The sequence below is a fragment of the Dermacentor silvarum genome, chromosome 7 (genome assembly GCF_013339745.2).
Source record: "Dermacentor silvarum isolate Dsil-2018 chromosome 7, BIME_Dsil_1.4, whole genome shotgun sequence".
Lineage (NCBI taxonomy): Eukaryota > Metazoa > Arthropoda > Arachnida > Ixodida > Ixodidae > Dermacentor > Dermacentor silvarum.
The window spans coordinates 116,023,449-116,088,117 of NC_051160.1; the positions used below are offsets into that span (position 1 = coordinate 116,023,449).

The 64,669-nt window shown below is 47.2% G+C and overlaps 1 protein-coding gene across 1 annotated transcript; it reads left to right on the forward strand.

Annotated features, from left to right (window-relative positions):
• The first annotated feature begins 8,755 nt into the window (after window positions 1-8,755).
• Window positions 8,756-51,501, forward strand: LOC119458373 (AB hydrolase superfamily protein YfhM). Its single transcript, XM_037720204.2, has 7 exons — window positions 8,756-9,039; window positions 18,980-19,210; window positions 21,095-21,231; window positions 26,378-26,490; window positions 35,952-36,129; window positions 43,061-43,197; window positions 50,874-51,501. Exons 2-7 carry the CDS (start codon window positions 19,022-19,024, stop codon window positions 51,290-51,292), a joined length of 1,173 nt encoding a protein of 390 aa, XP_037576132.1. The 5' UTR covers window positions 8,756-9,039; window positions 18,980-19,021; the 3' UTR covers window positions 51,293-51,501.
• The last annotated feature ends 13,168 nt before the right edge of the window (window positions 51,502-64,669 follow it).

Genomic DNA, 64,669 nt, shown 5'->3' on the forward strand with positions numbered 1-64,669 from the left:
AAGTACGGTGGTGCACGGTAACGGAGAACGACGACGGGGTGAGCGAGAAGACCGGGACATGCTTTGGGACAGCAGATGTGACGGCGAGCGATGTGATGAGGAAATATAGGGTCCTAGAACGTAGGCGTAGGATCTGGGAAAATCGTCTCTCTCACAGGCGGACTAACCACGTCGTTCACCTTGCTGGTGCCGGCGGCAGAAACGATATATGACCATGAATGTCACGGTAGAAGCATACTGGGCGGGAAGGGCGCTATACGTATAGTAGCATGGTTGTGCAGGGGCCTTCGCTGCTAAGGAGGCCATGCGGTCGCAGACAACGTCAGCAGGCCCAGATGGAACTGGTACCGCAGACCGCGAAGCAACCTCTGCATAAGAAGGCGCACAAACAGACGCTGGGCACCGGGCACGTGTGACACTTGTCATGGACTGCCAGTTCTTTACTGATCTCGCACAAATTGGGAGGAGGAGCGTGTAGAGACGCAATGGCTGTGTTGACGGGAGCATGGCCGGTGAAGCTGCTCTCTCACAATGATGCGGATGAGCACGCGCTCGATATTCGTCATTGTTGGTAAGGCGAGTGTCGCAGGAGGTGCGTGGAAGACGAAAGGAGGAGAGCGTGGCAAGGCGTTGGTATGTCGTGATCATATCATGAACTGTAATAGAGCTCTAAATGACAAGAGCGTTAAAAGCGATGGAGTTGATGCCCATCAGGATATGGCGGATACAGTCCTATTCTGACATGTCTCTCTGAGCGCGACGGCAGAGAGCCGGGGCATCTTCAATGTAGGAGGTGTAAGATTTGTCTGCTATCTGAATGCGGGTAGCTAGCTTCTGTTTCACTACTTCAGAGTGCCCAGCAGACGTGCCGAATATCTGACGCAGCTACTCAATAAATGTTGACCAATCAGGAACCACGCGTTCATGGTCAAACAATCACGTTTTAGCGATCCTCTCGTACATAGAAAGCAACATTGCGGAGGTTGTGTGCCTCGTCCCAACGGTTGTAAGCGCTCACCCTGTCGTAAGGGTGAAGCCAGTCTTCCACGTCTTCAGCCGCGAAAGCCAGAAAATAGCCGAGGGTTCGCGTTGCGGAGGGTTGACGGACCACCTAGGCCCACCTGGTTGAGCCGGAGTCGTTGCAGCAGTGAAAGCAGTTGGTTTGTGCCACGATTGTTGTTGGTGAGCACAACCATCGACAAGAGCGGAGCTCCAGGGGTGACCGGTAGAGTAAGAGGTCGTGGGAATCAACGCATGCTGCACCACTTGTAACACGACCCGCAGTACGATGGCAGAGCCAATGTATTTCAACGCAGCCGCGCGAGCCAGCCCGCGAGCACTAACCAGACAAACGATGATCGTGATTATGAGGGTGGGTGTATAAGATGAAGACGATGATGAACTACACAGTTAGCGCTCACAATATCTTTTATTCACTTCAATTCGTACAACTTGTTCGAGCCTGCCTAAGCTTGGGCGCTTGTGTGCGGGGCTGGGCAGCCAAGTTAAGTGCATAAAACAGCGAATAAATCTGTCACAGACCCCGTGAACGAGGCGCCGACGCCGGACCAAATTCCAAAGCCGACTTATCAGCTTCCGAAAATAATCCCACGAAAGCAAGGACAATTAAGAATGGGCCCTCTGGTGCGCCAGCGAACGCTGGTTGCTGTCCAAAGACCGAGTCAGAGCCCAGAGTTGTCAAAACACAACAAAATATATTCTTCACACAAGGCAGTTGCACAGACACGTGCACACTTAGGCTAGACACAACACAATACAATTCAGATGGGTATTCACAAAACACAGGAAAATAATTAACGACAAGCACTAAGAGTCCAACACGTAAGTACAAAATGAAAAGGAACACTAAGTGTTCAATCTTATTCGCCGTGCTGGGCCTGGAGTCAGACGATCTCGGCGTAGCTCGGGGCAAATCTCGAAGAAGGAACTTCTTCCGGAAATGCAGACGCTCGATGAACTCGTCGGCTAGCTCGCCGGGGAATCCCCTTCTTCCGCAGTCGCTCGGTCTTCACGTTACATCACTTCACCGGTGCGGACTGAACTCCCCTGATGATTCTCGCACGGCGGTTCCTATCAGAGTCGTGATCTCGTAGCATGGCCAAAGCTTGGGAACCTTCGAGCCGTTTCTCGTACCTTCGACCGCCGCCGTCGGAGGGTTGTCCAGGGGGGGGGGGGGGGGATGACTCATGCTGTTGGCGCACGCTCACGCTGTAGTTATCTCTCTCAACTCGCTGGGTGAGAAGGTGTCTCTGCGCGCGTGTGTGCTCTCTCTCTCTCTCCGGTTAACGTCGCTTCGTCGATGCTCTTCTAGACGTCAAGGCGCCGTTGTTCGCGTTGCTGTTTGAGGCGTGTGCGCTCTCCCCCTCTGTTGAAGTTGCCGCGGGGCCGGTGAGTTCTTTCGCTGGCTTGCGTGACACGCGGCGCGCGTTTGCATTACGTGCTGTTTTGTGACACTGCCCCCACTTTAAGAATATTATGCAATAATATTAAATAAAACAATAAAGAAGCGCGCACATAAGTCCACTACGCTCGAGTCCGTAAATCCACAAATCAGTCCACACAATTCACACGTCACTTCACTCGCGATACAATGAGACAAACACAAGTAACACAAGTACACTCGTACCACACAATAACACAATTCTGGCGTAACAAGTACTCTTGTGCTATACAATAACACATCCCTCGTGTAACAAGGCAAACATATGAAATATAACATGTGCAAAAAGTATACAAAACTATGACAGGGTAGTTTACAGAACACAATGTCCATGATGCATAAATAAACACTCGGTGCACTCCATCAAATCGCTTTGCGCCACAGATAATCGTCAACGGTTCTTAAATTTAAATTTCCTGTCCTTTGTTTTTCGATGGAATCGGTTTCGAATTGTAGTTATGAGTCCCGGTCGGTTTATTTTCGGAATCGGGCGTGCGAGGGAGCTGGAAAAGCTTTGTCGCAGTCTTCGCTCGAGCTCGGAAGACAGCTGCTGCATTGTTCTCGTCAGCAGTTGATGTTTTTCCGCGAGCTTCTTCGATCGTCGAGGGTTCGATCTTCGACTCTTCTTCCAAAGGTTTTGGATCGTCTGGGGCGTGAACTTCCTCGATGTTTCCTAGAATTAGGTCATACAGTGGGCTATCCATGCAAAGCGCAGTGACATTCCCACTGTAATAGGGGGTCTCGACCTCAATCTTGGCTTCAGCAAGCTTCCTAGTCGTACCATCGATCAGGAAAACTAAACTGGTTTCGCCCGTGAGCTCGTCGTCTTTGACTAAGTCCCTCCGTACGATCACTGTGCTGGTGCCGGTATCTCGTAACACCGTAATTTGTTTTCCTGCCATTTTTCCAGCATTCCTTTTACAGGAAATTCTGGGCATTGTGTCATCACCGCATTAACGACCGGAATTCTTTTTCCGTCTCGGAGTTCTTTAAAGTCGTCGTTTATGTCTTCTTGGTGTTGTGGCGGGGCATACACGCAGGATGCCTGGGGAACTTCTTTTTCTCCGTTGCGGCATGTATCAGCTTTGTGCCCAGTTCGCCCACATTTGAAACATATGACATCATTGGGGCGCGTAAAATTGGTCCGACAATTGCTGGCATGGTGGCCCAGTCAGTTACAAAGATTAACATCTCGGGACAGGTTTCTGAGGGCTTCTCCTTTGATCGTATGCCGGTTTCTTTGCGTCCTCTGGCTCCTCTTTTTTGATCTTAGAGACATTGGCGCCTCCCTGTGCTTCCAAAAACTTATCTGCCAATTCCAACATATCTTGAAGCGATTTAGCTTTCCTTTCTTTCAGATAGAGTGACAGGCTCGGGTGGCAACTGATGAGGAATTGCTCCTTGATCAGAAGCTCTCTAAGTGCACCGAAGTCCTGTGCAGTCTCTGAAAGTTCGGTCCACCTATCAAAATAGTGGCTAAGCCGCGGGGCAAATTGCGTGGCAGTCTCGCCATCGGCGGGCTTTCCAGTCCTAAACCTGTCTCGGAAGCCTTCTACCGTGAACCTAAATCTCTTCAGTAAAGCGGCTTTCACCCTTCCATAATTAGAGGCATCGGTTGGCGTCAGCCTACCGTACACACTAAGTCCTTCGCCACTCAAACACGTGCTCAACGCAGTCGCCCATTGATCCTCTGGTCAATTGTGGTTTTTAGAAACTGTCTCAAATCTGTGCAAATAAGCATCCAAGGGTGCTATGCAGGATGCGCCGAGTTTCTCGTTCGCACGAGTTTCACCCGAGTTTGCTCGATGGCAGACAGTGAACAGAGATAGCAAGGAACGTGCAAAAACAGCAGGCAAAAAGAAATGTTGAGATAAATCTGCGTATGACAACATGAGCGCACCCTGCGCGCCACAGTGCTTCCGCGCTTCAAGCACAGAAGACTGCGCAACAAAACGCGCCAGCGCCGCGTATTGTTATCAACGTATTGTCACAATTTTGCAACACCGTCACTGTCCCGCTGTCTATCTGCACACTTGCCGTGAGCAGCTTGCCACGCCTTTCTCGGGCGCGTCAAGGGCGTGCCTCCTCTTTCGGGCATTGTCTTTATATCCTCCGTCGAATGCGAACAAGGCGCATGCGGTGCATTCTTGCACCTACACTTTCCCTCAATCGAATACTTTAAAATGCAGCAAATAAAATAACGAACATTTTATTTCGCTTTCGGTTTTTCGTTTTGAATGCTATAAATTGGTGATGACAAACGGAGATCGAGCGACGTATTAAATTTAGCTCTTTTTGCCGCGATTGGCGACAGGGAGGCGAAAGCTTATAAGCGGATACATTCAAGGGGGTCGCCGGCACGAGGGAGTTCATACGGTGAGCAGTCACCAGGGGTGCTGCAATGCTATGTTCGATAAAGTCAGTCATGTCAATGATCTGTTCATTCCCTGTCTATTAGGGAATGGCAAAGCAGCGCTGCGGCATGGCTGTTCACTGCAGGTGCTTTCACTGAGGCGGCTATTAAGGCAGCCGCTTTACCAACTGAAACGACACTCTACGGGAGCAATGGTAGAGATGGGAGCAATGGCTGTCACTTCAACATGGCTGTGCGGTATTCTAGGGTCCGTAGTGACGCAGCACAGTGAAAATGCGCCAGTTTATCTGCGTGCGCGAAGCTTCCAGCGGTGCATTGCGAAGAGCGTGCTGCCCAGCGACACAAATCATCGCTTCTCCCCGCTTGCCCAGTGAAGGTGCCTCCGTGCGCATGTACGCAGAATTTGAGTGTGTTGTTCACTACAATGTGCTTCGCCGATTGCCTCTGCTGCTGAGCTAACAGCGATCTAGATGGATATCGTAACGACAGCACAACAATCGCATTTTTGCGGGTGAGGGCTCTTGTGTGCAGTTAGGAAATTAGACTTCAAACTCAGGAAGGTGTTGCAATTGTTTAGTAAGCCGTGGTTGTGATGAAAAAATGCCATCGCACTGGATATGTTTGCGCTGACCGCTGACCCTGTTCGCGATACTGCGGCTCCGATACATCACTGATGACATAGCAGCTATCTCAAATGACAGCTGCGATACGTTGTCGTTGGAAAACACTACGCACTTCTCAGGATCGTCGTCCACCGCGGCGCATCGACGCCTTGCAATCAGCTACAGTTACCTGCCGATAGTTATTTGCTGTGCGCTACATCACCACAATGCAGGCAATGAACCGTGTTGTGGGGCCATCACAGCCCAAGAAGATATATGCAGAAGCCAGCGAAAGTCGACGCTTTTTTTTTATGGTGGTACTTAGTGCATCACCGATGACAGTGCGTTGTGCGTGTTTTATTTCGCCGGTCAAGATTGTTAATGCCTCTCAGTTCCGCACCACGTCGCTGTTGCCGAAAAGTAAGTTGGGCGTGGCCCAACCGTGGTGGGCGCGCACAAGAGTTACATGCCTCGCGCGGGCCGTGACCTATGGTTTTGATTGACAGGCGAACTCGGGCCAAACTCGTACATCGCGAACTCCCCCTCGAGTTGAACTCGTGAACATAGCGGCGGCAACAGCAGCCTGTGTCATCGCATCCAGCGGCAGTAAGCGTCAATATGACCGTCTGGACCCGTTCACCTACATGACCGACGTAGAGTTTCGCGTCATTTTTGCCTTTCCAAAGCGTCAGTGCGCTGGCTGTGTAACAAGTTAGGCGGAGTCAGTCGTCTGCGGAGACAGCGTGGCGGGCAAATTATGCTTTCCGAGCACAGAGTGGTGTGACTAGGCTGCGGAGGAAAAGTTCGTGCGATCGCTTCGGCTCTCTCCTGTTTCAAGCGCTGCTCGTTCACCGCGTCCCAGCCCCAGGCCAGGTCCGGCATCGTCATCGGAGTACTGGGGCGCCTGCGAGCACCTGAGGGTCAATCCGGACCAACCAACCTGCGCAGGCGAAGCGGTCACATTATATTGGAAGGCTCAGAATGGACGCCGGGCTGCCTTCCGGTTCAACAGCTGCCGAAATCAGTTTTCGCACTCACACGGTACCGTTGCACTGCACGGGCTGAGAGGCGAAGGAAGTTACTTCGCCAACACGGACCGCCGCGGCTGTCCGACCGACCACCTCTCCAGGCGACAAATGATTTGGCTCACGTACTGCGTGAGCAAAAGCGTAGACATATGGCTGTTGAAAGAGACCGTAGACTTGTTTCCTCTATCGGAGCAGGCCATCGCCGACTGGAGGAACTAACCCCATAAGTTCGCGAGGGACGAGCTGCTGGCGCAACCTCCACTCGGTGGCCCCGGGTAGATAGCGCAAATTGACGAGTGCCTTCTTCGCGGCGAGCAAAAGTACAATCGAGGCCGCCTAATGTCGGACGACAACTTACGGCCCAGCCGCCAAAATTACGGCGGTGTTAAAGATCGTAGCCCATGGGTCTTCGGCATTTTCTGCGCGACCAGAGGGGTGCTGCGACTTTCAAGGTCGACCGACGAAAGACGGCGACGCTAGGCGCTATTATTGCTGCCAATGTTCTACCGGGGACCATGAATAATGATTAGCGAGGAAATGGTGGCATACAAATATATTCCAAATTTAGTGGATGCTAACGGGGCTATGCTTTAATCTTCATGGGGAGATAGTTTACAACAGCGTGAACTTTTTGGGCCCCATCACGGGCGTTCACACGCAAAAAAAAAGAAAGTTATTGTCAAACAGTGAAGCGCCACCTCGTCAGCGATGGGTACAGGGTAACGGCACCGATGCTGGAGTCTCACCTGGGATGGATGTGGTGGCACTCAACGGCCACGTGCGCTACAAAGACACTCTCTTGCGTGTGTTAGAAACCACGGATCGCTCGGGCTACCCAGTATAAAGAGTCTTTCCTGCGGTTGTTAGAAGCCATCGCTGGACGCTTGCCAGTATGAAGGTGCATCGCAAAGTAAAAGTAAATAAAGCGTATTTTTTTGACCCTTGTATGAGTGCGTTCCAGCATTCCCGAGTGCTTACACGGTAAGCGCGGGGCAAACCACTTAGGCGCTAGCCGACGCTCACATCGTCTCGCAGCTAAGATGCCACGATGCACGCGCGCGCATCGAGGCACCCTACTCGCAGCCTTTCTTTAGCGCGAGCAACGAGCGATCTGTTAAAAGACCAGTGTGAAAACCAGGCGCGCACCAATCTGCGCTCGGAAATAGGAGCGCAAGCACGTATTCAGCCGCGCCAATCCAATCAAGACGAAAAAAAAGGAGGGCGAGCATCCCCTCGTTGTATAACGCGAAACTTATTAAACTACAAATTAGTCTAATACACATTCAGTGTACATCTTGTAAACATTAAAATGCTTAAACCCACGTTACTGTGACTAATATTATTGTAATAAATGCATTCATTTTATAACTTGCTTGTGCCTGTAATGCACTCGGTGGAACGACAAACAAGTGAAAGAAGGCACGACCATGCACCGACCGTATGATCACGTGAGCCCCAGTTTGTGGACCGCCCATATGGCAACGACCAAGAGATGATAGCCACCAAGAGTGAATCTAGATAAACCAATGAAACGGGAGGCGTGCCAAAGGACAAGCTTTGTCTCGTTACCATTAGTTATTTCATCTTGGGGCGTCGCCAGAGCTCGTGAAGATCCTGAGTTTCGCCAAACTCGGCGCATCCTGCATAGCACCCCTGCAGACAACCTATTCCGAAGCCTTGTTTGTTATAGAGAAAAAAATATTTCTCTTCGTCTCAATTCTGCGCGCCCAATGAAATGATCCCTTTCCGGCTAAATAAACATTCAGCTGAAGACAAGTATCGAATGGTGCGTGCTTCTCGTCGTAGTCTTGCATCTTTTTAGCGGTAGTTCACATGTATCATTCCTGGAGCACGCATCAGCTAACCCTGGGGTTTCCTTGAGTTCCTGTACACTGCGCATTGAAATTTTCGAGGTGTTCTCGTGCGTGCATAACAGTGCAGCAGTTGCTACGACCAAGAGTATAATAGACAAATTTGAAAAAATTACGTAGTCTATAAGTGTACTAGTTCTTTCTTTTGTTTAGCCTGCGTTTTAGGTTCGCACCGCAAGCGTACATCATTGCGCTAGTCGCGTTCGCATATATATATATATATATATATATATATATATATATATATAATCTGGTGACCGTAACAAACAAGCCAGCACATTTTCACACTTAAGAGCATTGAGAGCAGGTCGCGCAAGGAGAACAATAGAGGAGCAGTGCGGAAAATTCTCTGCACACCTGGCGCTAGTCTTGAGAAGCATTTTGCTGACCAAGGGCTTTCGCATACAGCCTGCGTCGACGGCACTGTTGTATCTTGAGGGTAAAAAAATTTAGACACCTTTGTGCTTTATTTTCTTTTATTTGGCTGATTTCTCACATTTATTTTTCACGCAAGCATTACTGTGGCTTTGTTGCATCTTATTCCTGCTGAGTATGCAGGCAGCCGACCAAGAACGCAGGAAGGCCTGTGTTGGCCTCGTTCTTTATGTTCGCGTTTCGTAACGGAAATCGAAGTGATCTGTTGCCTGCCTCTACCTAAAATTTGAAACGGCGTCATATCTCTACACAGATTGCATCGTCCAAGGTAAAGTACTGTACTAGTCCTCAGTTTTTATTCCTGTGTAGATTAATCAATTCGATGCTGCAAGAAGCTGGAACTCTATACCTCGCACGTCGGCTTGCGATTACCTTATTTAATATTTATAGGCGTTGCCTTCGGTAATAAGAGTTTAAATAAAGGTGCTGAGATATATACCATGTTGCCTCTTCACCAAGAGGTACGGCCTCCAAACATTTTTTTACGGAAACGAACACTCAACTAGCGGTTGTTCGCCGCATATTAGCGCTTCTTTCAAATGGGCAGATGAGCTGCACAATTTATCGAAAGGCAGTGGTGCTTCTATGAATCAACAAGAAATGAGCATGAATATCGGATGCGCACAAACTTTATTAAGAAGGAAGGCTAGAAGGTAGAGTACAGCTGTCTATTGTTTTTAGCAGTGTTTCGTCCTTCACGATGCACTGTTATCAGTTACCAATGCAGTTCCAGTGATAGATATCCTAAACGCGGGAGGAAGGGCAATTGCTCACAGGGATGGTTCGGTTAGCTAGGCAAGCAGCCAACTTAAGAAAAACTGCTGTTTGATTTGCAAGTCCGCGCACACTGTTTAGTCCACCTCCGATGTTTGTCAATTTCCTTGTTTTTGTTGTGCACGTAGCGCGGAGCCGGCCTGGTAACTGTTTTGAGGTGTAAAAACAAATAAATTCGAAGGAGCTGAAATGCATCACACGCACATGTGCACGATATCGCTACAGGAAGCTTGCAGCTTTCAACCTTCAAATCTTGCATGAAAGAATGTCTGCATATCGGATTCACCTTTATGTTCTATATTGCAACATGCTGCCTCTCACTGGCAGCTGCAGTTAAGACAATCCTAAAGGCCTTAGGAAATGCCTCACTCGACAGGGTGAACTGCGGTGCTCCATGAGCTACTACTTAAGAAAGAAAGCTGGTGTCACGCTTACTGCCGATTCCTGTACTTCCGCCTGGAAATTACAAACTTCTTTGGGCAAGAGCCATACAAAAGCAGTGTTGCTGCTTGCCAGAGCTGCATAGTGCATCATCACTTTTCGCATAGTGCGAGTGGTGACTTTTATCACAAGAATTTAATGACAGATAATAAAAAGCATACATTTGTAAGATCAAGGCGAAAATGGGGCTCAATAGAGTGGTTGTTGTTATGGTGAGCGGGATGTTCAACATCAACGGCGATCTCGTAATGAACACTTGCATCCACTACCCTTGCATTTCTTGAAAGAAGGATTGCTCCTGTAAGCTCGATGTCATTGTGTGATGGGCGTTGACAGTCACGAGCATCGGGAAAGAAAGCTGTGATTAAAAATTATGAATTGCCATCGGAACAGAACGCCGGTGCCACCATTAAAAGTGGAAGAAATTTCGCTGTAACGTTCAGCATCATAAGAAGATTACCAGAGCGGCAAATCGTAGCATTGGGACACAAGAGCAGATTATTCCCATCCAATGCATGGAACCACAGCGAATGTTAATGATGGAACCAATATTTTACTTCGGTTGCGAATTATATTTTTGTTTGGCTGTATTTCCACACTTCAGGCATATACGCACTTATGATAGCTTCTCGTTGGTGCAGCGAGGTGGGTCTTCTTTTGTGCTGCGCTGCAAGGTAGGTAATTCTTAAATTATTCCTCTCGCGAAGGCCACGCGGTAGCACACATGCCAAATTAGTGAATGCTGCCTTAACGCCTACTAAAGCCACTCAATGTGGGGTAATTTTCTAGCCTCGATAACGACAGGAATATAGCAGATGTCGAGTGAGTGACAGAATCTAAGTCGCAAAAAGGTCACCGCGAATCCAGCGCTGCCTAGTGCCTTCAAGAATGGATCATGCAACGGAGTTTCGATTTCTATAATTTAATCTCTGTAGCAACAGATCAGCGGTAAACAAATGCCAGTTTTATTGGAACTGAAACAGTCTTTTGATCGTTTTTCACGATATGCTAGGTTATGACCGAAGAATGAAGCTTTAAGCGAACATAAAAAATCTTGAGTATCCGCAAAACAAAATCACAGTCAGCACTGGCTTCCAAGTCGCCATAACAACTCCCGTCATGAGTACCAGCGGTGTTGAATTGTATTGAATAGTTTAGTACCGCGCACAAAAAAAGAGTATTTGCCACTGTGCTTGTGTTGTCGGGATTATCGGATCACTCGGGATACAGGGTTCCTGGAATAACTCCTTCCGGGCCAGCTGATTTTAGGTTCCATTGCCCAGTTTGCCTGTCCATTCTGGGGCTTACAAGAGTCCCGTGAGTAACTTCGGGTTTGCCTGAATACGAGTGGCTGTGTTTATTTTTAGTGTGTGTTGGACAGAATACCTCATGGGCGCAAGGCCGTGGCACGTGAGCTTTATTCACTTCGGCTTCCTCTGAAAGTTGGCGACTCGCGCATCTATATCTTTTTCTGAAAGAGTCGGCAGTCATAATACTGTCTTTTCGGTGGGATGACGCGTCTGCGGCTTCTTGTGTGACAGTGCATAGGATCGGCGCATGCAGGTGGCGACGGAACTTCCTTAGGCATCAGGAATGCACATGCGACGAATCAATCCGGGGCGTAGGAGTTTCCCCGTTGTCTGGCTGGGTCGGAGGAGTTCCTCTTCGTCCTCTCCTCCAAGGTCTTTAAGGGTATTGAGCAGTGGGCCACGATGAGTCCTGTTGCATCTTACAGATGTGTCATCCGTTTCCATCCAATATGACCTTGGTTCTGCTGCCCACCGCTGAACAGTGCCTGGCTTTCCTAAGTCGACGATAGATACTTCCGTATGGCCCCGTAAGTCTGGTATGGTGCGTGCCCCGTGGCGACAAACATTGTGCGTCTTTTGCTTCTGACGGTGCTCATCTTCAAACGTTCGCAACTTGTAGTTAGGGAGTCGGGGAACAAGTGTTACTATACAGCTACTGGAAGTGATGTACGTGGTTTTCTGCCCATCAGAAGGCTCTGCCGGAGAGTAACCATTTTTGAGGGGACTTGACGGTAGGCAAGGAAGGTTAGCAGTTTCATGTTTTCTTCACAGCCCGCCGCTGGAGTACAGACGGCCCCTCGTCCGCCCTCCCTGGTGCCTTGAGCGCGATGGATCACGGCGAGCTTCCTCACCGCCTTCCTTCCTTACGCGCGCGAGATCGAGCCACCGTCCTTGGCTCAACTTCGCACGCTTTCACTCGCACACACAGTACACGGTGCGCAGCTACGATGTTAGCGAACATCATGGCAACAGCGACCACGGCGGCGGAAAGGCGCGTGAAGTTTCGATATAATTCCTATGGTAATAAAAACAAACTCGGGCGTCAGAAGTCTTAGTTACTTGGGTGACACTGTGTTGATAAGAATGGCACCTGCGTTGGTGGCGGTAGCGGTGTGATGGACAGTGGCAGGTGAGGGACTTGGACGCGTGGTGGAGGCCATCCCGGTCGTCAGAGTCCAAGGCCTAAGTCCAAGACCAACACCGTCGGGGTCCAAGACCGTTGGAGTCCAAGGCCGTCCAAGTGCGGCTGCTACAGCTGAGCGGCGTTCATGCAGTCCCTTGGCTCGCGGTGCTTCCCGGGCATCTCTCACCAGCGTCACTCAAGGCCTTTGGTCTGAATATGGGTTGCTGCTGATTACCGAAATTTGCGGTTACTGTGCATAGTGAATTAGAAAAAATGTTTTTGTCTGACAAGCACAGCGGCTCAGGGTCAGGAACAGAAACCCCAACAGCAGCATGTGCAGCCGATACCTACGCACGGCGGATCTCACCAGGTACAGCCCGGCTCGTCCTAGTTCTATCGAGGCTCTCTCGGGTACGGGTCTTGGCCCCGACTACAGTGACTTCGACACCAGCCATCTTCGAGCTCCCCGTCTCCGAGCGATTGATTCTTCTCGCTCGCACCTTGTACCCCTTGCTTCGTGTCAACCCCTGATTGGGTGACGCTCTTTCACCCTCATCCGACAGCTCGTACCACCGCACGCCAACATCGTCTTCTTTGTTCGCCACTGGATGCTATTCGGATGCTGCCGCTATTCCGCACCGCTTCGTCGCCGCATTTTTCAAACGCCCTGACTTTGCGCCCGCATCATGTCGCTCTCCACTCATTCATTACAAAGGCGACCTTGAAAGAACATCGGCTACAGTGAGGTCCTTGCCCAACACACTGACGGTATTGTAGCTGTAGCGCATCAGTCGCATGCGAATTTGATGCAGCCGCAGAGTCAAATTTTCGATTGGTTTGCCTCTAAAGAGAGAGATGAGAGGCTTATGGTCCATTTCTAGTTGATAAGATCTCCCGAGTAGGTAGTCGCATAAGCTTTCGCAACGCCAGACGAGAGCGAGGTCCTCTTTTTCTATCCGGGCGTAGTGCCGGGCTGTTTCAGTGAGAATTCTGGAAGTGTAAGGCGACCGCGGGGAAGGTGCTGAGAAGACGATGTAGGTAGCAGTGTGTTTACATCACGAGCGTTCGTAAGCTTCCCCGGACCTTGTAGTAGCAACAGAGTGAGCGTTACGGCTTGCGTTAGATTGCTAGCGCGATGTCCCGCATATATGAATCATGACGGTTTAGTGGCAGAAAATGACGCAGGGTGTCACTGGGATGCCCATTTTGTCTCCGGCTGCTGCTCTGTCCGGTCGTAGGAAGCGGTATTTAAGTAGCTGGGCGTCCATGACCTTATTTTGGGGGCATAAATGTTGTTCTATTGTAGCGCTTCCAGAGTTTTCTTCGTTATGTGCGTTCTTCTGAACTCATGAGTCTGGGATTAGGAGCTACTTTTAGGTAACGAATGGTCTTCTGGCAGAACTCTATAGCGAAAGTGAAAGGCCCAATGCGGAGTAAATGTTGCGTCGGTCAAACAATATTCTTGTCTCAGAACCTGACCTCGCATACCACTCAACCTTAAAGGTGAAGAAGAATCGATGTCGAAAAGGTACCTCCGCGCCGAAATCGCGGTCAGGTAGGGAACGAACGTTTAGGGGGAGGTAATGTGTGAGACCGTAACCTTTGACAGTGTCCATTTGTTTTCAGCGAAACGCATTCATTTCGCGAAAGACATCAAATTCTTCGTGAAGCGGGCGGCTCTTGCCATGCTCCGAGGCGGCTTTAGGATCACGAAATCTGTGGGTAGAACGTTAACCAAAGCTATAAATTTAGCGACAGGCTATAACCTTATAATGGGTTCCGCTATTCTGAAAGTGCCTGAATATGTTCGATCGCCAGCTCGACTTCAATTTTCTGTCGAGCAATAGGGAAATGGAAAACAGAAGCAGCTGTTTTAACCCATGTGCAGTGGTGATTCACTGTTTTCTCTTAAACGCCAGACAATAAAGGGCCCTTCTGTAATCGCTGAAAAGAAAAACTAAATGTGATATGTGACATGTATCCTGCGCGAAACGACCATGTGGACAACTTTGGAAAGTGCCTCAGAAGATTAAACCTGCTTTCATATATACAAGCACAAATCTTGCTTTTCCTTAGTATGCATCAATGTTCTTTTCAGGAGGCCTCCTTCGCCTCCTGCGACCTTGACCGAAACTATAGTGAGCATGAAAGTTTTGCTAAAGCGAAGTAGAAAATGATGAGACATATAAGTTCCGTAAATTTATCCGCTCACGATACCTCTGCCGCCCACGAAAATATTTCTGCCGACTAATACGCATCTGTAGTTGTTTTCGCATCGAATAAGAACTGCTAGAAGATAAACTTAGGCAATCTCCTACTATACATCAATATTTTTTCAAGAGACCTCCTTCAGCTCTTGCTACCTCGATCGAAATTATCGGGAGTTTTGCTAAAGCAAAGTGGAAAATGAAAAGACATATAAGTCTCATTTGAGACAGTTTTGTTTCTTGTGACTCAATTCTCTAGAGCAGAAAATCGCGTTTCCTGAATATGGGTTGCTGCTGATTACCGAAATTTGCGGTTACTGTGCATAGTGCATTAGAAAAAATGGTTTTTGTCTGACTTGACCTTTTTTCTTTTATTTCTCAAGCCAATACCTTGCTGATGGAAAACCTAGTGGCCGCGCTTCCGTCCTTCCATGCTCCAACCTTGCTCCCCCCCCCCCCCCATCCCCTCTGTCGCCTACCTATTCAAGCCAGTGAATTCTTGGACTAAGCGATGCGGTCTATGAGATAGGACTTCGCGTAGGCGTGCCTCCTATGGAGCATCATAAATCGGCCCAGTCCACAGTATTCGTGGGAGCTCAGCTCTACGTGCGCACAGGTGTCTTTAAAGGGCTAAAGGAAAGGCTGTTAGTGACAACGCACATACATTCCTTCAAGCTCAGCGGCTATTTAGCAAAACTCTGTTTCCCACACGATGAATTGTTGGGGGAAAAGGGTGGGGGGATCTGCTTATTTGTCTGGCGGACCACTGAGCCTATAAACAATATGTGGCAACAGGTCCATCTGACAGAAATTTTTTAAAATTTTACGAAAACGTTCGTTCGGCAACAGCTACATTAGTTCATATCTCTCTAAAGAAGACGTAACTGCGGTGACTTTTGCGTAACTGCGAAGACGTTTGCAGTGACGGCCGCTCGTAAACCCATTAGTCCTTTTATAGAGGAATTCACCGTGTTGGAAGAAAGCGAAGCGCAACTTTATTGAGATATACTACGAGCCGACACACATAAAACAAGGGACCCGCCTTGGTTGCTCAGTGGTTCTGGTGTTGTGCTACTGAGCACTAAAGCCCCTCCATCCAAGCGCCACCGCCGCTTTTTCGCTGACCAACCTGGTCGGCGAAAACGCGTATGGAGGGGCTTTACTGAGCACGAGGTCGCGGGATCGAATCCCGGCCACGGCGGCCGCATTTCGATGGGGGCTAAATGCAGAAAACACTGGTGTACTATAAATTTAGGCGCACGTTAATGAACCCCAAGTGGTCCATGTTAATCCGGCGTTCCCCACTACGGCGTCGCTGATAATCAGATGGTGGTTTTGGCACGTGAACCCCCATAAGTTAATTTTAAATATAGAACAAGGCTAATTCATTGTTAAGTTATCGCCAGCTTTTTCTTTCACTCTTATATGTGTGAACATTTAGGCGTGCTCAAATTATATTTTATGATCATTATTTGTTTATTTATTGTAAACTAAATTTATCATATTTTATATAAAATAAATAAAGTACGGATACACATTGCTTGCCACCTCTCACGTTAAACCCCATTTAACCTTGCCTGAAAAAAAATCCTAAACAGAAATCTTCAGTGCAAATAGAATTTTCTGCATTTACTCTACTAGCAGAGACACAAATATTCTCGTTTTTACATTCAGAACTTAACTCTATATGTTCGTTGTAGGACGGATGACTTCGTATAGTCTACATCAAAATGGTGTATTGCAAGAGAAAGATTAACTGGACGAGTAAACCAAGCACAAAATAAACCAACACAACCTCTAAGACCTTCAGTCACGGCGTACTACGCCACCTCTTCTGTGCGTTTTGTTCAACAGTGAAAAAAAAAAGTCATGGATGATGATCCAAGGACAAGCTGAAACCTCTGCTTAGCGAATGTGTTTCACGTCAATGTGATGAGTATGGCTACAAACAACTACTCTCCTAGAGGCATTGCCTGTTTTAGCATGAGTAACAGTGAATTAATACTTTTTTTCTTTCCTAGTAGTGCTTGCACCCAATAATGATCTGAAGCATATTTGAATAAAGCCTGTAAATAAAATATTTTTATAGAAAAATACGATGTGACTAATGCACGTACTATAACCCTGATTTTATTGCTCCGTAATAACGAGGATTGACAACCAAATTTCAGGAAGGATCATGCTGCTGCAATGCGTTATTCTCAGTAAAGCTTGTAACATCTTGGAGTGCGATTCTGTAACTTGTATACATTTATCAAGTGCGTAATAATTAACGAATGGATGGCGTAATATGGTATACCTCTCGTGTAACATGGGCTCACAATTCGTTGCCATAATACAGTCCCAACTATCTCACGAGCAGGCCTAAAGAAGTGAGTTTTATGCTTTCTGTGTATTGTAGCTAGGCTACAACTATGACGAACGAAGTGCTACCCTAGTGAAAATTTGGCCGATGCTGGGCATGATGGAATCTATCATCCATCATCACGGTGGATTATGGTAATGGCCATGCTGAGCGGTGGGCATGCCGGGTGATGGGTAGAATGCTGGGTGATGGGTAGAATGCTGGGTGATGGGTGGAATGCTGGGTGGTGGGTAAAATGCCAGGCGATGGGTGGAATGCCGGGCGATGGGTGGAATGCCAGGCGATGGGTGGAATGCTGGACGATGGGTGGGCTGCTGGGTATAACAGCGGGCACATCAGGTCAAATGCAAGTTGTGTAATGAATCGAAGGAGCAGCCATTGCACTTGGGTATTATTGATGAATGCGACGAAGCTGGGCCGATACCGGCTATTTCAGACAATGCGTTCAAAATTATCTAAAAATTGCAAATGATGGGATAATTTAGCGATTTCACACAAGTCAATCTTCACACAGAGGCAAATATTTTAAAAGAATTCAAGGCAATACTGGAAGAAATAATTATAAAAATCAGATTAACTTACTTTTAATCGAAAGTGTCAGACGATTCATTGCACCACAATTGAAATCCGTCATCTGATAAGTTCATAACTATTTCTAGAATTACCAAGCGTTCGAGCTGCTGATTTTTGCCGCCAAACGACTTATGACCAACTGCACCCCGAAAATTGAGGCACAAGGGACGAAGAGTGAAACTACAATGCCCTTAGCAGACGGTGTGCGTTATGAGACATGTTAAAACCTCATTGTATAGAGCGCGCACAATGTAAGCGTCCAGCCGCCAGTTTGGTCGCGTCATGCTCCACTCCCGATGAACTGTAAACAGCTTTCTAGAGTAAAGAAATCCTTCACCTTGCAACGCTCTTATTTTCAATCTTCTAATTGCATGATTCACACGAAATGAAATTGTTACTAGAATCTATTCAAACCAGCTGGAAATAACAACATAGAAACATACACGCATCGTCGTTAATGGGCTTTCAGTGATAACCAGTACCACAGGGCAACACGCACGAGTTAAAACTCTATTGGAGAATGCGAGAGAATGACGTTAGTAAAAATTAAACCTTACTAAGGCAGCTGCGTGTTACACACAGATTTAGCCTCCAAGTCGAACAATGGCGATGGAACGGGGTTTTACCCGAGCCATCAGCTGTTAGGCACCTCGCCACAGGCACCTGTGTCTACACGTGTTATATTGATACGCCTGCGCGTAAAAAAGCTACTCCTTTGTCGACGCCAAGTATAGAGATGCCGGGAGGACGCACATGCAAATGCCCGTGCACTTTGGCACCCGCGAACTCAAAGCAGCAGCTTTTCCACAGGTGTCGCACGTCATAGTCGTTCTCTCTCTTTATGTTATTTACATAAAATAATACTAGCAACAAAGCGTGTTTCTTTCGGTGGCTTTTCGTTATGCCGGAACGTATATAATTATTGTCACTAAAATTCACGTCGGCAATAGTAGTAGTAGAATTCCTTTATGGAAAGGCACGGACGTGGTAGTAGAAAAAGACAGAGGTATTGCGTAATAATTAAGCTGACTGAAAAAGCAAACTTGGTGTAAATTAATTGATTAAGTTATTACTTCACGTTTTAGTCTTCGCAGAGCATGCTAGCCATTTCTTGATCGCAGAGTAATGCCGGCGTAATTCTTGACGTCACAGCGAATTCATTTTTGAACGAAGTTCGAGGCGTGTTCGCCAGACGCATACAAACAAACTTTTTCAAGCGATCAGCTATTATTTCAGTAGGGCCCACATAACCGCTAACCCACAGCACCTCCCTTATGCGCACCGATTTGACAGCCAGTATACTGAGGTATCTAGTATAAAATGGGGTTGATAAATCTTGATCCATTAAAAAACATTTGACGCTTATGTGTGCCTCTAACGTGAATGTTTCAACAAATTTGTGCTTTTATTTTCAGGTCACTTTTTATTTCAGGAAGGCTAGTTTGCATTCTTTAAACATGGTGGCTGCACCGCTTGCAAAAATAATGATCGTTGCCATCGGAACTAGCATGTGGGTGTGGATGCAAGCTTACGTCAAGATTCAAGTCGTTTTGCACGGGAAATCTATCCTCACGCCTAAAGCTCGGACGGAACCACCAGAGTTAAGGAATGACACGTTTGGAAGGCATGAATACGCAAACCTGACAGTATGTTGCCCTATCTATCCCGAATTGTACTGGTAAATGAGGACTCGCATGAGATTTTCGGCTTCCTCAATTTTTGCGGCAAATGAATGTCCAGGACCTCGAAACACTTGAAGAAATATCAGCGGTCCTCAATGCGCCCTCACTGTTTTAATATAAATGCTTTTCTACGGCTGCTTTCGGTTTAGGTTCCCAAGAGGTAACTCGCGTGATGTCGTGACGCCGAAGGTGGTTGCGTGGGGGCAGGACATCAAGACGTTTCGGACCTTGCTCTCGCTCGTTCGGTCGCTTCCTCTGCTGCAGCTCATTTTGAGGCCCGATGGAGCCACACAACAGATCATCGAGTGAGCCGGAGCGAGCGTCAAAACGACGCGATGTCCTCTTACGACGTCATGACGCACACTCCTTCTGAGAAACGGAACTGAAACAGGCTGAAAAATGCAATTTTACTAAAGCGTTTACGGCGCTCTAGGGTGTGTTAATATTTATGTTAAGGTACTGAGGTCCAGGACCTTAATTTATTGCTAAAAATGAAGAATCGGAAATAATATGTGAGCGCTATTTTAATGTGACGAAATTTTGAGCTTGTTATGCAGTTGTGCATAATATTGCTGGTTGGCTTATCTTGTTACGCCATGATTTCATATGGATATATTTTGCTGAAAAGGCCCTAGTTTATAAGAAATCGTCTTTCTCAAACAAACAATCTGAAGCCTTCTGTGGTATCCAAAAAAGGAGCGCAGTATTAGCTGGATTTTCTTCACCCGAGGCTGCTTAGGTATCTGACTGCAGATCGAAGTCAGAGGAAGAATCTCATCTGCCTTTCTAGAGATTCTGAATATTGCAGAAGGTATTGCCCTTGAGTAGCAAACAATTGTTCCCGACTGTTCCATTTGCCGATGCGCGAGATAGGGAAGAAAGCAACAATATGACCTGGATGCACGTGCAAAAAATTTCCTACTCTGTTGTTCATTTTATATATACCGCCCTTCGGTTAAGTACGCATACATTCATATGTCCCGTGTTCTCAACAATTTGCGATATTGTTCGATAAGTTTCGGCATATAGTTGATAGTCGATATAGTCGACCGAAAAAAAACCTCGTCTGCGGGCCGATCGTAGAGGTAGTGCAGAACCACGCAAAGCAGCTCTTAGCATAGCATAGCCATGCATAGTATAACATAGCAAGGTGGTGGGAAAGAGAAGTGAGGGTGAGTAGGAGTGTTGCGTGGGTGAGGAGGAAGGAAAGGATGAGAGGAGAGGGTAAAGCATGGCATTGCTTTGTACAGTATAGTTTAGCAAGGGGATGGGAAATGGAATTGAGCGTGAGGACTGATGTAAGGGTGAGGAGGAGGGAAAGGAGGAGGTTTGGTCGACCCTGTGCCTTGCGTCGGATGATCTCGTTCTCACGCTGGTCACGTGACCTGGGGGCGAGAGTTGCGGGAAATGGGGGAAATAGCTGCGCCGTGCCGATAGGGGCGAGAGGGGAGAGGGATAGGGGAGGAGGAGGAAGAAAGGGCCAGGAGGGAATAGGAAGGGGAGGGGGAGGGAAGCGCAGCTCGCGTTAGCGTTGGTTGCAGCACCGGCAGGCTGATCCCGAAGTGCGCGCCCGAGACGCGCTGGAGACGCGCTCCACGTCTCGTTCGCGTTAGCGTTGGTTGCAGCGCCAGCAGGCCGATCGCGAAGTGCGCGCCCGACTTAACCCGACTTAAGCCGACCTAGCCGAGCTTAAAACGTAAGGCCAGGACCAGCTAGGTGCCGATCAGCTCTGCTGTTTCTTTAGGCTTGCGCCACTAGTGCAAGCTACGCAATTATTTTTGTTGATACAACTTCTTGCGTTGACTACTTAGCAAATTTTACATATCGTCATTATGTTATTCTGCCTAGAACATTACAATTCATTACGTGACTAAAGGCTGTGAAGACACTCGTCCAGACCGTCCTATGCTGCTTATGCTACATGGATTCTTGGATTTCTGGTACATTTGGAACAGGCAGATACCAGTCCTCGGGGAACAATTCTGGTAAGTGCGCCGGCATTATTGTGTTTTGCTATAGAATACGCTAATGGTATACAAGTTGCTACTAGCGACATTATATAGAATATTTCACCTACTGAACAACTGGTCTTCTCGAATTATCGCCTGCCATTATAGAATAGAAAAAAAATGATTAAAAGTGTGAGGCCGTCAACGTAAGAGACTTCTCTTTTGGCAATGAAGATTACGCGATTTCTTGCAGCAAAATTGCATGTGCGTAAGCTTCTACGTAACTTTTCATTTAACCAGGTGCTGTATTCGCGAAGAAACCTAACTACAATATATAAAATGAAGTACAGTTATTCACTTGACCAGTACACTACTACATCTAACAGGTACAATTCTGTGCGTGTTAAAGTTGGGGACTTTAAACAACGAACTCCTTCATGAGCGATGCAAACATTTCTTTTGATATCTTCAGCCTGAAATCTGCCACCATATAGGATAGTTATGATCGTGACGTCTGTAGATTTGTGCGGCCTTGCGTCATGAAGGCATATTTAAATTATATTACGGACATATAAAACGTTATGAAGAGCCTGGTGCTTTTCTATATTGGTGGCACAGGGCAAGCCCTAAAAAATTTGTGAGTTCTTTTCAAGAATTGCAACATGTACTGTAAAATAATTAACAAATTGTTTATTCCCTAAACTCTTCTTCACAGCGAACTATACATAATGGCTTCTACGCATCTATTATCCGTTCTCTGTGAGTTCTATCTGAATTACCGGTGTTGTGCTACGTAAGGCGCATAATAATGCGGTAAGCGCATATTGTATAACTGCCAGTTCTCATAAAACAAAAACAACATATGAAACGAAACTGACATATGCATGTGCTTTGTAAAACGTCAGTGCCTTATGAACATAAGTAAGTATTTAAGGAATTGTCAATTTAATTTAGCAAGGCAATCAGCATTACTTGAAAGAGGACGCAAGCATACTTGCTATCGGGAAGATATATGTAAAAATTATATGTAAGGTGACGAAATACAAAATCACACTGCGACAACTGCGGCACGATGTCAGCAGGACCACTAGCTGCTTAAACAACGCGACATGGTATAATGCGTGAACGCCCATAACTACTTTTTCCACAGCCGTGCTTCCATCTGTTTCATATTTTATTCTACAGTGTCACCGCCACTATGTACGCAAGGAGAGTTTTTAACGTCGGCTTCGGCAGAACAACGAAATAACGGAAGCAGCCAAACTTGGATTGAATGAAAGCTCGAGCTTGAGACATCCTCACGAACTTCGCGCCTGTGTAGTCACAAAAATTTGATGAGCTTATATACGGGCGATTATCATATTTTGAGGGAAAACGATAATGAGTGCTAACTTTGTGGCAGCTGCAATATTTCCCCCTCTCATTCCACCAACTGTAATATTTTTCATAAATCATGCCAATCAATGAAACCTGTCAGCCTTTCAGACATGCCTTGTATGAATACCTAAGGAATGAACAAATGAACCTTTGTAGTGTTTTCGTAGACTGACTGAAGAGATTTCTATATCAGTCGCAATAACAGTACAGGTTATTTGTCGGCATTTTCTTCTAGCATTTAACGAAATACTAACAGCATCGTAGTCTAAGTGCACATAGTTTCTTTTTTGTCTGAAACCAAGAAGACACCAACTATAAGACGATTAGGTCTGTGAGTGGTGAATTACAGGAGGTAACGACGTAAGTTTAAGACGTGTACATCTCAACGTTGGCGGGTGTCGTTGTGGTTCTGAGGGGGACCCCCGCATCTACCACCCCCACCTCTCGGCGAGACGCGCTTCGCGCTGTTCTCTTTCAAAACTGGCTCAGTGCCCTCGTTCGGGTGCAAGCTTACGTTTGAATTTGGCGGCATAACGTTCACGTGCTCCTTCAACGAGACGCTTCTCCTTGGCGTCCACTTCCCCTGCCATTAAAGTGCGTTTTCTTCCCATGACAGGCCAGCACTAATAAACTCTCACTCACAATTCATGCGTATATGCAGTTTTTCTCATTGATCACGTGGCCTACTAGACGAGGAAACGACGAACGCCAAATTCTGAGGATGATGGAAAGAAATCTTCGTGTCAATACAGTTACGCCTTCATACTACTCGCGTCACAGCACCGCATTCATTTCGGGGGTTCAGACAAGAATGGGCACATTACAAGTGCCACATATCCAGTTTAATGTATGCAGTGGACCAAGTTGGCAATTCTGCAATACAGCAGCGATCACATACGCAGTGGGTGAAATTGTTCTTATATGTCCACAAATATATCCGGCGACGAAACGAAGAACACCAAAACCCGAACAAGGGCCCAACAAAACTTTCTCTATAAAACACAAACTTTTTTTTGTTTGCACAATGCTGATCTGCACAAATCCTTTCAATGCACGAGCAGAAAAATGCGAAACTGTGAAAAACTATTACGTACGTGTTAAATTGCACTGTCGACACTTGTAAATCACAAGCGGTTGTTGATCCCATCTACAATTGTTTAACTTCCAAGCAACTCCAAGCAGTTATGATATATATCATGAGTTACTTACTGTTGTAGCGCTAAGACCAAAATCAGAAACAAAGGAGAGCACTTCTCTTTGAGTACCGCACCGACAGGCTTGCAGAACGTCATGTGCAAGAAATACAGCGTAAAAACTACAATCTTTTTTTTTTTGTTCTACGCGAGCAAAGAATGCGGTGGCAGTTGTCGTGAACCGAAAAGGTAAAATCACAGCCTGTGCTTCGGTTTCCCGAGCAACCATTATAGAAGCATAAAAGATAGTCCATTGCCTTAGCTATAAAGGAAGGCATGGAGCGCAACGCTCCACTGACAATAATCACAGATTCTCAGGCCGCATGTACGAACTATCAGAGGGGAAAGGTCGGCGCGAAGGCACACCGGATACTTACTGAAATCAGCAGAGAACTCAACGTCAGGTATACCCAAACAATAACCTGGGCCCCTGGACACGACGGTGTTACTGGGAACCGCTATGCAGATGAGGTGGCTCGAGGTTCCACTAATTACTGAGCTGCCTCTGGCAACATCGTAGAGGACCCGACACCCATCTATCCCAGTTATAAATCAATCTTGCAATACTACAGGAAATTGAGAAGACTCTATTCAGCACCGCACAAGATCCTTTCAGCCGTGGACTCTGCGACGTTGCGTAGGGTACAAACGAATACATATACAAACCTCCATCGACCGCATATACACTACCCAACAGCCTACAAAGACATATGCCCATGGTGTGGGAGCACACCTACGCTCTATCACATTACATGGGAATGCACGGCTCACACAGAAGAGCAAGATGAGAATAACACGAGAGAGAGGTGGGAGGCATTGCTGTCCAGCTCTGCCCTCGGGGACCAGCTCAGGCTGTTCCGGAGGGCAGAAAGGATGGCGTGGGCTAGCGGTGCCTTAGAATAGGGCCCGACCACGCGAATTGCCCCGTTTTAGGGGCAACGAAATCTTTTGTACAAATAAAGTTTTGTTCTTCTCCTTATTCTTCTTCTACGCGAGCAAGCTTTTAAAATATACACAATGACAAGAAGGCTTACCTCGACGCTGTCACGTGCCACGAAAAAAAATGCAGCTTTCCATTTAGTAAAAAAAATATTGGAGCTATATTGAAACCTTAGTTAAGCAAAGTTTCTTATCAGAAACTTCATAGAAAAGAGTCCTACAGCGGCGCGTCACCATGCCACACAGCTAGAGATCAGCTGCCGCAATTCTCAAGCAAGCCTCGACGAGGAGTTGTTTTTATACTCCGTTTCCTACATCACGTGCAATGGTGTGGAAGCTACGCAAAATGTACGGTCGCCGAAATTTATCACTCCACGCGTTCCATCTATGCTTCGCTGCGCGCCAGCAGCGTTTAGTCGCACGAGCTTGCACGTGAGGCTGCCGCGACTGGCTGCAAATAAAGAACAACAAAAAGTAAGCTGATCTAAAATAGCATGTTAGCAGCCCTATGAGTACATGGTTTGTTTGCTTCTAAGGGTAAATTCATCTTTTGGTTCACATATGAGCTTATATTATCAACATTTTCGCAAAAATCGGTCAAGAATCCCCGAACCATTTCTAACGGCGAATGCATCCTCTGCAGAAAGTATATCTAGCCTCCACGGGGTTGCACCTGATGTATGAAACGGAGTATAGACACCGACATATGAAGCATACGCCCAGCCTTTCTAATGAAGGAGGCACTGCGCTTCGCAAACGCGCCTCTGTGATTCCTATACGGCGACGACGAGTTGCTTGAAAGACGGTTCTTCAATCTAGTGCATTTGTGTATTCGCCGGGAGCGGCTGGCGACAATATTTTAGCCCCGTATTCGCCGAGGAGTGGCAGGAACAGTTACTGCTTTAGTTAGCTGCGTTGCTATCCAATTTCGAGAGTTGAAACAGAGTCGAGCAGAAGAACGCTCTAAAGTGCAGGGGTAAACTGTGCCTAATGAAGTCTCAACCCATTTACACATTATAAAGAAGGTTCTAACACGTTATAATATACAGTTTCATCAGTTTGTGCAACCCCAATTCTCGCCATGAAAGGTAATGCGCTGAAGGTCAACAAGCGGAACAATTTCAAAATGGACAAAAAGGACCAAAGGGCAGCAATGTAAAAACACTACGCCATAGAAACATCAAGAGAAGAAATGTTAAACTGACTTATTTAGTACAAAGTGAACGGACGGGCGAAAACAAGGAAGTGATGAGAAACCAAAGTAAATACACATAAGTATGCCTTTTGCAGGCGTGAAGAACTCAGGGGTATGGTAAATCAAGGTATCCTTTGCAGCATAAAAGGTAATTTTCAGAACCCGCTTCATCATACAGCACTGAGAGACGGTGGCATAAGTGAGCGTTCCAAAAGCGACTGAGCACGGTTATCACAGAAACATGTGATTAGTGTTTCGCTCTTCTTGTTTGAAAAGAAAGATTATCCAAATGTACTTTCTTTTTGAAGGTGTTTATTACTTGCCTCCCGAAATTGAATTGCTTTGTCGGCCATAATTTTCTCTCATAGTACTTGACTCTCGCTTTGACGTTTAAATACTTCGCGTGTTCCAAAGCTTGACTGGTGTAGCTACTTCTACAGTTATATCGCTTCTACATTATGTTTTTCGTTGATTCCAGCGTCGTGGCTCCAGATTTGCGTGGATATGGCCTTACTACGAAGCCCAAAAACCCAGAAGACTACATGATGACAAATGTGATAGAAGATCTGAGAGAATTCATCCAAATTTTGAGTGAGTAGAAGCCTTGTGTAAAGCTTTACACATGCCAGACTCAATTTCTCTGTACTCGCCTCATCGGCGGACTAATAATGAACTTTAGACAGTGTTGAAAAATGCATTTATCGAGAAAAAGAAACGTTTACTGTGTCATACAATGTAACATTAAATGTGGTCTTTTGTAGTTTCACGTGGCTGATGCGAATCACTTGCAACTAGAAAACATAATAATTAGGCAAATTTAGAAGTCGCGATGAAATATTTATTCATAACCACTGTTTTGATGCCACAATATATGCCCAGGTGTAAGGGTCAAATTCCGTAATTCCTACACCGTCCGACTGTTTTGGGAAAATCATCACACAGTTTACAGCGCTAACGTCGAACAAGGACGTAGTACGCATTTAGCTGAAGCTGGAAAATTGTATAAACATCAAGGATATCCGGGCACAAGCAGACTCGTGCAAACCACGAACAGTTCAACACCACTTACACCAGGCAAATGTGATTGACAAACATTTTCGAATAGTTTGCAGAGATGTATGTTCCAGCTTCAAATTTGCAGGCATGTCATTTCAAGTGCCATCGCCAATAAATTCATGGTATGTTATGCTGTCAATTAGGCTAAGCCCTTTTTTCTTGTGCGAGGTCTTTATCACGTCTTCTTTTGCTAGTTTATCCGTTATCACTTCGGTTGACAGATGCAGCAGTTTTAACGCTGAAACGAAACTCAACAGACTTGATAATTCGCCTAAACAGTATCAAAAAGCCCAGTCCTCAATAAAGCCCTATTTAAAAATACGTTTTTGTTTCTTTGTGCGTCTTGATCTCATTAGTTAATGAGTTTACAATTCTGCTCAGACCAAAACTGGTAGTGATGTGAACATTTGAAAATGACACTTAGTCCCAAAATGCCCAGATAAATATTAAAATTACCTTGTATAGCTGCTACACCTAATCGCCATAAATATTTCTGTGTTGGCTAATAGCATGCTAATCCTACTGGTCGCGTCAATCGAAGAAGTTGAGGACGCGGTGGCACACATAGACAATTTGAAGTTTTGCTTATCGCGGATGTAGTGAAGCACAAAACAGAATGTTTTAGCAGGTGAGGAAATTTTGTTGCATTACTACTCTCGTTATTCTGTCAAGGTTATTAGTGCACCGTTGCGTGCCCACTAACGAGTAATGTGAGGACTACATTGTGCCACTGAATAGTAGTTTAGTCTACGTACACGTATTTTCAGTGATTTGTAGCGGTAATACGGTGGTAATATTGAAAGCCAGATCGTTTTCTGAGAACTTAAAATTATATTTAGTGGAGCATCTAAAGTTAACTGTTCTCGACAATCACCAATTGTATAGTTCAACAATTAAGAACAATTAGAACGGCAATCTTAAAATGTATTTGATTAAACTGGCTACGATTTCTGGCTACGACAATGAATCACTGCCACTGGCTGCAGACTTGGAGTGACAGTGTGACGCATTGTAAAAGGCAGCGCTTGGCATTAAGTTAGGTTAGAAAGACACTTAGTAGAAAAAAGATTGCATTGCATCTTTCAAGAAGCTCGTGCACAAACAGCTTACGACACGTCATTACACATACACCAACTTTCCCATGAACGAGTTACTTTCGATAGAAAAACTTGTGACATATTTGCCACAAATAAATGTCACATTTATTGTCACAAATAAATGTCACATTTATTGTCACAGATAAAAGAAGGCATTTATATGACGAAAAACAGTTTTGTTGCGAAGAAAAGGGAAAAAATTAAATTAAATTATGGGGTTTTACGTGCCAAAACCACGATCTGAACCAATGTGTGCAAAAATGCGCAGCATTTCACGGCGTCACGCCTAAATACAACCATTCAATCGACATACATTTATCAATGCTATTTACATATGCCGCAATGCGTCTTTTATGTCAGAAAATGATATAGTTTAAGACCACATCGCACTCAAACGGCCACAGAGTTCTTCCAAGATTCGCATCACTCGCAACCGCCGGCTCACACCTACGGGAATCCTCAGGAGATACTGCAATCGAGGAGGCCCTGCTTTGCCGTGCACAGCTGTTTCCTTCAAGTGACAAGCATGCATACAGATGGCACTACGTGCCCATAAATGGTAGGGAGCCTACATGCAACGCTCCCTAGTAAATGCCACTTTTACAGCAACGGGAACACATACCTCCTGTCAGCTGTTCTTTTGGAAACTTCAATGAAAATGTCCACATGCATTTCCTTTTTTTTTTATTCGAACAAATAAATTTTTGTTTTGTATTATGATGAAAGGTGGGCCGTACTACGTCAGCATTGAAACGATATATCACATGTAATACAGGCGGTGCTCATCGTTGACCGTCATGCTTTCGCGCCTGCGACACCACTGTTCTTTATAAATGTGGTGCAGGAAAGAATTCAGCATTAGTGCCTCGCTTGAAGTAAAACAATATTCACATTTTGTGTCGGCAAATAGCATCGGGGACCCACATGGAACCCTGATCATGAGAGATAAATTTACGAAAAATGAATTTGTAGAAACTCATAAAAATGAGTAGGAACAGCCTACGACTAGCATTACCAAGTCATAACGGGCAGTTTCGCTATCCCTGAAATTTTTAATAATAGAGTTATACCGGTACTAACATATGGCAGATAAATTTGGAGATTAACAAAATTTGGTTTGGGTTAATTGGCTAACTGTGTAAGCGTAGGCATGACAGCGGTAAAACAACGCGAACAAAGAAGGGACACGTAAGCCATACGTGCGTGGATACAAAGAAGAGATATGTGCACTGCCCTGCCTATAATATAACAAAGGAGCTATAGGAGACGTTAAGCGCAACGCTATTAGCCATGGAATGAAAGATATTAGGCGTAATATTAAGAGGCAGGAGGATGGCGGTGGGAATTAAAGAGCAAGGATGGGGCTATCCGACATTCCAGTTGAGAATAAGAGGTAGAAATGAAGTTGGTCTGGCCATGTAGTGTGTAGAGGGGGTGAGGGGTTGCAGATATTCGGTAGTCTCCGGCAGGGAGTTGGGTGCTGTGATGAAATTATAACACTTTCAATTATAACATTTCATACAAAGTCAGCTGGCGTAAGACAGGGGTAATTGGAGATGGCTGAGAGAGGTCTTCATGATGCAGTGAACATAAATATGCTGATGGTGATGATATAATGACATTAATGCGATAAATATTATTGGAAGCGGTCTTCTGGAGCGAAATCCACAATGTGAGATATTGGCGCACTATGTAGGCTATCTGTATTTTTATTTTTTGTCATAAGCCGCGTTTACATGAATGCGACAGTGTCGCATCGCATCGCATTTCTAGCGCATCGCATTCATGCAAACAGCGCTAATGCGCTAGGAAGGCGCATCACATTAATGCGCCAGGCGAGGGATAGATATACGGGCGCGAGTCGACTCTCGCGGAGCATGTAAACGCGGGATCGTCGAGAGCGGAGGCGGGGGCGCCTAAGAAGACCTTCGATGACAACCGTGAAGCTACTGAGAGGCGACGCTACTGAGAGGGGAGAACGGAGGCAGGGGTGCCCAACAATACCTTCGATGACAACCGCGAAGACACTACCGAGAAGCAAGCGAGAGCTGAGGGGGGCCTCTAACGACACAGTCCGAGCAAGTTAATTGTGAATACCACCGTGCCCCGTGTCACCGACCCGACAGTGGCCACTGCGCCCTCTCCACGGCTCTAGCCACTCTAGTCATTCTTGTTGCGCTACGTTCTCGCGAGAGTTAATGCGCTTCATGTAAACGGCATCGGATTGCCTTTCCCAAATGCGCTTGGAAATGTGATGCGCCACCGTCGCATTCATGTAAACGGGGCTATAGGTTTACTTAGTGTTTTCACTGGTTCGTGGCATTTTTGTCTGTCCTATGTGCCTGCGAAATGCTCAAGAATGCAGCAGTTCACTTTCAAAAGCAAGGCTCAAAGGATAGTGCTTGCTATAGCCTACATCATGCTGTATGTTAGTTCTTGTTTGTCGTATGCCTATTCAATCAAAAGATTGACCCGCCCCCCTCAGAAAAAAAAGAACGAAGCGTCTAAATGTACGTCGGACGTACGCGCAAACAGTCCACTTTGTCGTCTTAAAGATACGGCGGAACCATAAGGAGAAACCTCTTCCGCAACCGTGTTTCGTGAAGCTTCGCGCTAATTCAGGAATCAGTGGTTAGAACACGTACACAGAGCAGCTTATCATACACGCATACTTTCCCATCATCAAATGTGTTGGTTGAATCCCGCACAAACGAGCGGGCTAATCTACGATCCGTAGCACACCTTGGCGGTATTCAGTGCTAGCCCGGTGGAGGGCTTGCTATTCAAACGAAAGCGACGTTTAGAAGTGGTTCTATGCTTACGTTATAGCACGAAAGGTTGGAGCACAATGTACGTAAAATGCACAAGAATCGGCTTACGAAAAGCTGAAATCAATAAATATACTGCGGCGCAAGTCGAAACAGTAAAAATTTGTTCGGCTAGCTAAGCGGTGGCGCAGAGTTAGCGCCTCTATTCTCTCAGCTGCTGTCCGGAGTGAAGTCCTCTGTCGCTCCGTCTGGGCGTTTTTTTTAATCTATTTTCCGGCGAAGCTTTTTGTAAGTCACAGATATATTATTATTATATGGTTTTTAGGAGATGTTGGCGCCTTTAATTGGCGCCGGCTACTCCTTTTCACATAGAGGTATGAAAAAAAAGAAAGAAAGAATGAACCTACACGCATTAAAATTAAATGTCAACTCCAAATCACAATAACACAAAGTCCAGTCGCATAAGTGCACTAATACCACACTAATACTGAAAGTCAACTCAGAAACACAGCAACACAAAGTTCAGTCACGAAGGCGCATAAAGTTTAACACAAAATCCAGTCACATAAGTACACTAATGTCACACTAAAACTGAAAGTCCACTCAGAAAAAGGGCACACAAAGTTCAGTCACATAGCTGCACTAAAGTAAACACAACGTCCGGTCACGTAATTATACTAAAATCACGGCACATAAGATAGCATGGATTCGATTTAAAGGAAACTACATGAACCCAGGTGTCGAATTGACCATAGAGTGAGTTTATCACAAATAAACACTCTTTTCAATAGTTTCCGAGAATATTGCTCGCTTCTAGAAATCTTTGGAGTGCCATTAACGCTCGTCTTTGCAACGAATATGTTGGCCAAGGACCTAATATCTTCCTGAGGCTGAATGGCCTGCGGTCTAATGTCTCTAAATAACGTGCTAAACGTTGTTTGTGTGTATCGTGTCGCGGACATTCTAACAGAAGATGCTGTACATCCTCATCCGCGTGGCCACAAGTACATTCCGGACTATCAGCTCTCGAAATTTTTTGGAGAAAATGTTTTGTGTACGCGGTACCGAGCCGCAGACGGTGAATGAGTGTTTCGAAGGCTCTGGTTGTATTTAATGTGGACGGGATTTTGAATTGAAGTGCAGGGTCAATGTGAAATAAATCTGAAGATTTCAAGTTCTGATCAAACCATGTCGCTTTGCAACCACGGACTGAGATCTGTCTTAGTATGTGCCGCAATTCTCCTTGCGTTAGAGGGAGACCGTGTGTGTCGGTATTAATATGGGCTTGTCTAGCAGCCATGTCTGCTGCAACATTCCCAGGGATATTGCAGTGCCCAGGTATCCATTGGAACAGTATTGTGCGAGATTTTTCACTTGCCTTTGTGAGCTCCTTTAGTGTCTCATAAACTAACGCCATGTTTTGGGAATTGCTGATGCCACCACGAAGTGACGACGAAGCTGCTTGTGAGTCACAAAGGATGACCCATTGGTTCCCTTTTTGCGTTGAGTTTATGGATCATAACACAGACAATATAGCAAAAAGCTCTGCTGTAGTTGATGATGTCGTGTGAGAAAGTTTAAACGTCTGTATTCGGTTCCATTCTGGAATGACAAAGGCAGCTGTAGAAGAATTTGGTTGACAAGAACCGTCTGTATACGCTTGAATATATACAGGGTAGCGAAAGTATATCTGGTACAGCGCCAGTTGTTGGGCTGCTAGCATAAACATGTCTCGTTTGCGAATAATTCCGTCAACCGAAAGTTCAATTTTTGGGGCGCCAAATCGCCATGGAGGGTAGGAAATATCTTAGATCCAAAATTCGTTGTGTGGTAGTAGATTTTTTTGCACTTGAATCACAGTATTGATGTTCGCCCTGTCTCTCTCAATAAGTGTAATGCTAGTGGGTGCCTTTTGTGCTGCACTGAAAGGCGAAAGTAGTGTCGACAGGTTTCAACCGTCCTCATAATTGGGAATGGAGGATGACGTGCCTCTGCAATTACTAAGGAACTTGAGGTTGCTCGGGGAACACCTAAGCATACTCTAAGGCTCCTAACTATTAACCGTTGAAGTCGCTCTTCAGATGAATGGGAGATTCCATGCAGAACAGGTGAAGAATAAGCTATTTTTTGCTTTATAAGTGCATTATGCACTTTCAGTAGAGAAGAAACCGACCCTCCCCATGTCGTGCCTGCTACGCGGCGAAAAACATTTATTGTTGAGTTTATTTGTTCTTCGAGTGCTTTAATGTGAGCATTCCAAGAAAGTTGTCTGTCTAGTATAACCCCCAGAAATTTGTGTTGTTTTACTATGTCTAAACGTTGCCCCTTAAGGCACAGCTGAAAGTCTTTTAGGCATCCTCTGGTAAATGGTAGCACAGCCGTCTTACTGTAAGACAGCTCCATTCCTCTTTCTTTGAAGAATTTGTCGACAATGTTTAGGCCTTCCTGCAAAGTTCTTTGAACAAGGCTTGCGCATGAACCAGAGGCCCAAATACAAACATCATCTGCATATATAGAATAGTGTAGTGCAGGTGGAAGTCTCCGTGGTAAATCCGCCATCACACAATTAAAGATAAACGGGCTTAAGACACTGCCTTGTGGGACTCCTTGAATAAGATTATGAGAGGAACTTTTTCCTCCGCTTGTTTGAATAAATATTGATCTGCCATTCAAGAAGTTGGATATCCACCGTAGCGTCCTTCCAGAGACTCCCAGTTCTAACAGACCACACAGTATATGAGCATGACTGACTGTGTCGAAGGCTCGCTTAATGTCTAAAAAAACTGCTATTGTGACATTTACCTTAGCTCGTTCATGTTCAACATAGGTGACGATATCCAAAATTGCATCCCTGGTGCATCGCGGCCTTCGAAATCCTGTCATGTGATCTGGAAGTACTTCTGTTTGCTCACACCACCATTGCAGCCTAGTGTCAATTATTTTCTCCATGACCTTGCACAGACAGCTCGTCAGGCTCACAGGACGAAAAGACTCAAGAGATAGAGGAGTTTTACCAGGCTTCAATATAGGTATCACACGTGTTGTTTTCCAAGAGTCAGGGACATACTCCTTTTTCCACAAGTCATTCAGTAACTCCAAAAGTGCCAATAGACCATTAGGTCCCATGTTTTGCAACATACTGTATGTAATAGAATCTGGACCTGCAGCAGTCTTTGTCTCACAAGACGCAAGTGCACATTTTAGCTCAATCATAGAACTCATAGTCTAATTGCACATGCTGTGACTGAAAACACGCAAAAAGTTTTTGTTTAGCCATTTTAACTGAACTTTGAAACTCAGGAAAAGTAATAGAAATGCTTGTTATAGTTATAATCTTGCAGAATTCTTCAGTAATCTCTAATTCTGAAGTATCCCTGTCCTTCAGTGTATTGAAGTGGCACGTGATGAATCTTCCCGACATTTCGAGTGTACGAAGCCGGTATGTAGGGCTTAGCTTGTAGTCCTGCTACTTCCTGTAGTAAAAGCAGGTTTTTCGCCGATGCCACTGAGGCAACAGACACTGAGAAACTGCCGTCTCCGTTTACTCGGAACGACTGCACTTTTTCCTTTGCCGCCGACACAATTTCTGAGGAAACACGATTTGGATTCACTTGCCAAAAAGTGTGTCCTTCTTCTCACGGTCGGAATACCACTGGGATTCCTTCACTTCTTTTCTTTTTGTAGGTCACAGATGTGAAAGGTGCTTCATCACACTCAATGTCTTCATAATCGCTTAAGTCATAGTTTGAAGTATTGTCGTTATCTTGATTGTGAGTTTCCTCAAGACGAGGTCTCTTGTTCTCACCTTCGCTGGGTTCCACCATGGTCACCGGAGGCGGGCCATCAGCACCTTGATGTTCAAGGACTAGCCGTGCTGGCCTGATGATATCATTCGCATGATGCACGTTGGCAGAATCTTGGACGCGCTCCTGCGTTGCACTCATGTGCCTCAAAACACGCTGGCGGTCATAGGGCTCGTGCCGCCGTTCTCGGCTGCCTACCGCCGTAGCGGTTGGAGACACTCCGACGGAGAAGGTAGTGAAGGCTTCGTACCTGGTTCCAATGGGCTCGTAGGTCGCTACACTTCTTCTCACTCAATTTCTGACTAATGAAGTCCAGGCACAATGTAAACAAATAGTAAAACTGAAGTAAAAGGCGAGCAGCAAATAACAGGGCCAGCGCCTCGGAGAACTTCTTCTTCTTCCCATTCAAGTCACAGATTTCGGTGACGTCGATGTACGCACAAAATTTTCATCATCAGCATTGGATCGAGCGTCGTCTTCTTCCGCAGCTGCCTCGATCGCGCCCCTTGGTTTGCGCTCGTGCTCGTGCATGGCACGCGCTCGTGCCACAGCTCCCGCGTTCGTCGTCTTCTTCCACAGATGGCTGCGTTGCCGCTAATCACTCCAGCATAGAATTTCACTCCTCTTCTGTCGTCGTAATGGGGAGGCCCTGTTTACGGAGGCCCAAGCCTTTGCTTAAGAGGGCATGAGCCATTCAGTGTCTTAGGTGGTGGACAGATTTAATTTCGAAGCAATTTAATTTCCAAGAATCGCAAGCGCCAATGACAGGCGAATGCTGCTAACCACGCCGCCGAGGAAAAACGAGACATCGAATGCAAGCGACGACGGTGAACTGCGGACACCGTCGTCAGTGTCATCGTTCTCTCCGTTGCAGCCAAACGTGTGTCTAACCTCATAATTAAGAAATACTTTAATGAACCCTCGAGATGAACCCAGTGATAAAAATCGGGGCCGTATGTTTCAGCTTCGCTGGTTAACCATCTTCACGGAGTGGAAGGGCCGACGAATTTTTTATTTGTGCCGAGGAAAATAACCTTTACAGTAAACTTTTGTGTTCTTAAATATTTGAATGTCAAATAAGCCTGATGTGCATTCAGATATACTTAAAAAATCGTTCATTAGGTTTCATTATGACTTTTATTTTTACGTGTGTTAGAGGCAATGTGAGAGAAAAAAGTTTTTTTAATGAAATAACGAGAATTACGCGGGCGTACATGTAGCCCGTTGCATGCTAAAGCACTTACTACTCGTGCCCGCTTATAATGACCACGTTTGATCATCTGACTCTTCCGTAAGGCATAAGGTTTTTTTTTCCTTCTCGACTACAGCGATGGCGACCAAGAGAGATATTATCCTTGTCGGACACGACTGGGGTGGAATGGCTGCCTTGTGCTTCGCAACCATGCATGAAAAGTTAATAGACGGTCTCATCATCATCAATGGAGTGCATCCAATGGCCTTTTATAAGCAGCAGGAGCGAAGCCTGGGACAAATAAGGAAGAGCTGGTGAGAGCATTGCAGTTATCAATCTCTCTCTCCGCAGCTGTATTTGTTTAGAGAAAGTGATGTAACTTACCTGTACCAGCCGTGATGGCTCTTAGTCAACAAGCATTTGCTCCTTTGCATGAAGTCGCGATTTAGTTTTCTAGTCACAGCATCGCTAACGTGCTAGGCACGATTGAAAAGATTCGGCAAACACACTGACTGCTGACGTGCGGAATGCGAAAGCATTGCAGTCCCTTTGGTGAAATGTTTTCTTCCGAATGTGCCCTGTCCGCCCAAGGTCTCGCCTGCGTTCTAACTGTGCCTCATTAAGGCCAAATCAAAATGCGCCAGTCGTCTTAATGCGCTCGTTTGCCCACGTGGAGTTCATAACTCGACGGACCGCTCAGCAGCGTTCAATTGGACATTGGTGCTTTTTATTTTACAAACGTGGCAGAACCTCCTCCCCATTGACTGCGTCATCATGTGCCCGACGACGTACGCAATAGGCCACACGTTCAGTAAGCCAGATGGCTGCGACGTAACGCGTGCAATGACGCACGCACAAGGCACACCTTTAGTCACGCACACCTACGAAGCCGCCGAGGCGTCGGCGAAGAGTGCTCGTCTCGCACGCCGAAGGCCCGGGTTGCATTCCCATCCAGACCCAAGTTATCTTTTCAAGGGTATTAATTTACTTTATTTACAGGAACCTCTCTGAGAAATTTGACGTTAATTTGACGGATTTTTGACGTTTTTTTTTTAGTATTCGCGACATCGCCCATTTTTGGTACCTTCATTCGGTCACGGCTGCGACTACGAGGGATTTTCGCGTAAAGGGGCACGTAATGCTTTCGCATAAAGGGCGAGACACACGATGCGATTTTGCGTGCGATCTGTCGTACAACGCGCCGCATCGGCCGCCGCACTCGACAAGTTTTGAACATATTCTGCTGCATGCGGCGGCGGATCGCCGCCGCCGCATGTGACCATCCTGCAAAGTCTGCCTTGTCCCAAGCGACGCCAAACAACATTACTTTGCTTCTGTTCAGGTAGCTGGCACTCGCACATTTTGTAACGAAGCTGTCTATGACTAGGGTTCTATGCATTTTTCGTGTCCGTCAACATGCAGATCTGCGCGTGCAAAGACTCAGCCCCCAAATTTAATGCAAGATCGTTTCATTATATGCAAAAGGTTATACGTTTCCTCACTTGGATATGCATTTTCAGTAGATTAGTTATCAATAGGCACCATTTTGAAAATCAGTACTCTCGGGTAGATAATAAAGGTTTATCAAAGATTTGCCGCTGTGCGACCTGCGCCGTCCACGTGTGCGCTCGTACCGCCCTCTCTTTGTCGTCATTCCAAGCGCTTGCGTGCCTAGTTTCCTTCCGCCCTCCCGACGTGGTGCTCCCACGCCTATATCTAGTTTCCTCCGGCTCCCCGAGGTAGTCTTCCACGTGAATGTATGGCGTCGATAAAGACCACCGATCAAAATAAAAGCGTGTGTGCATGTGTCTTTCTTCAGGATGACCGCCGTCGCCGCTCAAGAGAAATAAAATTTGCTCATACCTTTGATCTAAAATCTGTGTCACCTCTATGCCGTGTGCTTAACTGCTTCGCTGGTAATCCACCTTCACAACAGAGGAATGGCGCATGATTTTTAAATTTCGGCACAAGTAACGTCGGAAACGACGTATATAGAATATTCATCGAATGATATTTATGCATAACATAAATGAAATGTCATGAATGACGTCACATGCATGTAATGGCATGCATATCATGACTTGAAAGACATCATGCCTATGCGGTGGTTTCTTTACCTGGGTATTTATCATAATGGTATGAATGTGTATATACAAGGTGTCCCACGTAACTTCAGCTAAACATTAAAAATATGCAGATGCCACGTAGCTGGACAGAACCAAGGTAATTTGTTTGCCGCCGCTTGGAGATACTCAGATTATTTTTGCATTCCGCCTAATTACAATATTAGCCTTATTTAATTCCACTTCTCCACTTCTCAAAAAAATTTGGAGGACGCTGAAGCTTCGCCTTTAGAGTGGAACTCGATAGCATTCAAAGATCCTGGCTGCTTATCAGGCTTCCCGGCAACTGCAGCTTTTTTGGCCATCTGGATTGTGTTGTTGCAAGAAAGTATCCCGCGGCAGGCCGCTGTATGGATTGTAGAAATGCTGGAAAAGTGGTTTGTGTTTGAGTTTCGGCGTAAAAGAATTATGTTTTCGCGTATATTCAAATTAAAATCCGGCGCTATCACGTCTGTAGATTGTGGGTAAGTCGTACTTCACAATTTTTTTTACGGATTTTACTTTGAGAAATACATTTTTGTTAACTAACGCCTTGCGCCATGTGGAGGGCCGGCGCAGTCGGGGTGGTTCGGGATAATTATGTGTGCCAACCATGCCCTCGCGCTGGCGCCCACGCCAACGCCGGATCTTTTGCGACCCGGGGCCCTTAAAGCTATACCGTTATAGAGCAACGGTGTCAATGAGAAAATTGTACAGCAACATGATAAACTCCCGCTACAGCTTTCCGTGGCTCAATACGTGCTACATAATCGTGTTTTTGCGAGCGTGAAAGCAGCCCACGAATACACGTAAAATGACCTCGCGACTGGCCGTTCAGGGCATACAAAAAAATTTGTTTCGCTCGTGGCATGCTCCAGTTGGTGCCTTAACAACCACAGTTTCTTTGATACGGCCTTATATGTAGTTGCACCATGTGATATGGTGCAACTGAGCACACCACTTATTATTCGGAAAGATTGTATATATATATATATATATATATATATATATATATATATATGTGTGTGTGTGTGTGTGTGTGTGTGTGTGTGTGTGTGTGTGTGTGTGTGTGTGTGTGTGTGTGTGTGTGTGTGTGTGTGTGTGTGTGTGCGTGTGTGTGCGCATGCGTGGGTTCGTTCGTGCATGCGCGCGTGCGTGCGTGCGGGTGTGTGTGTGTGCGTGTATGTTTGCGCGTATGTGTCTGTGTGACGAGACCAGGAGGTTGCGGGCGTAGGCAAACAAGGTCGTGCGAACACTGCCACGACACTTCAGCTTCCTCTCCTTTCAGACACAGCAAAGAAACATGCGCTTCGTCCTCTTTGCCGTCGCATGCGATGTCGACACAATTGTGCCCGCAATAGGCGAAGTCAATCAATTGACTGGTGGTGTTTTAAAGGTCCTTGGTGACGTTCTTTTCTCGGAATACGACGTACTTGGGTTTGCGTTTGGTTTTGCTTGCTTGCGCTTTTAGAGGTGGTGGGTGGTGGTAAACATTTATTGTTCGTGAGCCTTATGTAACGAAACTACTTGTGAGGGGGCTCACGAGCGCGTAGGGTGGCCGGGAGTTTGTGGCCCTCGACGACCCTCAAAGCCCAGTCCACCAGCCGTATTTGGTCGGCTGGGTTGGAGCTAGACACCGCGGTCTTCCATCCCTCGACGTCGTTGAGTTGCCTTCAGAGGGCGGCGGGAGCTCAGGGAATATGAACATTATGTGCTGAAAGTTGGCTCTAGGTGCGCCAATAACATTGTCAATACTCAGCGTTTTTTTATCTAATCGGCTGACAAGAGGCGAGGAACACGCTCTAGTGGACAGGGATTCGATGGGGCCGAGCCAGCATAGTGAAAACAGATAACTGCATGAAGAAGGTGGTGCCGGCTTCGATTGGTCCGCTTCGCCTTACTTAGCTTAGGGTGGCTGGTCGAAAATCGTGGCGGCGTGCAACGGAAGGATAAATATGCTGCTAAAACGGATCCTCACAGCAAGGAAGAGTTGGAAGAGCGTTGTCGTATGCATGCCGAAAGGTCTCGATAACGTTTTACTGCCACGCAAGAAGGTTTATCATGCGCAAATAAATACATGCTCACCGGCAGGTGCGAGTAGCGAGGGCCTGAGTCATCGGCGGGCAGTCATCTTCTATTCCTTTCGGAACGGAGTAGTCTGTGGCTATTCAAAAAATTTTCTGTTTTGTTCGGCATATTAATGCACTTTTTTTTCGCGTACACGTCACTTTTACGCGGTGCGTTTTCACGGTTTTGTGAGGTCGCGTGACAGACAGGCGAAGTGGGCGTAGCCAGAAAACATTAGACCAATAGCAGAAGGCTAATGGTGAAAAGGCGTCGAATCAGGAATGATTATTTTTCTTTTGTGCGGCTTAATTATGCATAATCCGTGTGTACACGTTATATCAGATGGGGAGCTATCGCGGTTTTCGCGACGTCACGTGACAGACAGGCGAACTTGGGAGTGGCCCAAAAATGTTTTGACCAATCGAGGAGGCTGATTGCAGAAATTGGAATCAAAACACTTTGGAAACATTTTACGTTATAGCGCCCCATCTTGGGATCATGGATGCTCGATCTCTAGATGATGCCGCAGTAGACGTGGCTACACCTCGTGCTTCCGATGATAAGCCTTTCTCTGGAAAATTCGAGGTGCCATCCGCGAACGAAGCGATTATGTGATGCAAGGGCTGCGGAACGGGCTTCATAGAAGAATCGCATGACTTTAAACCAAGCAGCGGGACAAGCGTACAAGAAACAGTGAATGCATTCGGTGCTTCAACGATGACAGGTGTCCGATGGCGTGATATTCAGACGCGCATAAGGGCAATTTCTGCGTGGAGGAGAAATTTGATGTAAGGTTTGGTCTCGACTAAAAACGACGTGGATATCGCTCAGCCAACGGAGCCTTTACTTTGTGCACTGTGTGGGGTAAAATCATGCTAGGAGTGTGATTCTGCTTCGTCCTTTCCGCAGGATCACTACATGGGAAGCTTGTCGACGATCTACTATTATGGGGCTTTGTTTGGCACTGATGATGATTGCTACGTGAAGGCGGCGTGCGAGCACGATTTCGAACATACCTACTGGGGACAATAGCCTAATAAGGCAATCGTTTTAAAACCTCAACAGTGATTATATGTTGTCCATCATGACAATGACACTAACCAAAGAACACGTGGCCAGAAAAAATTTGCATTCCGCCTACGAATGGGTCATACGTATACTCATTCTAAACCATACAGTTGGTATAACAAACTCTAGGAGAAAAGCTCGCCGTAGCGCCCATCTAATGAAATCGGCAACCGCAAGGGCGTCAACATTTGCGACTCTGTGCAGGCGCGCAGACGACAAAATGTGATTCAGATGAGACGCGCATTCAGTATTCTGGCGCCATCTAGTTCTGGCGTATGCAAATGCACTCTCTTACGAGCCGCAAATTTAATCAAAACTTTGTACATAGTCATCGGATATTTCTAAAAAAATGTACGGAATGAACTTTAAACATTTCCCTTGTGTACGTGCCAGTGTAAATGCTTGTTTTTGCATCATATATTAATTATCTTTAAGGTTAACAAAATGAGACGTAGCAACATGGCGGCGCCTCTGCCGTTGCCACTATTTTCACCCAGCTTTTCCTCTAGAGTTAGTATAGTAATCCTAGAGTCCATAGACAGCGCACTTGATGTGACATGGACGTGGTTGTGTTATTTAGTGTTTATCCATGTTATAACAAGTGCGCTGCCTTTATTATGGTAATGGTTCACCAATACCTGGTGAGCACTCTAATTGAATAAGCGAAAACTGAGTGAAACGATGACCGCCACATGCATACGGTCAAAAACTGTCGCCTGCGCACAGAGTAATCCTCCTCCTGCGGAATCACTGAGAGGGGTCTCCATCTGCATCGTTATTTATCCATGTAAAGTGCGGCATTTATTGTTAATCCGGGTGGTGAAAACAAAAAAAGCACTACAAATTTAAAATAGTGAATTTCGTTTACGCCAACACAATAGGTGTCGACAAGTGGACGCAGTAAACGGATAGCAAACATTATTTTTAACATATCCGTAACTTTACAGACCGTCAACATCTATTTCTACAGAACAAAAAAATATATGATTTTAAATAAGTGTTAGTCTTCTTGCATTAGTCCAAGCGCGCTACATAATGCATGGCCGGTATCTCTATGTCTGCGCAAATCGGCTGATAATATTTAATTGGTTTGTGCCTTTCACAGTACTTTTGTTGCACTGCTAATGACGAAACACCGGTACGTGAGAGATCTAAGTGAAGTATTGTAAAACTCCCAGACTGAAAGATAGATTTATGAGGAACATCGCTTTAAAAAACTGTCAGCCCTTCCACTGGGGTAGAGATGGAAGACCAATGAAGCTGTACTATAGTGGGAATTATGTATTTCCAATTATGACTATTAAGATGTGATGACTATTATTATGATTATTAAGATTGGTTATTTGAACTATTAAAGAATGAGAAATATATATGATCCGGTGGTTTTCATTTATTTAGTGACCACAGGGACTGTTCCCTTATACTCGATACGGTACACCGCCATACGGTGTACGGCAAAGGTTGGCACGTTCTTCATAAACACGTCACCAACGCCGCGCGCGTTCAGTGCTAACGCGGGCAAAACACCACCGCCGTCGACAACAGTTCTGCGCGTTGTACTGCTACATGTCCAAGTTTATACAGCTCCTCAGAATTTTTAGGATGACAGCCCATAAACAAATGTCATGAAACAAAACACCGGCAGTGCATGCCTTTCATGTTAAATCTTCTCAGACTGTGGTTGAGTCGCCAGTTCCCCTTGCACCCGGTCGCAAGATACGCATTTGGTGCCGCAGCCAAACGTCGCCTCCCCTCCCTCCCGTCTCCCCACGGCCTCTCGCGCGCGCGATAGAGAGATTGTAGTTGTAAAGAGGAAGAGGCGCGACGGAAGAGGTCGCGTTTGCTCTCCGCTGTGCGTTCGCTCAACGTGAAAGCGCGCGTCCCTCGCGCGCTTGCACTCGCACGTACAACATACGTCCCAATGAGAGTTTTCTTTCTACACTCGGAGAGGACCACCGGAGACTGAGCTCTTAACAGCTTCGCTGTAAAACACTTGCTTTTGTTGCAGGTATATGCGGCCATTTCAGCACCCTGATATCCCTGAGAAGTACATCATGATGAAGGATTTCGCTGTCTTTGAGAAGATGCACAAAGGATTCACCTTAGAGGAGGAAGAGGCCCACAAGTACATGTTCTCCCAAAACGGTACGCATCTGTAATTTTATCGACTTTATAAGCCAGCGAAATTTGGACTAGGTAGATGTCGTCCTCCACTACGTGCCATCGCTGGTGCCCTTTCCGCCAGTCTTGCTTCGTGGCACACTTCGTAAAGGGCGTTGATGTACAGTCGACCGATTATTTAACAGTACCGCGCGAGCGTTGGCAGGCCTAGGGTTACTGTATATGGCCCCTACAAGTGCAAAGTTGCCCTTAGGTCCGCCACCTTGCCCGCCTACGCATTCGTGTTAAGTAGAAAAACCACTCCTCTTGAATATAGGATAGGGCGCGGCTCAGCTGCCGAGTGTGCTTGCTTCTTCATTCCGCGAAGGTGGTGGCGCGGCAGGTGGAAGCGCACAGAGGCTTGCGACGACCGTGGCTCTGCGAGCGGCAGCGCAGGCCACGTAAAAACTATGGTTAGGGGCAGATGCAAAGTTGGCTTTCCCTCAAAATGGTGCGTTTTGCGCATGTGACCACATTTGGCGAATAGAGGCGCGATCAGCGCGGTCAATCATGTGCGCAACTACGCTCCCCAAGGAGAGCATATACAGTAACTCTAGGCTTGCCGGCCGGTCAACGCCTTCAATCGGTGCGAATCAACGCGGTCAGCAAGAGCTCACGCTATTTCGGACGCAAACGCTGCTATATGCAGATCAGTTATGTAACGTCTAAAATGTACAGCCACCGAAGCAATAATTACTGAAGAGAGCAATGAGTGTTTCTTGTCGGCCGCTGCGAAATAAATATCTGGCACCAATTAAATAAGTATAGAACGAACGAAGCCAACTCTGTGCGGTGTTTGGAGCAATGCTACTGCCGAAATTATTTGAGCAGTTTCTAATTTATTAAAGAGTACCATGTTATCTAAGTACTTTATTTATTCACACAATACTGTATGAGCTGAGGCTGTATACTGTATCGGCTGAGGCAGGAGAGGCAAAGAAAAGGAAGCACAATTCATATACATAACACTTTAAGAACACCTAACAAATGTAAGCCATACTCTAAGAGATTGTATATACTGGGTGTTTCTGCTAAGTCTCTTACAGATTAAATTCAAGATCGCCGCTGGCAGATACCACAAACTCCATTCATTGAGCTTTATTGCTGAAATAGGCGGACATTATTTACACGATAAATCGAAATTCAAATTCCACGAGTTAACAAAATTTCACTAATTATGTTTGCAACTAATTACGTTACAGTACACATATTTACAAATTGTTGCCGGGGAGTTCGCCAGGCAGTCCCACATCGACGAATTTTAAGAATGACACCAATTTTGAGATGTCAATTCCAAAATTTTGCGAATACATCAGTGATCCAGGTACTTTCGGGCTTCTTTGCATAAAACGGCGTTCAGCTAAAGAAGTTTCTTGAACGACACTGCATTCTGACAGCAAGTTTGCTCGCGCAAATCTTAAGAAAGTGTCATTTCAGTTCACTTCAAGTGGGTGTGCCTTGCACTCTCACCGGCTGCAATTTGTAAATTGCAACTTGTGCCACAGGGTAATTAGTTAATTACCAAACAAGAATATTTTTAAATTATGTAGTTGATTATGCATTTCGACTTCTCGGGCAATTAATGTCCGTCTTCTCGACTAAACGAGCTCAGGACTACAAATGTGCTATCTGAGTCAGGCTATAATTCGTCTAATGAACACCTAGTAAAGCAATAAACCCATCCAAAATTCATATGCTTTATAGATTAAGCGCTAGAAAACAATACTTTGCCAACTTTGTTTCATTATGGTATGCAGTGGAGAAAGAAAAAAAAAATTAGCATGTCAGTCCTCGGACCGCGTGTCTATCTTCAACAGCACTACTTGCGATATGGACGCTCAAAGGGACACGGGCTGCGCTCTCTTTGCTCGTCCTGGTCATAAGTGGTTCTGTTGTCGATGGGTAATTACCAACGTGCCCAGTTTGTAAAGCCTAGTAAGAGTGGGTACATGGCGATGCCTCGTGATTGGCGTTTCTCATGGTTTCAGGTGAATAGCAGGGTTTATGGCCAACTTATTATACTTTAGTAGCGCGGAGTACTTCAGTGGCTGAACCATGCACCACTCTTGTAATGTGTGAATTCCAAGCGTTTTCATAATATCTATTGGAGTCGTGGTGGTTCCTTATTGAGAAAACCTTATGTAGATCGAACCCACAAGGAAGGAAGAAAGAAAATAAGAGGTGAAAGACAGAGAGGTTAGCCAGGTTAAGTGACCGGATGGCTACTCAGCACAGGGGGATGGGGTAAGGGCACAAACGATTAGAAAACAAGAGGAGATTATAAAAAAAGAAAAAAAGAAAAAGAAACGCATGTTGGAATGTATGTGAAGCGTTTTATTGAAGCGGTTAGTTAAACGCCGTACAACTAACAGCGATGATTACTATTGTGTTTACGTCCATCCTCTGCAACGTATAACCTTATGCATTTTTGTATTTACCCAACGGAACTGTCACACCATTATTCTCGTGCATGTTTTGCGTCTAGGCACTACGCCGAAATGCAAGCAGCCAATCAAGAGGATGCACAGTGTGGCACGGCTACGGAGCGATGTCACGGGGACGTAGTCGGTTTATGATGTTTGTCGAAGGGAAAGTGGTGACTATAGGTGTATGTAGAGAGAAGTACGACACCCATCCAGCTACATTTAAGTATGTTGTACCTCTATAGTCAGAGTGGCACATTCCCATTCTGGAGCATTGGCCAAGAATAGGCACACCGCCAGTGGTAAACACCGGTGGCTCGGTCAGCAGCAGCAATCCAACTGGCCTGTCACTGGTAGTCTCGGCATGCCTGGATGTAGTGGGCAACGTCGGCGGTCAGGCGCGGCCAGTAATACTTCTCTTGTTTCCTCTATAGTGTACGGGAGTATCCGAGGTGCCCAGCAGTCGGATCGTCATTTAGAGCGTGCAGAACCTCTGAACGCAGTACTGAGGGCACAACAAGAAGGTAGTTGGCGCTGACTGGTGAGAAGTTCTTCTTTACAAGGTAGTCAGTCGTCTTGTAGAGACAACGAAGACAATGCTTGCCTAAAAGCCCTAAGGACAACGTGGGTGTTGCCTTCCAAGCCCTTGACGACGTTCTCTAGCTCCGGGTGGGGCGGCGCGCAAATGGGCGCGTGATAGTCAGTCGGCATCAAAGTGCTTCCGTCCCGACTTGTAGAAGAAGGTGATGTAAAACTCCTGAAGCCTCATACCCCATCGTGCGAGGTGTCCTGAAGGGGCCTTTAAGTTTGCCCGCCAACGGAAGGCATGGTGGTCCTTCACGTCTTTGAAGGGCCTGCCCTATGGGTGAGGGCGGAATTTCGTGGTAGCCCGAATGATGGCAAGGCATTTTTTTTCGTTGTAGGACGATTGGCTTCCGCTTTCAATAGCGACCGGCTAGAGTAAGCAATGAACCTTGCAAATCCGTCTTTCCTTTGGGCAAGAAAGGTGCCGAGGCCTAGGCTACTTACGTCAGTTTGGATATCAGTGTCGGCGTCTTCATCTAAATGGCCGAATACTGGTGGTAACTGAAGGTGTCGCTTAAGCTCTTTGAATGTGTCGATTTGCGGCGTTTCCCACATGATCTCGACGTCCGATTTTGTGGAATGGCTCAAGGGCTCAGCGATGCGTGAGAAGGTTTTGACGAAGTGCCTGTAATAGGCCCACACATCAAGAAACCTGTGCTCTCCCTGCTTGTCACCGGCTGTGGAAAGTCAGTGATGGCAGATGTATTTTGCGGATCAGGATGACGTGGCCCAGGAACAGTAGTTCTTCATAAGCGAAGCTGCATTTCTCCGGCTTAGGTTCCGCTCAGCTGACTTCCTGGCCTCGAGTACTGTCACGCGGCGCTTAACATGATCGTCGAAGTCTGAGAAAAAGACGAAGACGTCATTGAGGAAGACTCAACAGGTCTTCCATTTCAAGCTAGCCAATGCCGTGTCCATTACAAGCTGGACAGTTGCGGGTGCCGAGAAAAGACCAAATGGCATAATCTTTATTCATAGAGGCCTCCCGGCGTGATAAAGGCGGCCTTCTCTTTATCCATCTCGTCGACTTTCATTTGCCAGTAACCTGTCTTGAGGTCCATCGATGAAAAATGCTTAGCGTTGCAGAGGCGATCTAATGCGTCGTCTATTCGTGCGAGCGGGTATACGTCTTGTTCTTGATCTTGTTCAGCTCACGATAATCCAGGCAGAAATGCAGGGTTCCGTCCTATTTCTTCAAGACTACAAGAAACGCCCACGGGCTCTTGGAAGGCTGGATGATTTCATTGCATAGCGCTTCCCTCGTTGCTTCATGGTTTCTCGTTCCCGCGTCGGAACTCGGTAGGGGCTCTGATGGAGTGGTAGAGCGCATTCTTCGGTTATTATGTGATGCTTAGCAACTGGTGTTTATCGAAACCTCGGTGACATCGAAAAGAAGTCTTTGTATCGTAGGACTCGATTTTTGAGCTGTTGCTGCTTACTCATAGGTTTATTCGCATTAATGTGAAAGGCTGGTTGGGAAATTATCGCCGTCGAGGTAGATGCGGCAGAATCTTAGAAGACAAACACATTGCTGCTTTTCATAATTTCCTCGATGTATGCGATCTTCGTGCCTTTGCTCAGGTGTTCGTACTCATGGTTGAAATTTGTCAGCATCACTTTTGCTTTTCCTCCATGCCGTCTAGCTATTCCTCTTGTGACGCAGGTTTTGCGGTCTAGCATTAAATGTTGGTCACCCTCGACGACACCTTTTACGTTTGCCATTGTTTTGGTGCCGACGTAAATGCTACTGCAGTGAGGCGGGATGCTCACTTGATCTTCAAGCATGCTCAAGGCTTGGTGAGTCAGAGCGCTCTCTGGCAATATCGCATAGTCTCCGGATAGGATTATATACTTGGACTTCAGGTCCATAATTGCACCGTGTTAGTGTAGGAGGTACATGCCTAAAATTACGTCTCACGAGCACTGTTGGAGGATAACGAAGGTCGCAGGGTAGGTGAGGTCGTGAACGTAATTCTTGCTGTGCAAATTCCAGTCGGGTTCATCTGGTCTCATCCAACTGTTCGGACTTCAGGGCCTTCCAATGCAGTCCTAACTTCCTTCAACTGGGCGACGAAGGGCCCACTCATGATGGAGTAGTTGGCTCCTTTGTCTACAAAAGCGGTGACGGCATGGTAGTTGAGAAGCACGTCGAGGTCGGCGGCTCTTTGTCTTGCTTTGCCGTTGGGGCAGGGCGTCGGGTCGCGACTGCGTCGCGTTGTCTTAGTGATGTTACGTCGGGTCCTCCGGACTTCTTCAGGCGGCGTTTTCTTGCCTTCGAGGCTTTGTTCGGGTGCCGTAGTGTCGTCGCTATGTACTCGAGGAAGTCATTTCGGCGTCTTCGTTGGCGGCGGAGGGTGCACGGCATTTCGACGAACAGCAACCTCACCTCTATCGGTTGCTGCGTTTAGTTTTCTGGATATGGTATTACGGACCAGACACGGGCTGGCCCTGCATACAGCCGGTATTGTGAATACAGGTAGAGTCCTCGTGATGGCGGACGCGAAGGACGTCGAGGCCTCCATTTCGTTGCGCTGATGTAGTCGGCGACGTCACGTGGTCGCTCGCCTAGCTGTGGACGCGGCGCGTCGACGGCGAAGCCTCGTACACACATCTGCCGGTATGAGTGGTAAACGGGTACCGCTTCTCTCCAGTGGTAGCAGAGCGGGCGGTGGTTGGGGGTGCGCCAAATGTCCGTAACCTCGGGGCGTTGCATGGGCATACAGGCGGGCGGGGTGGCGGCGGCAGCGCTGGCGGCGTCTGCAGACGGAACTGCGGTGTCACGGGGCTTTGACCTGAGCGTGAAGGGGGCCTGACGGCGGGCGATGGTGGCCTAGGTCATTGTTTCCGGCTGAGACTGCGGCGGTTCAGGAACTCTAAGTAATTGCTGGATGTCCAGTGGACTATGTCGGCCATCAAATTTACTTGGGGCTGCGACGAGTTCTTCTCGCGCAACTGCTCTTATCGTCTCCCGCAGGTCACTGGAGCAGAGTGCTTGAAGGTCGGCGCTGTCTGGCGTCGAAAGGCGATTGTACTGTCTAGTGCACCTTTCTAGTCTCTTCTTGTCTTAGATTGTCTTAGCCTCCGGCACAGTTACTGCTACGGTCTTGGATGGGTTGCGATAAGTCCGGCGTAGAGGTCTTGCTTTACCCCACGCATGAGGGACCGAATTTTCTTCACATCAGGCATATCTGGGTCGGCGTGGCGGAAAAGCTTGGTCATCCCTTACGAAAAAACGGTGATGTTCTCGTAGGGCAGCTCCACTGGTGCTTGCAGTACATATTTATGCCTTTGTCTTCTGGCGACACTCATGAATTTATTTAGGAACTCGCTGCAAAACAGGTCATGTCCGTAATGAGGACTCTCGATTCTCGATCAAACCGCTTGCGGCTTCTTCCATGCAGTGAAAAATAGACGTGGCCTCAGCCTTCCAATTGTTGTACGTTGACTCTCTTTCGAATGTCTCAAGCCAGGTCTACAAGTCGTCCGAGGAAGCTCCATGGAAACTAGGGGGCTCCCTGGGTTGTTGAAGCACGATCGGTGCAGGCGTCACTGTGGCTGTAATCACTGCTGTTGACTTCGCCTTGGTCGTTTTGGTATTCTCGACTAGAAGTCCCTATTCCGTGGGCAGGTTTTGTAGCATGAGGCTTGCTCGATCTTCCGTGACGGCATTGGTGTTGACTTCATGGTTCGGGCTTGAATAACGACATTGCGGGGACGTCCGGTACATGAACACACGAGCAGCTCCGCCAGATGTCACGTTGTAGTGACGCTGAAGAACACATTAGTAAAATTGTGATTCACGAAACTAACTTTTTATTGGGCAAACTCTTGCCCACAAAAGCTGTTCGCACTCGAAGCACAACACAGTCGGCGATCGTCGAAATCTCATCATTGGGTCAAGCGCTTGGTTTTACATATAAACATGACTCGTCGAAGGTTCGAGTGTAATCGCTGGGGCCCGAGTGCCTTCCAGAAAGTGCTACAGAATTCACGCAGGGCAAACAATCAGATTACACAAGGTGTGGTGTCAACAGACAACGGATAAAGCTATCGATAAGATTCGAAAAACTTCCGATATATGCAGGCGCTTCCTACGCCGAGCGATAACGCTGAAAACTTTTTAGCTGGGGAAAAGCGGTAACAGGAGATAGATAAACAAGTAGACGTGATGCGTGTACTTGATTGTGCTGTGCCATTTTCAGAGGTTGGTGTGCCTTAGACATACTTTTAAGCTAAAACTTTCATGGTAAGGCTTTATTTGGAGTCGGTTATGCAGAATAATGCAGAATAAAGTGCGCTTACTGAACCCAATCTCTTGGTCAGGATACTCAGGATACAAGGGTTCTATCAGCCCATCATTAGGTGGTGACGGAGAAGCGCACTGCCGTCTACGCTGCCGTGATATGTGTTCAAATGGTTAGTAATTGTTTGCGTGCTTACAAGGAGCACGCTATTGTTAAAGCTCGCGTAGAACAATCGCGTGGGAAGGCGCGAATGCTCGAGGAAGTCGCACGGTGTTTTGTGACCGCGTATGCAGCGTGGCCGCGCGATTAGAAATACGAGGCACTTAGTACGCTTTTTACATCATACGCGTAGCAAACTTGGTAAATGTGTCTGTTATCACATGTAAACTCCTTTTATTCCTCTGCCTAGGCTCGCTAACTGGTGCCCTGAACTACTATCGAGCCTTCAACAAAGACCAAGACCAACTAAAGAAACTACCGTATCGCAAGATCAACGTCACCACCGTTATTCTATGGGCAGTGAAAGACCAATTTCTCACCCCACGTATTGCGACGTACAATCAAAAGTGGCTGAAAAATTCAAAGGTGGTGTACTACACGCGGGCAAGTCACTGGGTGCTCCGGGAGTGCCCCACGGAGGTCAACGACCACATTCGGAACTTCGCGATGGACGAATGGGAGGATGTAGCGCCAGAGGAGAGGAGCCTGCAGGCATGGAAACCAAGTGACAACCCATGTGCCGTGTCCATGAAAGCGGGAAAGAAGAAAAAACCACCTTCGTTTGCGTTTCTTCCACCCAACGCATTCGTTCCCAATTTCGCCCAATAATACTACCTTCACCGTGAGCTCTCTTGCTTGGTGTTTTGGCTTCGTCTAAGGTAATAAAAGAGCTGGCAGAGAGTTCAGAATTAATTTCGCGTGATATGAGAATTCGTGGCACAATATACAGGATTGCCGGATTATGCTAATAAAAATATCTAGGACTACGCGCTGCCCTCTGTGTAAGCTATGTAATAAAAATTGTGGCTTTGGTTACATTCCTGTTTTGGACTTATATTTTACTAGGGCTTTCGAGCCGTACAAATGCGTCTGGGAAAACATACAGTCATATATTGAAGTTGGAGGAGGAGGAGGAGGAGGAGAAGGAAGAGAAGGCAGGGATGTTAACCAGAAATGCGTCTGGTTGGCTACCCTACTCTGGGGGACGGGAAAGAGGGAATAGAAAGATGAGGTAGAGAGAGGAGGGGGGGAGGAAGGACACGGTGAGCTCGCGCACGCTCGCGGAGGGCCTGTGGAATTCAAAGGCGTTCACATAGGCCAGTCGTCCTCAAGTAAGACAACAGTGCCTTCACAGCTTTGTGGGCTGACGAGCGATGGGGACGGTCTTCAAGGAGCACCTGCACGGACAACGGTCGATCGTCAAGTCGTCGCAATGCGTTCGATAAAGTTTGTCTTTCCGACTAAAATCGATCGCAGTGACACAATAAATGTTGTATGTTCTCTTCGCTGCCGCAGACGTCGCACGTGGCACTTTCGGTCATTCCAATCAAAGCACAGTACGCCTTCGTGAAAGCCACTCCCAACCACAGCCGGTATAGAAGCGATGCCTCACGTCGGTGAATCCCGGGTGGAGGTCGGAGTTGGAGCGAAGGGTTCAGTTCGTGTAGCCTGGTGCGCCTTATATTTGGGGTGTTCCACTCTGTTAAAGAGAGCTTGCGTGCCAGGTGACGAAGCTGCCTTCCAGCGTCTGTCCTGGAAAGAGGAATGGGAACGCTGTGTTGTTCTTGATGTGACTCTCGGGCAGCTTTGTCAGCAAGATCGTTTCCACTGATGCCGCAATGGCCAGGTAGCCATTGGAAAATAATTTCGTGGCCTTTCTGTTTGACGTCGTGGTGAAGTTTGACAATTTCATACGTTAGTTGTTCGTGAGCTCCACGTCGGAGAACTGCCTGCATACTTTGTAAAGCCGGTCTCGAGTCGGAAAACACGGCCCATGTACCAGGACTCTCTGAGTCTATAAATTGAAGTGCACTGCGCAGAGCCGTGAGCTCTGCAGCCGTGGACGTCGTGACATGTGAGGTCTTGAATCGGATTCTTAGTCCTCTCGTCGGTATAAACACAGCACCGCCAGAGCTGGTCGATGTAGTCGATCCATCCGTATAGACGTGCACGTGACTGCTGTATCTCTCGTACAACAGAAGTAAGCTCAATTGTTTTAGTGCTGACGGTGATAAATCTGACTTTTTCTGAAGTCCTGGAATTCTAAGTCGGACTTCAGGGCGGCACAAACACCAAGGAGGAGACAGCAGCCTGGCCGGAGGTGCGTACCCCGATGTAATCGAGGCACGATATGCACTGACAGTTGTGCTATATGACGTGCGGGGTCTTTCCACGGTGAGTGCGGCGAGGTGGTGGCAAGGGGTCCGGGCAATGTGCCTGACATGTGCACGCATTGCCTCGACGGCGATGTGCGTTGTGAGTGAATAATCTTGAGCAATGGCGATAGTTTCAGCCGTTGACGCACTGCGTGGTACTCCAAGACATATCCTAAGAGCTTGCGCCTGAATGCTTTGAATTGTACGCAAATTAGTTTTGCAGGTGTTGGATATAACAGGTAGGCTGTACCGGAGAAACCCAACAAACAACACCCTGTATAGCTGTAACATGGGTTGTGTGGATACCCCCCAGTTCTTTCCTGCAAGGAACTTGAACAGATGACAAATAGCCATCAGGCGCTTTTTCACGTGGTTGACGTGAGGAGTCCAGGACAGATCTCTGTCAATCACAACTCCCAAGAACCTGTGACTCTTGCTGAACGATATCACTTGTCGGTTGATTGATATGCCGTATGCAGACATTGGCTTCCGCGTAAATGCCACCACTGCGCACTTTTCCCACGTCACCTCCAGTCCTCGTTTACGAAGGTAGCATGATGTCGATGAGGTCGCCTTCTGAAGCCGAGCGCGAAGCTGAAGCCGTGTCACCCCCGACGTCCAGATACAGATGTCGTCGGCGTAGGTAGAGAGTCGAACGGTGCTTGGAAGGTTCTCGATTAGTCCAATAAGGGTCAGATTAAAGAGCGTCGGGCTTAGTACTCCGCCTTGAGGGACTCCATGGCTACTGTAATACTGGGGTGTCGGGCCATCCCCGGTGAGCACGTAGAATGATCGCATCTGTAGGTAGCTGCGAACCCAGAGGTATGTCTTGCCACCAAGTCCTATTACTTCTAGCGCTTTAACGATGGCTTCATGGGTGACGTTGTCGTAAGCTCCTTTAACGTCTAGAAACAAGGCAGCAGACAAGCGTTTACAGGCCTTCTGTAATTCGACATACGTTACCAAATCGACAACGTTGTCTATAGACGAACGGCCGCGCCTGAATCCTGTTAACGTGTCTGGGTAAATTTCATAGTGCTCTAGGTACCACTCCAGTCGCGTTAGAACCATCCGTTCCATTACTTTGCCTACACAACTTGCAAGCGCGATCGGACGGTATGACGAAATGTCCAAAGGCGACTTGCCAGCTTTGAGGAGCGGAATCAGGCGACTTGATTTCCATTCCTGGGGAACGGTGCCGGTCTGCCACGAGTCGTTGTACAGGAGCAAGAGTGCCATTTGAGCTCGTTCACCAAGGTTCCACAAAGCGCGGTATGTAATGCCATCTGGTCCTGGGGCTGAAGAACGCCTGCATAAAGCGAGCGCAGCTTCAAGTTCGTCCAGAGAAAAAGGGCACTCCATACGGGGATCACGTGAGGATGGTGAGTGGTCAGGAGTCTGCGTTCCAGTGGAACTTGCTACACCGGCAATCCTCCTACAGAAGGATTCTGCGACTTCAATCTCGCTGCATTGTAGGTAAAGGGCGAGGGAATTAAATGGGTGGCGCTGTCCAGGGGTTGCACGGAGGCCCCGAACAGTTCTCCATATAACAGACAAAGGCTTTCGGGGATCCAGAGACTCGCAGAAAGACGCCCATCGTTGTGAAGCCAGCTTATTCATTCGACGCTGTATTTTATTCTGTATGCGTCTGGCCACTCTCAAATCATGAATGGTCTTTGTGCGCCTATATCTTCGTTCCGCACGGCGTCGAAGTGCACGAAGTTTCTCTAGCTCGATTCGAATTCGGTGCGTTTGGAGCTTTTCAGAGTCGAATGTGTGGCAACCTGTAAGGCACCTTTTATTGCGTCCCCTAGGCTGGATGGCATCTCGTCTCGACAGCGGTCTTCCAGGATTGATTTAAATTTCGGCCAGTCTATGGATTGGACGGCACCGGAGCACTTGGAGCTAGTCAGCCCCTCAATCGTGAGATAAGTTGGGATGTGGTCACTTCCCCGCGTTTCCAAGTCCGCGAACCATTTAACTCTTCTGTTAAAGGAGCGCGAAACAAAGGTGAGGTCAAGACAGCTACTATACGCCGTTCCTCGCAGATAGGTGGGGCTTCCGTCATTTAACAAGCAAATTTCTTGTTCAGAAGCAATCGACACCAATCTTCTGCCCCTCGAGTTAATCTTGGAGCTCCCCCAGAGGTAATGGTGGGCATTGAAATCCCCAGTGATGACCCATGGCTGTGGAGTCGTTTTCAAAATTTCTCGTAAGCGCTCGCAGTTTAGACGACTTGATGGTGATAGGTAGGCTCCCAGAATTGTGAAGGTGACCTTGCTCTTCTTCACAGTCAAACACACGTACTGGTTTTCAGTGTCAGGTGGCACTGGATGATGAACATATGTCAAGTCACAGCGTATGAAAACAATGACCTTGCTCCATTGCCCCTGGGTTGAAGACGTAATGCACTCATACCCGGACAGTCTGATGGGATATGACAGGTTTGGCTCACAAATGACAATAATGGGAAACTGATTTACGAATACAAACTGTCGAAAATCGGACATACGCGACTTAAGTCCTCTGGCGTTCCATTCAAAGACAGATGCATTCTGGACCTCCTCTCTGAACGATGACTTCTGGTGGGCCATTGCTTTACCTTAGGGCCGCAAGCACTGGACCCAGGGCGTCCAGCACCTGCAGCGCGCTCTGCGCCGCAGGGGTTTTCATGTTGCTGAGTGTAACTCGCATAGCATCCATCAGTGACCGCAACATTATTATAACTTGGCGATCATCAGTCGTCGTTGGAGCAGTGGTTGGTGAGGGTGTCGATGGAGGTGGCATTCGAGGTGTCTCCGTGGCAGGTTGTGCACTTGGAAGTGCGGGCCACTCTTCGGGATGATCGACACTTGACATTTTCTTCGCTTGCACGGCATCTTGCATGTTCGCGCTCCGCGTTGATGGAGCAGCCGTTGTGGCGGAAGACGTTGTGTTGCTTTGTGCGGTTTTACGTTGCGCTTTTCGGTGGCGATGCCGTCGCCGTCTAAGTGTAGCGGCAGCCTCGCGGTGTGTGGAATGATCCCGAACCATGCGCTTTAGAACCGCGAATTCCACAATATATTGAATTCCACAATATATATGTATATATATATATATATATATATATAATTATATATTGAAGTAAAACACCAACGGGTCTTATGTAACACCGGCGTTGCGATGTGAAAGTCGAAAGTCGTTTATTTCGTCGACCATGAGCACGTAGGCCGTCGTCCAGGCATTGTTACAGAAAACATTTTATTTCAGTAAAATGTGGACTAAAGGTATATATGCTCCGAGTTTCTGCTTCATTCTCGCTTGTCTCTCGCCGGACCAAAGCGAGATTTGGCCAACGATATCTTTGTCTTTCTGCGCCACTTAGCGCAGTAGTTTTCTTTGTTGTTGCCATCGCAAGCGAAGCAATAGGCGGCGTGTAAGCACTACTAATGAACGTTGAAGCTGCACTTCGTAGCCGACGAGGCGCCACAGGCTAACCGGATGCGAATGACAAGCCATGTACGGAAAATGCGTCGTCTCATCAGCAGAAGGCCCGCACCGCCTGCACCAGGCTACACCGCGTTGCAGGGTTCGCTGCGCTGAGGCTATCGAGGCGCTCACTGTCGGCGCTTGTTAGTGTCATGACACCGTACTTCGCTTCACCGCTCCTAGATAACGGCGCCATCTCTGTCAAGAGAAAACATGTTTTACGCGTTCGCGCCGATGTCACATTCGTTACAGGAATTTGATGGTGGTCCTCGGCATAAAACAATGTCGTGTTAAAATTTGACATGGGAATGCGAACAAACCGGACTTGAGTCTGAGAACAACGGCAGTGGTACATGCTTGGGACCTCTCTTTCTTGCACTACCTGCTTGGAAACGTGTAGAATTTCACGGGCGGGTGCGAGCCCTTCCCGTTTTCGAGGCTGTGTCGTTGTACTGAACGTCAGGCTTGTGGGAACAAATGCTCGGGAGACGCAATCTTTGCAGCCCGTATTCCTGTACACAACACGGGTGCACGACCATGCGCGCTGCTGACATTTGATGCGGCTACATCAAATGGCCAATTGAACGAAAGAACCTGCGTCTGTCGTGTGGACAAGTGAAAAACGGCGCCCAATTTCCCATTGGCTGCAGCGCCACGTCGCGTGCGCGACTCGACGGAGCAGAGCGGGCGAAAGTGACCGCGTGCTGCAGCTGTAGCGCGCCAGGTGTTGCATGAGGGGAGAGGGATCGTGACCACGCCACGTTCCCCTCGCTCATGGAAGCCTGTGTTACCCGCGCGTTCCTTGTCCGCGAAAGCTCTGGCCAGCGCTGTAATTGCGCCTCGGTAATGGCTATAAAGAAATTAATGTATTAACAACAGCATAAATTTGAAATGAAGAATGTTAGCGAGAGTGAGTTTCGAACCTACAACCCCACGGTCAGAAGCCGAGTAGCTTCGCTACTGGGATAAACCAGCGCCTCCTTGCCTCTGCACTCTGGTTTATAACGTCATGCTACTTGGACTGAAATTTTGATAGCAAAACCCGGCATTACGAAAGCTGCGACACCAAAATCACCGTGGCTTACTCGGGAGCGTCCCCATTAGATTCTATGGCAATCGGCCCGTGCAAGGTAGCATGACGTCACGATTGAAGCGTGGTGAAAGCGATGACGTCAAAATTACTGTGGCTTACTCGGGAGCGTCCCGATTAGATTTTATGGCAGTCGGGCAAGGTAGTCAGACGCCAAGGATTGAAGTGCACCGGCACTGTGGTACTTAGAAAGCGTTAGCCAAGCGCCTCAACGCACTCGCTTGCCCGCAGTTGTTCATAACCCGAAGGACCGCTCAGCGGTGGTCAAATGGGCATTAATGCTTTCGCATTCGCAACTCATAAGTGCTTAGGTCTCCTCGGATTCTTTTTCCATTTGCTCCCACTAGCCCCGTTGCTCCGCAGCATCCGTATAACCGCCTTTCCCAGGTTGGGGAGCCCATACAGAAGCGTCTGTGTTGCTCACCAGATGCACGAATGCTTCCATTATTCTGATTGCGATAATCACCTCCAGTTTAAACTATCTCGTACAGCGGCACCTACGGCGACAGAGCCCGCTGGACGTGGGTCTGATTAATCTCTCTGCTTTTCAATTCTTTTGTCTTATCTATCGTATCGGTCTCAAAAATAAGAGTTCCTTACCTACCGAGTAGTTCCACAAATATAAAAACAACAGTATTGCGACCTTCGGCTGATGGTGAGCAATCACAGGCTAAATGCCAGCAATATTTAATTATGTATTTTTATGTGTTTTGCCTGACCGAAGTGTTTGAGCGATTAGGAGCAAGCTTAACATTTTTTAGATGAAATCTAATACATTTCTTCTTAAATGCGTTTTTTAAACCATGTAATTTTTCAACATTCGCTTATGAACCATTACCCGCACGTGCACTCCCATCTCTGCATTTGATTGTTCTGAATATATATTGAATATAAGCTACAGAAATTTGTTGCAGTCACTGTCTTGGGTCCACTGAGGGAATGTGGTTCTATAACCAGGGGCGTAGCCGGAAATTTTTTTCGGGGGGGGGGGGGGCAAGCTTCTGCTTTCCTCTACGTCACGTGATCGATAATAAATGTGGGTAGCTTAAGCACACTCTATACATGCATATCAAAGACATGGGACCCCCCCCCCCCCCTCCCCACTCGCGTGTCCGTGTGCTTGTGAAGAAATCAAGTAAAATGTAAAGTAAGCTCAGTAAATACAGTAAGTACGACAGGTACAGTGGATGTTTGGGGCAACGGTCTCTCATCGCGCCACTGAATGGACCAGTCTTCGAAAACGCATCATTGAGACGACCCGTGCGATCGGAGAAGGCATCATTAATTGTTAATTTCCGTTAAGCGTAGATGGCGTCGTCCTCGTCGGGGCGAAGTGCGTTTCACAAGTCAAGGACGGCTATACGCGTGAAAATGCACGTGTGACCAGGCTATACCTACTCCCATAGCAATAGCTTGTTCGCTGCGTCTTTGCGCTAGAAAACTTAAATACGCGCAAAAACGCATAAGGCTTTTTTTTTTTCGAAGCTTTCGTCACCCTGCTCCCTCATACTAGAGGGTTGCATTTCCTGCGGCAAGTGCATGGGCCGCTGTGTCTTCCGCTGTGTGCGAGCGTGCAGCCGTCATTTGCCTTTGCGTAAACAGATTCAGAATTGTACAGAATATTTCACCGCACAGCATAGATATGGCATGTATACGCATTTTAAGTAGTGCGTGCAACTCATTTCTGCTTCACTTACGCCGGTGCAAACAGGAAGCGGCTTTGTACCTCACAGAATCTCGACTTATTGGTGTGCTAGTGATGCAGGAATGAACTCCGGTATTGTTCAGCACATAGTGCACATAATCAATTTCTCAGGACGCGTGAACTCCGACGAGAACTGTCAGCGCCTGCAACAAGAGTTTACTTATGCTGTACTGCGCACAGCAGTAATTCATGCTTGTCGGCTGTCTGTTTCGTGCATTCTATTGCGAGTCGGTGGAATTTCACTGCTGTCATCAACCCCTACGTGTGTACATTGCTGGTTTGGGATTCCACAACTGAAACAGCAACTACCAGCCTTCCGTAATTGCTGGTTTGTGATTCAACAACACAACAGTAATTACTAGCCTTCCGTAGGGGCGCAATCGCAAACAAGAGACGTTTCTCGCGCAGACTAAGCCTACGTTCACACTTGGAAGCGGCAAACGGGCGGAAAGGCCAAAGCGGCCGGAAAATTTTTTTCCGCGCCTGTCCAAGTTGTTCACATTTGTTTTGCTACCGCCGCGGCCGCCGCTGCCGTTTTCGTCCAGATCCCTCTCGTCTGCGTACGTTTGTCGGCGTGGTGGCGCTCATTATCGCATTATGTCGAGCGGTATGTTCATTCTTTGACCGACGTACCGTCATCAAAAGTGATCATTTTACGCAACTTCGCGTGTCATCTGCGACCTTCGGTAAATTCCTCGTTGGCGTTCCGTAATTCTCCGCACACGGGCGCGGTAGCGCTGAGTCACAGGTTGGTGCCTAGGCGTGAGAATATTTCTTTAATAGCTTTTATTTACAAGTTGTAATAACATTTCATCATTTCGTATTGTCGGCGCCTCCAGGACACCAAAGGGGCAACGGGAACACCACAGCTAAAACCCGGGCTGGCCCTTGTGTTGGCGCTCGCCAAAGCCTGCGCGTCCTACGTGAGACCTACGCTCCCAATCTATCGTCGCGACGAGAAAAGCACCCTGCGACTTCTGCAACATACCGTACACGTGCGAGGAGAATTATGGAGCGCCAACGAGGAATCTGCCTAACTATTGTCTGCCGTGGAAGTGGAAGAAGAAATGGCTTTTATACTTCTACCTACTTGTTTTCTAGAAATGGACAATGAATAAACGGAAGACGCGGACACCTCGGAAACGGAGGTGGTGGGTTCGCCTGGCTTTGCAAAAGCGCGAGAAGTCGGGTCACGCCAAGGCTTCGTTGCCGCACCTCCGGTCGCGCGACGTTGAATACTATCGCGAGTATTGCTGACAGTACGTTTTAGTGCCACTCTTGTCGTAGAGCAAGGGCTGGTTCTTGATCGCGTCGATCAGCATTACAGCCTACACTTCTGGTGCCATGTTCAATTTTACGACCCGTTGTTTACATGCTAGTGTAGCTTGCAGTGAAGCAGAACGACTTTCCGCCGCGTTTCCGCTTCGCCATGGCGAAAAAATCGGCCCGAGACTGATTTGGCTCGCAGCCTGTTTTTCTGCCTGTTTTGCCGCCTAGGTGGGCGGATTTTTGCAAGATTTTGCCGCTTCCTACAGCTTCGAGACCAAGTGTGAACGTCGCCTAAGATCCTGCGCGAGCGCGGCCTAACCGGCACCTCGAGGTAAGCGGCGGAAATGTATACCGGAGATTTCGACCACCTGGGGTCTTTAACGTGCACCTAAATCTAAGTAAACGGGCCTCGAGCGTTTTCGCCATCATCTAAAATGCGGCAGCCGCATTTGTTGCTTCATTTGTTGCACATTTGTTGCTTCAGAATGCGGCCGCCACATTCTCGCCCAAAACTTCACAGAGTGTCAAAGCCTTGACAAACACCGTGACAGTTTTTTCTATATGCAGACATGATTCGCTGTAAATTACCAACCAAACGGAAGCGCCCAGGAATGAAATTGTGATAGTAGCACCGGTTTCATGAATTATGTCAGCGCGAAGCGACGAAAACAAAGGGCGGGTAAGTGGGGGGGGGGGGGGGGGGGTTGCGGAAAAAGTTTTGGGGGGGGGGGGGGTTGAACCCCCCGAACCCCCCCCCCCCCCCTGGCTACGCCACTGTCTATAACTATAAGAATACAAGAGGCGTCCGAAGAAAAGTAGAGCGTTTCATAATCCCAATTTGTTAGAAGTGCATCATTAGCCTATTTTGAATCTCATAACCAACCCGATTTAACCAAATATCATCCCCCCTTTTTTACATTATCCTATAGTGCGAATAAGGTGCAGACTCACTTTTAAAGCGATGCCTTGCATGGCTAGGCGAAATCGCCTGTGTACACAAAACTGTCATCATCAGCATTGCCTCGAGCTTCGTCTTCTTCCGCAGCTGGCTCGTTGGCGCCCCTCGCGTTGCGCTCGTGCTCGGCACGCGCTCGTGCCACTGCTCCCGCGTTCGTCGTCGTCTTTTTCGACAGCTGGCTGCGTAGTCGCTTATCATTACAGCGCAGAATTTCACTTCAGTCGTCGAAATGGGGATGCCGCGTTTACGGGGATTTGAGCCATTGCTTAGGGGGTATGAACCATTCATTGTCTTACGTAACGGACAGATTTTAATTTGAAGCAATTTAAGTTTGAAGAATCGCGAGCGGCAATGGAGGGCGAATGCTGCTAACCACGCCGCCGAAAAAACTGGAGACATCGGACGCAAGCGACAACGGTGGACGGCGGGCATACCGTAAGTGACGTCGTTCTCTCAGTCGCACCCGAGTGTGTGTGTAACCTCAGAACTGAGAAATATTTTAATGAACCCTCGTGGTTAACCCAATAATAAACACCCGGGCCTCACGTTTCAGCTGCGCTGGATTACCATCTTCACGGAGTAGAAGGGCTGACGAATTTTTACAGCGGAACTGTTAAAGTCGAGCTCGGTCCGTGCGCACCCATGTTCGCAGCATAGCCAAGTCGGGAGAGGGGCAAGTGTAGAGCGACAGGGAAAGCTCGCGAGAGGGAAGAGTGTGTGGCGAGGGGGAAAGGAGGTGAGTGGAGAGGTGTACCGGCGGCACAAGTGGTAGGGCGGAGTTGAGCGCGATCGGAGCCAATGCAGAGCCGCGCCGAGCGCACGTTGTATGACCCGTTAGTAATGACGTCAGCACTCCTTATAGTAACAGGCGCGTCTCACATCGGCGGACCTGTTTCTCGCCCTGGACTTTCACGACGTAGCGCAATGGCGAAGCCGACCACTAGAACTCCCGAAGAAGAAGCTGCTCGATTGGAACGCCGTAGAGTAGCGGCTCGTGAGCGTGCTAGGAAGCGGAAAGCCGATCCCGAGCAACCGGCAAGGGAAGTGGAAGCCAATCGTCGCCGAAGAGAACGCGCAGGGATAGAGAAGTAGTTGAATATAGCGAGGACAGTGGAATTTACCGAAGCAATAGCCGAGCATTAGCCAAGCAATAGCTGATACCCTAGCAATAGTGATAGCCAAGCAAACCGACAGCCAAGCAATGTTTACCTTCATTAAAACTTGCTTAGCCTTGATCCTCCTTTGCTAAACCACACTCTTCTTCGCCTAGCTTAGCACAACTTTGGTGAAGCTTCCCCTCCGCGCCGCTGGTCATTGGTGTTTGCGATAGCAAAGCCATGCCAAATTTTTTTTTTCGGTCACGTAGCATGTTCACCTGACTCTCAATTTCTGTTGCGGAAAAACACGCATTGAGTGACGGAGATTTCATTGTTTTCATAGCAGATGCTGAAAAACTCGGCATGTATTTTCTTCAAACGGCACCACGCCACGGTGTCCCCTCACAAAGATCAATAGAAGTGCTCAGAACATGTTTATTCGCGGCATGGCGAACCAACCAAAACAACGGCACCGGTGTGTGGCATACATGTACGCTCTGCACCTGCTATTCGGCTTGAAATGGGTACGTTGTGCGCGGTTTTCGGAGAAATCACGTGCGCAGTTCATGTACATCGATCATAACCCTTGCTGCGACAAAAATAATTTTGTTTGCCTCGTGTAGTTGCTTTTTCTTCCATCTCAATATTTACGCCTTATGTTTACGTTCGTTCTGTTTACATGAATGTGTTTTATGGTGCATCAGGTAATGATGAATATATGTTTATCTACACTTGGCGCCGTTGCCTCAGCGAAGTCGCAACACCTGCGGAAGCTGTACTTTTTCCAATATCTATTTTGCGGCGCTTAGACATTGGGACATAACGCCGTATCCATGGTTTTTAACACGGCAAAGTGTATTCCAGTCATAACGTAAGTAATCCTGCAAGGCATGACAGGGTTCCCAGAGAACTGTAGTTTTAATTCCACAGTACAATTCTAGCTCCCCGAGATGTTTTTGTTGGAAGATAATTTCGTCAGACGAAGGGTACACATGTGCGCACTTTATTTATCAATGCTGTAGGTCTTCATACCGTCTTCTCTTAATTATTAATACGGAAAAATCTCCTTGCTCAATGCCCCTACCAAGTAATACTACGTTTTCGAGAACCTGATTCATTACGCATGTCCCTGCCTATGTTAATAGCGAAAGCTTCTTTGTATTTACATAATACAGAAAGGTACAGTATAAATGTGACATCGGGTAATGATATGAAGAACAGAACAAAGACATTTCTACTAAAGCCAAACCGAAATCTATGCCACCTCTTAGATACAAGAGCTGGGTACGGGCAGCATGATTGGCTGCATGCAATTTTTCTTTCTAGGGTTTTACGTCCCAAAAGCAGTTCTGATTATGAGGCACGCCGTAGTGGAAGCCTCCGGATTAATATTGACCACCTGGGGCTCTTTGACGTGCACTACAACGTAAGCACACGGCCGTTTTTCTACTTCGCCTCCATTGAAATGCGGCCGGGATCTGATCCCGCGACCTCCTGCTAAGCTGCTGCATGCAATTGAAGAGCTAGATAAATGAAAACATGAAATCAGTTTATTGTTTAGAATGCTTTGCAGTCCACCGCTCATGTATGCTCGTGTAAACATAAAATGGGCCAAAGAGCGTGCATTAATAATGCATTAGCATTTTACTTTCCCAGAAACACACTTGGTATTTGCCACTTTTCAATGAACGCCCTTCATGCCAGTGCTTTAGTCAGCTGTGCCATGAGTGCGCTGGAAATGTGTTGCTCTTCAAAAACTTCTCGCCAACTTGAATCACTGAGTATGTCTCACTGAATGTTTCGCAAGCGACACAGCAATTCTCAGCGTTCGCAGACACCAGCAAAGCATGCTTCTCATCTGAGAGGACGCGCGCTGACTCGGCCCCACTAGATGTCGCAGTGTGACAAGAAGAAAAGCGCGAGAGGGGAGCCCGGTTTCTCAGCTTTCGCACGCACCGGCGCGCCGTGCATTTCGGAGGCCACGGGCAAGCTTCGCGGCGGCGGCGCTAGATGGCGCCGAGTGTTCTTAGGGAAACGCGAAGGAGAAGTCTCTCAGCAGTACATGCCTCATACATACCTTGTTTCGACGGTGACAGTACATTCCACCGCTATATGGATACAATGCTGAACGCATTACCGTCGACAGTCGTCGTGAGAGGGCTTTTGCCGCACTTTTTTTAGGTAAAGCGGGCTTGCTGCAACCCGGTTTTTGTTTCGCAATCTCATGGACACAGGCTGACTTG

Excerpts from the sequence above, each read along its gene's own strand:
- LOC119458373 (XM_037720204.2), top strand. The coding sequence starts at position 19,022 with ATGGTGGCTGCACCGCTTGCAAAAATAATGATCGTTGCCATCGGAACT. Across the intron at positions 21,232-26,377 it reads GTCCTCGGGGAACAATTCTG|CGTCGTGGCTCCAGATTTGC; the intron begins GTAAGTGCGCCG and ends CGTTGATTCCAG. Across the intron at positions 26,491-35,951 it reads AGAATTCATCCAAATTTTGA|CGATGGCGACCAAGAGAGAT; the intron begins GTGAGTAGAAGC and ends TCTCGACTACAG.